Source organism: Amphiura filiformis, chromosome 14 (genome assembly GCF_039555335.1).
Source record: "Amphiura filiformis chromosome 14, Afil_fr2py, whole genome shotgun sequence".
In the NCBI taxonomy this organism is placed as follows: domain Eukaryota; kingdom Metazoa; phylum Echinodermata; class Ophiuroidea; order Amphilepidida; family Amphiuridae; genus Amphiura; species Amphiura filiformis.
The window spans coordinates 42,024,939-42,097,027 of record NC_092641.1 but is presented as its reverse complement, the minus strand read 5'-3'; the positions used below and the strand labels follow the sequence as shown (position 1 = coordinate 42,097,027).

Here is a 72,089-nt window from a genome sequence, read left to right as displayed (position 1 = left end):
ACGTGCTTGCTTGCTTATCCCAGTTCACTCATTCCTACTATTATTTCCAATACTTATGTCATAAACATTTATAATACCCTACATCATGCGCACTTTCTTTGGTACGCCCATTTCCTTTTTAAAGGAATTTTTATCATCCCTTATATTCAAGTTTCAACACTTCAATGTATCGTAGTAAATCGAGTAGTAGTAAATTAGCCTTAAAGGGGCATTTCGTGATCCACAGCCTCATCCCCACTTTTCTCAAAAAAGTTGAGATTTTTATATCACTGGAAACCTCTGGCTACATAATGTTTATGTACAAAATATTTCTTGCAGATTAATTCGTTTAGCAAAGATATCGTGAAATTTGAATTTCGTTCTGGTGCACCAGAACGAAATTACAACGTATTGTCTATGGAGCAGTGTAATACACATAATCATGCATAACTCCCAAACGCAATATCGGAATCAACTGAAATTTATGCTTTTTTCGTGGATATGTACTGAACAATATCATAAAAATAGGATGGTAGGATCACGAAATACTCCTTTAATCCCTGAAAACAAAAGATCACTAGTGCTTTCCATATTCATGCCCGTATTTGGGGGGGCTTTGAGGGCGCGAGCCCCGGGGTAAAAAGCAGGGAACGGCCAAAAACGAAGGGGTGGCGGAAGGAGAAGGGCGGCAAAAAGAAGTAGGGCGGCGGGCGCTATAGCGCCTATTAATCCTTTTTGGTTTTTTTTTGGTTTTTTTTTGCTCTTCACTTTTTCAAACCACCGAAAAAAATTGGGTCAACCTTTTCGGGCTCTTGAGGAAGGGGCGGCAAAATTGAATTTTCTTCAGCCCCCGGGGTAGGAGCGGCCACGGTACGCCACTGATATTATTACGAATAATCTTCCAGACCTAGAGAGTGATTGGACCACCAGAGAGTGATTCGAGTGATTGACCAATCGCCTTTACAATCTAGACGACAAGGCCTGATTTGAAGGAAAATTGCTCCAAAACATGAAACAATGTTGCATGTTTTCTAACAATTGCTGTCAATATATTGAAAGACTTGGTACACGTCTATACATGACTTTGTATAGCATTCAAAAGTTTGGAGTTTGCTCATAACTTTAATATTGATGTTAATTTTGATTTTGTTAGAAAACATAATTATGACCTGAAAGTAGTCTTTTAAGACTTTGTACTTAAAAGTAGGCCTACAAATATTTGGGCTTGATTGTCAGAGTATATACGAAAAACACCTTAAAACGCTAGTTTGGTCCTTATTTCCAAAAATTGGCCAAATATTAAAATTAGAACTAATTAAAACATGTTTCATTTGGCAAAATAGGATAATATGTTTTTAATCCAAAATAATTAATTCAATAAAGTGCCATGATGAATCAAAAAATTTTTTGAGAAATTTTATGAACGATTTTTTTTTTGTTCTTATATATCTATTTATTTATTTATTTATTTATTTATTTATTTATTTATTTATTTATTTATTTATTTATTTATTTATTTATTTATTTATTTATTTATTTATTTATTTATTTATTATTATTTTTTTTTTTTTTTTTTTTATTTATTTATTTCTATTTCTTGTGTCTTGGTGGGTGTGTGGGGTAGGGTGTGTGTGTGGATGTGTGACATTTTATTATTTATTTATTTAACTATTTCCTTTACTTATTTATTGTTTATTTGTTAAATGTATCTATTGATTGATTTATTGTGTCATGGTGTATGTGGGTGGGGAGGTGCCAGTGTGTGTCATTATTTATGCACAGTTCAGCTTTAGGGGGGGGGGGGGTCGTTGGACGAGCATATTTGCGTTTTACTGGGACTTTTGTTGCGTGCCTGCACGAAACTGTTCAATTTCAGACCATTTTAGGCTTTTTTAGCTTCAAATGTACAGGGCAATTATTATTGCTTTATTAGGCCTACTTCTCCTGTTATGATTTTAGGGGGTCATCCCCATTGCAAAATTTAATAGGGATTGTGTCACCCCCCCCCCCCGTTTCCACCACCTATTCACGATAAAGAAAGAAATACGCCAAAGATTTCTTTATTAAGAATTAAAAAAAAGAAGTAATTTTTCTTTGTGTATTTTATTTCTTTGTTTTTGTTTGATTGATTTTGACTTTTGAGGATTGTTTGGATTCTTGATGCAAAGTGCAATGACAGATATAAAAATTGAGTAGATATTCCAGAATAAGCATGGATATCATTTTACGTATAGGATTTGTTTTTGATGTTTGGAATAAGGAATAAACGAATCCGAGTTAATATAACAATAATAGATTTCGCGGTTCTCGGGTCTGGCGCTTCTCGTGATAGGCCTATTTCTAATTACCCAAACCCGTTACCCATATACCTGCCCTGACTCGGGCTTTTTAAACTACTATGAAATGCGTCTCTCAATGATCAAGACCCAACTTGACATAACTCAATCAACTCTGTTTGTTTTATAGGTGTGATGCTTACTTCGGTAGTTCGGTAGGCCTACCCATAATCTGGAAACCCATCATTCGCCTCTTCCAAGCCCTGCCCTTTACCACATTTAGAGAAACCGAAATTAGTATCTGGACGTGGATATACCCAGCAAACACAAAAACGTTTTAAAAATGTTTTAAATAAGTTATATTTTGGCTTTTGGTTTAAGTGAAAACGTTTTAATAATATTAAAATGTCGGGTTATATAAAGGTCATGATAACGTTAAAACGTTTTGTATGAAAACACACTACAACAATATTTTTAAATGTTTTCAAAAAATGTTATTATGAGAAAACCGTTTCTTGAGTCGATCATGCTTTTTACGATGATCATATTTGCTTACCTATAGATGCTGTATTTATTGAGTTATCGTGTACCTAAATCGTCATTTTACCGAGAAAAATATGAACATTGAAATAATGGCCGTTGAAGTTTAAAGTGGTCACATTTTGCACTTTCGGCAGTTTTCGTTTTTGTACCTATTATTACGTGAACATCGGGTAAATCCACAGCCCCTTGGGAAGTTTGAGCGAAATCCATTCATAACTTAATATTTAAATCGGGGGGGAAAACTTGAAAAACCCCACATTTTATCAGCTAAAACGGAGCCATTTGACCGCTAGGTTTTTGTGAAATCAGTGCTTCCGCGGTGCTTCCATAAGATGCGCCGCGCATGCAGATAAGCGTCGCGTATGCGTAGCGTATTTGTGCGTTAACAAATTGCGCGATACGCAATGCGATGCGTTGTTGCGCGCGTGTACCCTGCTGGTACAACAAAGATTTTCTTTCAATTTCAAACACGAGTGGAATAGTGAAATAAAATCCTTAAAATATTGCAGTTGGAGTTTACAAATCTGGATTTTCATTCCTTGTATTTATAAAAACATAACAAAGTACAAACATATCAAATAAATTAAATTTTGAGAAAGAAACAATGTCTAGAGTACACAGCCGCGTTAATGTACGCCCCATTATTTGTTTTGTAATAGAGAACGAGTGCAGCTGTTTATTTAGCATTAAATATTAGCACAAACAATGAAAACACAATGAAGCCTTAAATTTCAATATTACATTACAATATACATTTGAACTAGAGCGGTTACCGCACCATAGCTGAACCATGGGGCTTTGGCAGTATATTGTGGTACATGTATATATATCACCCCTTTGTGACCCCTTAATGACCTTAAATGAATATTAAATTATTTTAAACATGTTAAGAATGTCTTAAGGGGTACTACACCCCTACCCATTTTTGTTTTTATTTTTGCAGCTTTCTCCAAAATTATAGAGCATTGGTGACAAGTAAGATATGTATATTATAGGGGCAAGGACTACACTGCTACACTGGAAATTTATTTCAGCGCAGACAACAGTTGTGGAGTTACAGTCAAAATGAGGAAAACCAATATTTGATCAATAAATCAATAACTACTTGCCTTGAGTTGCTGAATTTTCAGTGCAGTAGTTGTAGTCCTTGCCCCATATCATGGTGGAGACATCCCAATAGACAACATTTCTGTGCTGGAAATTTATTTCAGCGCAGACAACAGTTGTGGAGTTACAGTCAAAAATGAGGGAAAACCAATATTTGATCAATAAATCAATAACTACTTGCCTTGAGTTGCTGAATTTTCAGTGCAGTAGTTGTAGTCCTTGCCCCTATAATATACATATCTTACTTGTCACCAATGCGCAATAATTTTTGAGAAAAACGCAAAAATAAGCACAAAATTGGCTAGGGGTGTAGTACCCCCTTAAAGATCATTGCATTTAAATATCAGCTCAATTGGAGCATTTTGGAAACTTGACCTTTGACCCCTTTATGACCCCTTAATGACCTTAAATGAATATTAAAATATTTTAAACATGTTTAGAATGTCATAAGGATCATTGCATATACATTTCAGCTTAATTGGAGCATTTTTGGTTAAAATGACCTTTTTTGACCCCTGTGACCCCTTGGATGACCTCTGACATTAGGAAATATTTTTATCATATTCTTTACTTCTTTCTCTTTCATTTGACACCACTTGGGGGGTTGATACCTTCGTGGCATTTAAAGATATGTCCATTTTAGACCAAATGGTTGGTATAAGTAAGTAAGTAAGGGACATACACTATATAGGCTGATACCATTTCATGGTTCAGCAAAAATATTACCGTATATAGCTAAAATTAAAAGACGTTTAAAATGTAGACAAGATATATATTTTACAGCACCAAAAAAAAAAAAAGATGTGAACTAGAATCGTGGCGGTTTTCGATGCAAGTTGTCTATTGGGATGTCTCCACCATGACATGGGGCGATTTAAAAAAATCCGGAAAGATATTATAACAGCTTAATGTCAAACTAGTCCAGTCAAATCAAGAAAAATATTTGGGGAACCCCCCCCCCCCCACTAGTGCCGCCACTGCCTATTACACGTTTTGGGCTTTTTAGTTGAAATCCACACACTTCCTCTGGAAGACATGCATGACCTTAATTTCCCACACAGGGGGTGTAGATTTCAAATGGAGTCAAACATTCAGGTAACACAATTCTAGATTTTTATATTTAAAAAACTATACTGTTCTATCTGATCAGGGAAGTGATACAGATGGAAAGTGGTCAATCCAACATCTATTGAATTATTTGCGTAATATTCTATAGAAGGTACGACCCAAGCTTTTGTGCTAATAATGTAGTCAACGTGGCTTTGAAGTGGATCAGATATACCGCTCCTATTGCCAGTTTGATTATTTACAGGTTCATTATTATCGACAAAAATTGTGTGTTTCCTTGATTAATTTTCAAATATGTCGCTTTATTCGAGAAAAAGTAACAGTGACATTAAATTTATAGTCCATAATTACAGAAATCAAACAAAAATAATCTTATTCGCCCATATGCTCACTGATTTCTTTAAAAATTAAAATATTGAAAATCTGTCATTTACGTTTAAACCGCCAATTATCGCTATAAATTGATATGCGCATTTGACACATAAATTACATTGTAAATTTAATCTAGCATCTATTTGTGGGCCCAGGCCATCCCAAAATTGCTGTTGATGAGAATGTTCTAGAATCGGGTATTATCTTTACATTCTGCATAAAATAAATTTTATTTCATTTCATTTTCTGTTTTGTCACTGCTATCTGAGAGTGAACTTAATTACATTTAATTGGTAGCTTTTCACATGATTAAATAGCTTTAATAAAATTGTATAAATGAAAATAGCATTCTGAGCATTGCCATTTGAAATTGGGGTTGGAAGATACCTTCCCCTAAATAACAGCTAATAACAGTTTTGCGAACCTTCATCATCCATGGTTCGATGTAGAGAGTCTTTCCTATTCAGAGGAAATATTGCAATTACACACCTTATTGCCTTTTAACAATAACCAATGACACTAGCACGTAATTCCAGTCAAGCACCAATCTTTAATCCTATTGTTGAAGAGGATAATAAGCTTATACTTATGTATAGCATTAGTAAAAAGCTTAAGTCTTTGTTTGCTTTGGCTAAATCCTGTTCAAGTGGTGGGCTAACCAACAATTGACAATAAGAGGACTTTCCTGAACCTCGTTCAGTTGGGGATGATTTGAAGTGACCGCCAATTATGACCATTTGATATTTAATACCAGCAATGTGGAAAAAAAGAAAAAGTGCCAAAATAATGTACCCTTTTACGGAAGGAGCAAAGTTTTACAAGTTATAACTCCGCTTCTGCAGTACGAATGTCAGCGGCGAATGTCAGGTTATTATTTCCCAGTCTTTAAAAAAAATTGCAGGCAGAGGTGGGAATCGATCTCGGTACCTCCCGGTTAAAAAGCACTGTGCAAAACCACTAAGCCAACTAAATATCTGTTGTGAGATGCTTGACATTAATCTTTGATATTACTTAATGGAACAAATCGCGGAATTAAATTAGTAATAAAAGAAGTATATAGATTCTTATTTAGCGGTCAAATTGGATAAAAGGGGAAATATTTGTCCCTGCTCTAAAGAAAATATAGGTTAGAAAATTATCAAATAAATTTAAATTAGAAATTGAGATATTATATATTTATTTCTTTCACGAGGCGGCATTATCACAGACAAACACTGTATAAGCTAAAAACTCGACCCTCATCACTACATGCTGTCATGGGTCAGTGGTAGAGCATCAGACTGCTAATGTCAATATCGTTGGTTCGAGTCCTCCTGCCAGCAATGGTTATATTTATTATTTTAATGCTACGCTACAATTTGTTCATTTTTTTTCGTTTATTTATTTATTTATTTATTTATTTATTTTTGTTTATTTATGTAAATAATTTGATATATTTGAAGGAGGTATTTGAGCAAAGAGGTATTTGATTTTATAATCCTATGGGGTCATTTTGAACCCCCACCCCTCCCCAAATTGCCAAACGCACAACACCAATGATTTTGCATCATACATGTCATCATCATAAAAAAAAACATTCTATGTATACCTGACGCCGGCAACTAGACTACTATACAAAAAAATAGTATCACATCTTTCCTGCTCAATCAATATATACTGCGCCAATAAAGTATCCTTACACTTGGATAAATAATCACAATTTCCAAATTGAACAATATTGGGGTAAATTTGTTTTTTTAATAGATGCACTCTATAATGCTGCACATTATGACACCACATTGAATCCAATGTGACTTCAAGAAGCAAAGTTACAAGCATTTGATTAGACGAAGGTCCAGTTTTAAAAGTGACAAACTGGCCTATTCAAAACTCCACAGACTAGACATCTGGTTTGAGAGTGGTGAATGGCTGATTTATGCGTTTGGCTTTGATTTAAAACAAAAGGAACAAAAGAAAACTGAAACAAAAGAACTGACAAATAAAATGAAAGTTATGAAAAGTACAGAGGAGTAAAAACTGAAAAAAATGCTTTAAATAACGCTTCATTGAAGAAACTGTGTTGTGTCTTTGTTTCGCTTGTTGGGAATCTTTTTGCGCCTTGTATAGGCCAGTTTATCACTTTTAAAACTGGACCTTCGTCTATTTAATTGCTTGTAACTTTACTTCTTGAGGTCACATCGGATTCAATGTGTTGTCATAATGTGCTGAATGAGATAGTGCATCTATTAAAAAAACAAATTTACCCCAATATTGTTCAGTTTTTAAATTGTGATTATTTTTCGAAGTGTAAGGATACTTTATTGGCGCAGTATATTATAATACTTGCAAATAGATCATAGTTTACTAATCTAATCCTGTTATATCACCTGTAATATAGGTGATCATTGTTTATGGTTTGTTATTGTAGAGATTAGTGTCCGATCTCTGTAATGTAATGTAAATGAAGCATATTGATATGCAGGAAGAATCGATCAGGGCGCTATCTATTAGGGAAAGATAAACACTATTCAAAATATCAATAGACAAGAAGAAAGGGATGTAGAGATTTGTAATTGAGTCATGCATGATTTAACAGAAGGTTCTTTCCAAAACCCAAACGTAATGCGTAGGGATTTTATGAAATCTGTTTGGGTTTATACTACTAGTCACGCTCTGCGGTAATATAACATAGCCCATTGTCGGGACTTAGGGCATGTCTTCGTACTGCTATTGATTTTTAAGCGGGAACTTTGATTTTCGACATGCTACACGTTGGCTCAATTGTTCCCCTCCCACCTGTACTTCTTTTGTTCAGCATCGCGGTAAGTCTGATACTCACTTTGGTGTAATATTTGACCGGCTTCCATCTGTCTCACTTCCCTGATCTGATATACCAATGATAACTATAAAAGGTCTCCTCTTTTCAATGATACATACTGCAGTTACTGTCCGTTTTCCTATATACACAATACACAGAGCTCTCACAATTGACGCGTAACCTCTACAAGTAGTGTATGTTAGAAGTATAGGCAATTGCCTAGTTAACGTCACTGTGTGAAAAATAACCGGGCAATATTTAAAGTATTCTCTGAAATTCTAAATATAGTTTTGTAACATTTTTTAGCTAATTTAGGTGTTTGGAAATATAAGCACTTTTGTGTTTTAGGAAGGATATGTAAACGACAGATAACACCAAAAAATATGCTGTAATCATTTCTAAACCGAGTTAAGTCCGCCACACATTATGCTTCTCATTTTCAAGAACGCTGGTTAACAATAGGCACACTATTGTCTCATTTCGTAAACAAAAGCCCACAAGTATTGTTACTTTGCTTTCGCTTTATAATCGTTCACCCAACTGAAACTATAATACCAGCTCATTGCTTATTGCACAGGTTAAACAGACATATGTGTAATGTGGATTTAACCAGAGAAGATCTGATTTAATCAGTTGAGCTGGTTACAATGAGTGTTATCTTGGTTTAATAGCTTTTAATGGGGTTTAAGTCCTGCAAAGGTCGTGGTGAATTCTACTGTAGACATGACTGCATCATGACGAAAATAGGTACCAACATTCCCAACGTAATATCGCTACAACGTCATAATGTAAAAGTATTTGGCTAAAAATCGTAGAAATATGCGGTTTTACTGGACTTGTGGCGGAAAGGAATCTGCTTATCCAAACATCATGTCAAGTTAAAACTCACAAGTTAGATTATTAAGGTGGTATATGAGGCATTTTCTAGAAACTATAGAAAATGGTCTGACCATTTTTAAACAGAATAATGGAGTAGGGCGAAGTACACTGACCAATATGCCTTTTGTTTGAAGCAAATCGGACATAGGCTATACGGTTTTTCATAATATATCAATTTATATTTTTCTTTGTATCTTATCAAGTTGTTTTTATTAATAATCAATGTAGTTAATGAGAATAAGACTGAAAAGGCTCATTAATATGTCATTTTTGCCAATATTTTGCTAAAATCAATGGATAAATGTTCATGGAACTTTATTTTTGCATACGTTTGCCTTGAAACTTGGTCAAAGTGTTTTTAATATGCTCTAATGTATTATATAGTTAGGCCGACGGTGACGGTATGTGCCTGTCAATATGCCCCCCCCCTTTTTGAAGTCGCCTATACCCGATGACCCTTCTTTTTTTTTTTTTTAGGTGCGGCTACCCAACTTGACCCCCTTTTCTAGGCGCGGCTACCCAATGACCCCTTTTTTCTAAAATTGTATTATCAAAATGCCACAAAATAAGGCGAAAACTTTCAAATTCTCTTATTTCAGCAAATTTTGTATCTGAAATTTGGAGCAAGAAATAGAATTTTGCTCCATTTTTGCAAAATTTTCTACCCAATGACCCCATTTAAAAAATATTATACTCAATGACCCCCTTTTTCATTTTGTTTGTATCCAATGACCCCCCCCCGCTTCCCCCAAAAAAAAAAACCCAACGTTTTGTACCAATAGGCCCCTACTTCCCCGGGCCTACTTCGCGACGCCGGTAGGCACATACCCATCACTTCTAAAGTTGAGTGCCCCCCCGGCTCCCTGTCTACTCAGGATGTAACTGGTGTACGATCTCCCTTACATCGTGGAAGTCAATCCGAATAGTTAAGGGCCATACAGACTCCAAATATTCGACGTAGAATATTCATTCAACAAGTATTCGTTTTCAATCTATTTCAATTCATTTTTGTCATAACGAATGTTTGTTGACGGCAAATCAGTTATCATGATTTTGTCGATAGTCTGTTGGAAATATATCATCGATTTTACGTCAACAACCATTAGAAGCAGTGGCGTACCGTGGCCGCCCCAACCCCGGGGGGCTGAAGAAGAAACAATTTTGCCGCCCCTTCCTTAACAGCCCGAAAAGGTTGACCCAATTTTTTTCACGGTCGTTTGAAAAGTGAAGAGCAAAAAAAAAAAAAACGGGTTTTAGGCGCTAGCGTCCCAAAAGCAACCTATTTTCAAAATTGTTATGCTTTTTCAATTTTTAGCGCCCTTTTTTCTTTGCTAATTCGTTTTGCCGCCCCCTTAGTTTTTGCCGCCCCTGTTTTTGCCGCCCTTTCTTCTTCCGCCGCCCCTTCGTTTTTGCCGCCCCTACTTTGACCCCGGGGGCTGGCGCCCCAAAGCCCCCCCAAAAAAAAAAAAATACGCGCATGAGAAGGTAAACATGATTGGAACTAGAATGGAAATAGATTAAATAACGAAGACATGTTGCATCGAATGTGCGATGTTGAATAAAACGTACATGTTATGGGCCCTATAGAACTTGATTGTGAGTGTAAAGATTGTTTTATAATGTTAGAATGGCAAGTGAAAATTATTGAGACCTTGAGTTCGAGGAAGTTGGCATAAACTAAAAGTGCTAAGAACTATCATAGATATATCGAACGAACAAAAGATTCAATGAATTACTCAAAGTGCAGCTGTTTGTGGAGAGCATATTATGGTAATAGAAAAGTACAATTCTGCCATTTTTGAATTTAAAAAATGAAACTTGTTGTGTGCACTCGATGCCCTAAAATGTTAGACAATTAGAAGTTGCCACAACAAAAAGAATCATAAATAAAATATAAACGGATCTTATTTTCATTGATAAAAATAATAAATCATGAAAATGAAGGACCAAAAACCGTAATCTGGCGGCTCGTGTATTTTTTGGACCCTGGATAGGATGCTGAAGGGGGTACTACACCCCTGCCCAAATTTGTGCCTATTTTTGTATTTTTCTTAAAAATGATAGCACATTGGGGACAAGTAAGATATGTATATTATAGGGGCAAGGACTACAACTTCTTCACTGTAAATTTTATTTCAGCACAGACAACAGTTGTGGGGTTACAGTCAAAAATGAGGGAAACCCAATATTTGATCAATAAATCAATAACTACTTGCTTTGAGTTGCTGAATTTTCATTACAGTAGTTGTAGTCCTTGCCCCTATAATATGCATATCTTACTTGTCACTAATGTGCTATAACTTTTGAGAAAAATGCAAAAGTAGTCATAAAATTGGCCAGGGGTGTAGTACCACCTTAAGATATAGGCGTACGCAGTAACCGTACAGTATTTTTTGGACTCTGGATAATTTATTTTAGGCTGTTTTTGCTCATTTTTGGACTTTAATCGCTAAAATTTAAAAAATGAGGCGAATATGCGGCGTATCAACTCGGTACCGTATGTCCTGGGTGTACGTAGGCCTACATGTATTACTTTGCAAAAAATGCAATTTGCAAATGCATGTTGGCCTACCACCGTTCGATTTTTTTATCACGAAAAGTTTTCTAACTCGGTAATAGCGCGCGAAGATTTTAACTTTTATCGCTTGGAGGGGGCGAAAAATCGATGCTGAATTGGCACGTGCCCCCCCGTCGATACGCCACTGTTCAAACATACTGTTTTAGAATGCAAATCATCTACAAAATTGTTGCCTTTGCAATATTGATACCGTAGGCCTACATGTACTTTTTTTTTTTTTTGCACTAAATGCTCACCATTGTTTCGATATACCATAAAAAAGCGTTCGAGGAAGTTGGCATAAACTAAAAGTGCTAAGCACTATAGATATCGTTTTAGAATGGCAAGTCATAATTTTAAAAATTGTTGCCTTTGCAATATTGATACCGCGTTACTTGTAGGCCTAATTGGTTTGTACTAAATGCTCACCATTGTTTCGATATACCATGCATAAAAACGAGTTCGTGGAAGTTGGCATAAACTAAAAGTGCTAAGCAATATAGATATCGTACGAACAAAAGATTTAATGAATTACTTAAAGTGCAGCTGTTTGTGGATGATTTGCTGTTTGCTGCAAGCAAAATGCTTCAAATTTTTGGGCGAGAAGCGTACGCGCTTCCGCCCCTGTTTTAGTTTCACTTTTGACATTTTCATGACCTAGTGTAATCACATTTGATCATAGCGGAAGTTGCAACGATATTATTATTGACAGAAGCAGCTGTAATATTTGCACAGTACCAGTTGCCAGTTTGTCGTCCACATTTACTCCCACTCCCTGCTCGCTGCACAATTCGTAGTAGCTAGATTACGGACATAATTTGTTTGTTATAAAGATTGATGTAAACTACCCCGCAGTCCACTTGCCCATTGTGCATACTCTGGATATTGTATTTAAGCCTAAAACTCTGATTTACTTAATGTGTGCACAATTGATAGATTTTCACTTCTGTTCTTTTCAGTCACCCTACTCCCTCTGTTTGTTAGCTTCCAATTGGACTACTGACTTTGGATTGCGGTCAGAGATGCTTAACACGGCTGTCTATGAGCTTCTATGGATGAGATTGTCGGAAATCTGGCCTACTAAAATTGGCCATGATGTAATGCATCTTTAAATGGATCTGGCTTGTGATTGGTCGCCCCGATCTCGTTATGGTTTAAATCCTCCGGGTACCTGTCATTACCATTAATAACTACATGGTACATAAGTATGTGGCCTACCCCGCCTTTGTGTTGTGTAATTGCATGAACGCGTCAATAAGTGCATGAACGCGTGTTGTATTTGCTTGCGGTTAAATTTGATTGATAAACAAGTATGATTGACAGTGTGAGTGTTAGGGACTTTGCCCGTTCAAAATCCCGTTTAAAATTGAAAGTCCATAGTCTATTTTTAACATGGAATTTCGCGATTAATAAACTGGCAGATTCTAAAATCAGAGTTGTTCAGTATTGAAGTGCCAATACAATTATGACATTATGATATGTTGCATTCAATAATATAAGCCTACGTACACTTTACTTTTACTGTCACTAATATAACTATATAAACTTTTTCATAACAATTTTATACTAGTATTTTGATGTAATTAATATCAGTATAATTTCGAGTTCAACTGAATGCTTTCATCATGATTAACATCAACAAGAGCACCAATGGCGCTGTGGCTCTACGCTTTTTTTTGTGGGAAAGCAATTATTGTTCTTGGAGTCGAACGCGCAATAGGTTGGTAGCTTTATGGAAAGGTTGGGTAGGTCGGTCAATTTTTTTAAACCTTCAGTTTGAAAAAATTCCCCACAAATATTCAATACGGTCCTTGAAACTCGATGCGGGGGTCAATCTTCCTCCGCCGCATTATTATTTTTGCCGCATTAATATTAGTTGCAAAATCTGAAAATAATTCATTATTGTGCAAATTACTACTGAACCAGCAAGAATAATTTGTTCTGCAAAATTTTAAAATCCCCCTTTTTTAGTATTTGAAGCTTTCAACAACTATAGGAGCCTTGACAACTATTAGAATTCATCTAAATTGACCTCAGACGACCCCGACATGACCTCCCAAAAATTTGGCTCTAAAAATTAATGGTGACCTCAGATGACCCCGAAATGACCTTCCAAAATTTTGACTTCAAATGTTGACTGTACCCACCAAGTTTCATGCACATACGACAGTTTTTAGTAACTTGACCTCAAATGACCCCTGAGTGACACTGGATGACCCCAAAATGACCTACCGAAAATTGGCTCCAAATGTTGACTGTACCCACCAAGTTTCATGCCGATACGACAGTTTGTATTTGACCTCAGATGACCCCCTGGGTGACCCTGGATAACTCCAGAATGCCTTTCCATTCCAACAAAAATTTGGCTCCAAATGTTGACTGTTCCGACCTAGTTTCATGCCCATACAACAGTTTGAATTAATTTGACCACAGATGACCCCCGGGTGACCCCGGATGAGCCCAAAATGCCTTTCCAAAATTTGGCTCCAAATGTTGACTGTACCCACCAAGTTTAATGCCCATACAACAGTTTTTAGTAATTTGACCTCAGGTGACCCCTGGCTGACTCCGAAATGAGCTTCCAAAAATTTGACTCTAAATGTTGACTGTACGCACCAAGTTTCATGCACATACGACAGTTTTTAGTAATTTGACCTCAGATGACCTTCCAAAAATTTGGTTCTAAATGTTGACTGTACCCACCAAGTTTCATGCCCATACGACAGTTTTTGCTAATTTGACTTCAGATGACCCCTGGATGACCTCTGGTGACCGTGACCCACTAACCAATACAAACTTGTTCTGTGCGACCCCACAAAATTAGGCTCCAAATATTGGCCGTACCCACCAATGCCCATATGACATTTTTAGCAATTTTACCTCAGATTACCCCTGGGTGACACTGGTTGACCCTGAAATGACCTTCCAAAAATTTGACTCCAAATGTTGACTGTACCCACCAAGTTTCATGCCCATATGACAGTTTTTGCTAATTTGACCTCAGATGACCCTGGATGACCTCAGGTGACCTTGACCCACTAACCAATACAAACTTGTTCTGCCTGGGGTCAAGATGCACCCACCAAGTTCGAGGAACATGCGACCCCACAAAATTTGGCTCCAAATGTTGACTGTATCCAGTTTCATGTCCATACAACAGTTTTTTAGTAATCTGACCTCAGATGACCCCTGGGTGACCCCAAAAATGACCTTCCCAAAATTTGATTCCAAATGTTGACTGTACCCACCAAGTTTCATGTCCATACGACAGTTTTCAGTAATTTGACCTCAGATGACCCCAAAATGACCTTCCCAAAATTTGACTCCAAATGTTGACTGTACCCACCAAGTTTCATGCCCATACGACAGTTTTAGTAATTTGACCTCAGATGACCCCTATGTGACCCCGGATGACCTCAAAATGACCTTCCCAAAATTTGACTCCAAAGGTTGACTGTATCCACCAAGTTTCATGCCCATACGACAATTTTTAGTACCTTCCCAAAATTTGACTCCAAATATTGACTGTACCCACCAAGTTACATGCCCCTACAACAGTTTTTGCAAATTTGACCTCAGATGACCCCTGGATGACCTCATGTGACTTTGACCCACTAACCAATACAAACTTATGCTGGGGTCAAGATGCACCTAGTACAGGGATCTATACAATGATTTTGTTTTTTGGGTGGATCACCGCATAGGCATTTTACACATAAAATACACGTAACCCACACACAACGCAATTGAATAACAGACCGGTACTGCACAGTGCCGCTGGTTACCAGTTGTTCTCATTTATGTAATCAGCAATTGGAGCCTACAAAATGTGGTGCATTTATAGTGTACGGTACTAATATGTGATATCGGGAATTGACGCAAATTTTACGGTAACAAAATCAGTCATACCCAGAAAGGATAAAATTCGAATTGAGAAAATATTGTACGTGTGACTTGTTGTACTAAAGATGCATCCAACCACCAATTTTGAGGAACATGCTTCCCCTACTATGCTAGTCCAGGGATATGGCTAGTCTGAGGTGCTCTGACGATAGCTGACGATAACACTCCGATCGCCATGCAATCTACGTTTAGTAGGCCAGACAACGGAATCACTACGTGAACGAGCTACTACTACACTAGTCTCTGAGAAAAGAGGCAGACACAGACAAACAAACGAACAGATTCTAGTGAATTAAATAGTATGATGATCAGTTGTAGTAACTACAAATTTCGAACGTTTGTCAGGGGGTCAAACCCCCACCATTTATATTCCCCCACACTTTTTAGACAGACACCCTTTTTATCAAAAATTTAACCCCCACCCTTATGCAGTGTTTGTGACCAAAGCTTACAGCATTACTTTATCAAATTCGGAAGACTGAACAATGAACATCGGCTTTACCGCCGTTTCATACAGTCACTTCCGGGTCCATTTTATCACTCTATCTGCGCCATCAATCCATTTCAGAATCCGAATTGATGCAGAATTTATCTTCATCTATCAAACACTCATGATTTTCTTATTCATCTGAAACATTTGCGACATGATATTGGCAAAACTGCATGCAACTGCAATCATCTTTCGAAAAGATACGACTTTAGGGCGTAAACCACCAAATAACTTCTCCATTGAAAAGCATTTAAGCTTCAATTTTGGGGAACTTTACAGATTCAGTTTTTTATTAAAAAATGTTGAAAAGCGACGCCGCTATTTCAACGCCAAAACTAGCATTAAAACTTGTTCCGTTAGCAGTAATTCGGAGAGGGCCTACTTTTCTGGTGAAATCGATTTGTATAATTTCATATCTATTTTAGTCATTAATAGGTTAGCATCTTTCATTTAAATCAGAACATGCCAACCTCACGAAGAACATGGTCCCTAAGGACACCACATTGTCTCCAGTAGCCATATACTTTTAACCGGAACTCATCACCATTGCACCTTTCGCGCAGTGATTTGGTGTCGTGCGCCCTTTAGATTGTTTATCATAAACACATGGGCAAATGGAAAAATGCTGAGATCCTGAATTGCAATACGTCAGTCTCTACTCTCTACACAGCCGCTGTGGTTCGGATCGCTCCATTTCTAGTGTGAGCGAGCGGGCCAAAGCGGCTGATGTAGAGACTGAAAATTATATTCATTCATAAAACTCACGGCGCGTCGATTCTACTACGGGTGAGTCGTACGAATTGAAAACATCAGCAAATTAATTTTTGACCTTTTCTTTCCAGATTTATGAAGAAAATATGAATGTTTTTCAAAAGATCATCAAATTACTTTATTATTATATATTTTTTCAATTGGTAGCGTTACCCACACGCTTTATATATTGCTCCCACCCTTTTAGAAACCCACCCTTTATTCCGCAAAATTTTAACCCCCACCCTTTTTACAGATTTTCAGAATTCCCAACCCCACGCCGCGCTGTAGAAAGCGTGGCGGACAAACAATGCCAGCTGTGACCTTCGCTGTCGAGACGTTGTTTTCAGGGTTGTCAAACCCGCGATTTGGTAACCCAATTGGGCGACTTTTAAAGATTTTACCCGGGACAATTTCCTGCCCCATAAGGGTAAAGAAAAAAATTGGGCGAGTTTTCGATTATTTGACCTGCGATTAGGGCTGAATTTTTTGGCAACCCTGGTTATTTAGCGTTAATTTAACTAAATTACTACACCACTGGTCTCAAAATATTTTGAAGTGTTGTCCCATGGTGACGAAACTCACGAGAACACAATAAACAATCTGGACAAAGGAATCATCCAATCACGTTTCTAGCCACGTGAGATCACCACAAAAATTCATGATTAAAAGGTCACTTTCCCAAAGAAAAATAGTGCGCAATCCGTCAATTCCCGCCATGATCTCGCAACTTAAATTACTCAGACCAAAATAATCTCTAGCGCATACAGGGAACCAAGCAAAACGATAGAAATGACTGTTTCTCATGACGACTTTGACTTTTCTCACTTCAAAATAAGTACTTTCCCCACCCCAAATTCACCTCTAAAGGAGTGCAATCGATTGAAAAATAACTCGGCAAAGCTTAGAACCCAATTTGATATCTAGATATAACATACAAAAAAAGCCTTAGTATAAAAAAGCTGCGCCGGAAGTTGCCGAAAAATGAGGTAAAATATGGCTACCATCGAGCTGGACTCCTTAGGCCCATTAGCTACGCTAAGAGCCAAAAATAGACTATGTGGCATAGTCTAAAATTGATGTTGATCATGGGATTATGGTGAAATGGGTGAAAAAAGTAAATGTCATGGTCTTTTCATATGCTTTGGTGCAAAGAATCCACAAGGCTATTTTTTATTACAACAAACTTGGAATCGTATACAGTGTGATAATAAAAATTGAACCATAACAAGTAGGCCCAATTGAAGCAGATAGCAGTTCATCATTTTTAGTGGCGTGCCTGGACTTTTATCCAGTGAACATTATTCTGGCCCGATTTCGCTGGCATATTAAAGAACTTTAAGAATGACATACCAGTGGTAAGACATCGGCAGGGTAGGTAAAGCTTAATCAGTCAAGTTTTCGGGGACAACTGCGCTTATTGTTCACGCAAAGCAAATTGATAAACTATTTTAGTCCCCAATCAAGGTGGATTTAAGTGAGCAGAGGATGAAGTGCGCGCGGAGCGCGAGAAAATGTTCAATTTCATACTGTTTTAGCCAAAAATCAAGGTATAATACCGAATATTAGGCATATCACATCAAAAATAAGCGAAGCAGAAACATGTTATTTAATGTTTCTACATGAATGAGCTTTATTAAAGCATCAAAAATCAAAAAACGGGATTGAAATCGGTCAATGCATTGTGATGTAGTGTCAATTTAAAGATGCTCGTAAATGGAATAAAACCTGCCACAAAATGGCTGCAATGACAAAATTGGCACATTCCGAGATTTTGACGGTTTATTTGGACGCTTGCTTGAAAAAGCAGCATTAATTTTAGTATCACAGGTTAAATGCCTATCTTTCCTGACTTCGTTAAAGAAAACAAAATTCGTTAAAGAAAACAAAATTTATCATTGAATAATTATAATAAATTAACCAAATGTACTATTTTAGCAAATTTCGGCCAATCTGCAGACAAATTAAAGCTGAAAAATGACTATGTTTAATTAATATGCAAAATTGATGCCTGTGGAAAACCGTACACGATATCAGGGTGCGGGTTTTTTTGCACACATATGTATATACGAAGTTCTTTCAATTGATAACAAAAAATACACAAAAAGTAATTAATTATGCAAATTAGCTAATTACAGCTAATTATGTATTCATGATATTATTATGTAAATTAGGCATGAGTAATTTTGGTGTTTTTTAATATTTAATGAAAGTCTATTCATTCACCATAAATTTGTCAAGTATGAACCTGTTATGATGTTGAATAAAGAAACAGCAGTTAATTACTTTAAAATAATACAAAAAATACAAAGTTTGACATTTTGATGGTGTCTGGAATAGAATTTTCTTTTTTACTGTCAACATGGTATGTGTCACCATTACTCAAAGCCAAATCCGAAAAGTTAAAATAAAAATTCATTTGCAATGAGACTTAAAATTAACATTTTGTTATCTGGATTAACGTAGGAGGGCAAATGGTAAAAGGAAGCGCCGTTTCACTCTAGCGCGTATACAAAACTAGTATGGCCTTGGACACACACAATGGCTTAAAGCTATTGTGGTTTGGAAAACTACTCCCTATGGAATATCTTTGGTAATATTATGTTTTAACTAGTGTTCCTCAAGTGTTTCATTCATTGTAGACGGAAATAATTTACATGCTAAGAAAGATTAGTATTTTAGCTAAATGGTGGTAGATCAGACTATTTCAATTGGCCTATATTTACTGATTTATGAGCGATCGTCAAAAAATCCATTAAACAGGCAGTAATTCTTGAACAAAGCAAAATTTAATTTTGTCGGATTCAATGGTAGCTTCAGAAAGGTTTCATATACCATATATTAAAATTTCAAACAATTGGGATAAATGGAACATACTAAGGAAATTCATTTTTGACATTGATGTTTTCCAAAAATCAGCCGACTTTGATGCGCGCGCTTTTTAATTCACTGTTATGCTTGCATGCATAGTGTGGCAGAATTATTGCGCAGCCACTGTGACATACCTACGAATATGGCCTAAACCTACTAAGACCAGGGAAGTATTTGCCGAAACGTGGGGGGGGGGGGTTGATATTGTGTCCCCCATCCCAAAATGTCCCCCGGGATTGACGCTCATGCTTGTCATTAATAATACCACTAATAAATCGGATACCGATCAAGGACGTTCATCACTCAGCCATCAATTTTATATTAACAATAAACTTCCAACACCAACCTTCCTAGTTTAATTATTTTAATCAAAATTTCACTCCTCTCCTAATGGCAAATGAAAATCGAAGTAATACTTTATTATCAACTAATGTTTTTAAGAATACCGGTACACTAAATAGTAGAGGCTCTTTTAGCAATTCAAGTATTATATTTGTATTTTCCTCAAATTTTGATGGAAAATTTTGTAACGTGTCATTCCGTGTATCAAAAAAGTACATCAAGTAGGGGTAACCCTATCAAAGTATACATTTTTGGGTGGGCTATTGCCTCTACTTTGCACCAATAAGGTTGTTTTTTAGATAGGTGCTATGGTTTGGATGTTACATGTTTTTGAGGAGGTGCTACTTTTTGACAACTTTTTCATGCATATTTGGATTTTTACCTGATTTAGACTTACCCCTACTGAAAATTAGATGCCATTTTTGGAAAGATTGGACTTTTTCCATTCAGAAAATGTTTACTTTTGCTATGATAGGATCTATAATTTGGAAGTTACGAATGTTTCAATGCAAAATGATGCGCGATCCTAGAAATTTACTAACGAAACGCAAAGGAACACCACTTCAAGACACACGGCCCAATGCCCAAATATTTCCATCGTAATCATAAAACGACGGTCATAGGGCCAGCACTTTGTCTCGTTTTTTGCAGGTTTACATGGTCCAATAATCACAAGATGACTGGCATGTGGTAACAAAGGAAGCAGTCACTGCAATTTGATTATGTCCCATATGATTGGCCATTCAAGACACCCCTGTGAATATACTATAGCGGCCTTTTCAAAATATAATACCTGTTTGCTTGACTGCATTGACAATTCCCGGGAACAATACACACAGTATATGCATTGGACAAACTTTTTTTACAATAAGCATGATAAGTGATGATGTGACCTCTAGATTTATACATCGTTCGTCTCGCACACTGCCAACATTTGATTGAATGGACTGTTGGCTACTGCGCCGTGATTACGGTGAAGGACACCGGTTCAAATCCTTTGTTTGGAGCCAATCGATAAAAGCATGCAGGGCCTCTATACCCATGTACAGTTTATCCCTTACATAACCTATGTCTTGAATAAGCTGGCAAAGTTATGTAATAATCGGATTAATACTATATAGCAGTAGGTAAAAACAAGTTTTGAATAATCCGCGCTACAAAGTCCCATGCAGTGATCCCAGCGAAAGTATAAAAAAAACAAATAGTGACGGTTATCAATGTTTTTAATGAAAAACAAATGGCAAAAAAAACAAAACAGGAAAACGACAGTATTGACGAAGTTGAAGCCCCATTCAAATACATGTAGCTAATTTATATACTGTCAGTACCGGTATATAAATTACAGACTCACGTAGGCATTATTTTTTGTCTCAGTAATTAGACACATGGCTTTCGGCTGAACCACTGCACTGGCAAGCTATGTTAGCACATCTATGACAATGACGAAAGGTACAAAATCAGCCATACGCCTTTAGATAGCAGAAGACACCAAATTGGTGTTTTATGGCCTTTGACATTCTTTTGTGGCGAGTGACATGGTCTTTCAATTCACGCCGAGTGTCCTTGACAGGTTTGACTATGCTTGTGTGGTCATGAAAGAATTCAAAAGATAACCTCTGTCCCAATAATCCCAAGCAATTGTCTGAAACTGCTCCTCGGATCATAAGAACTCAGTCCTCAAATGATAGTCATAATAATGTCCAAAATATAAAAATTACTGACTATCATTGAAGACTGAGTTCCGCAGTCTAATATCCAAAATCTGAATTTTGATGATTTTTACGATCGTCGGGATGAAAAAAAAATCAATAAAATCACTGAATGGGCCTTTAGTTCCCTCCTCTCCTTCCCCTGGCAATATAAATCAAAGAAAAAAAAAACAAGAAAAAAAAAAAAAAGACAAAGAAAATTAACCAAATTAAGGGATCTGGAATGAGCGTTTTGAGCGTTTCGATAGTATTTTTTGTGGGACACGAGAGCACATCAGACATATCGAATTGCATTATGAATACGAAGAATGTCTTTCTGATATCAAATAATTTTCATTGTTTGAAATTCACGATATAATATAAATTTTATGACAAATAATTAAAATTTGATATTTTTCACATTTTTGATATATAACAGTCCTCGAAGTAAATGATATATTCTTAAACAGTCCCTGGCATACCATACATGTATAGGCTTATGTATAGTAAATTTGTCTGCTTTATCTGTTTTGTGCTGTTTAAGCAAATAGTTAAACATAATTTCCATAAAAATGCTTTTACTGTCAGATATGTCCCCTTTTAATTTTGAGCAGAACAAGTGAGGTAAAGCAAAGAAAATTGGAATTTACTACTACTAGCGCCAATGAATGTTATATGATTGTAAAACGGTACGATCCTCTGGGTGTGTGGGGGTGTGTGCGTATGTGTGTCCTGCACGCATATTTTTTTCTGCAACTATAACTGGGGACGCAATACGATACCGGTATGTTATAAGAATCAAACTTACAAGAAAGATGGCTCTTGTCAAATCCTACAATTCTGTCAGAGAAAATATGCATATTTGCATTAAATTTTTAATTAATTGACATAATTGATTAATTAATAAATATTTAATGATTTACCATAATTCCAAACATGTCAAACAATATGTCAAATTAAAGCTAATGAAATGCTTTATATATTGGTCAGAGCACATTTTGCAGAATGCATTTAGTATTTTAGTTACATGATTCCAAACATTCTATTCCAATTTTTTGCTATACACGCATAGGAGCTGTATTTTTAATCAATAATTTCACTCCATTGTCAAAGTACTGTGCTCTCTGTTGGATCATGGAGTGACCAGGTCCTGGAGTGTGATGGTTTTGTAGCAGATGACAGTGCTCATTCAAGCCTGTCAAGGTCAGTTAGTAGCCACTTGCTGAATGGATGGCCATTATCAGCTATCAAAGAGATGCCTTGTGCAGCTGCCAATCACAGTAGAGGTTTGGTAACATTTTGTTAAAAACCCAAATGTGATATAAGGACAAAGCTGTGCATGTTGGTACTTAATTGTTTGGATTCTTATGTTGAAATTCCCTTGTATTAGTATTTTTATGTGTATTGTATATTGTTCATAAATTATATAGCTTTTAAACTTTGGGCATTTTTGCTCTGTTGCACTGTACCATTATGGAATTAGAGCAAATCAATTACCGACACAAGCAGGTATACAGTGTATTATTTTATTTTTATTTCGTGTCTCAGGAGCATCTAGCTCACTTGGAAAGGCATCAGAATTTGGAACACGAGCGCTTCGAACTTTAAATCGGAAGGTGGTGAGTTCGAGCCTCATCACGGTCACATTAATTTTATAAACCAAATATTGTTCGAACTTTTCATATTTGTTTTTCTTTTATTGTTTCTTTTCTTTGACTTTTTTTTCTTGTTTTATTATTTTTTTTCTTTATTTTTCTTTGATTCACATTGCCAGGGTAAGGAGAGGAGGGTACTAACGGCCCATTCAGTGATTTTTTCATCCGGACGATCGTAAAAATTATCAAAATTCAGATTTTGTACTAGACTGCGGAACTCAGTCTTCAATGATATAGTCAGTAATAATCTTTTGGTCATTATATGACTATCATCATTTGACGACTGAGTTCTTATGATACATCATCCGAAGAGCAGTTGCAGACAATTGCTTGGGATTGGTGGGGCAGAGGTTATCTTTTGAATTCTTTCATGACCACTGAAGCAGAGTCAAACGTGTCAAGGACACTCGGCGTGAATTGAACTGACCATGTCACTCGCAACAAAATAATTTCAAAGGTCATAAAACATCAATTTGGTATCTTCTGCTAGTGGTTCAGCCGAAAGCCGAGTAGGCCTATTTAAGACAAAAATAATGCATTTACGTGAATCTGTAATTTATATACTGACAATAGGCCTATATATAAATTAGCTACATGTATTTCAATGGGGTTTCAACTTCGTCGATACTGCCGTTTTCTTGGGTTTTTTGCCCATTTTTTTCATTAAAAATTTGTATAGGGCCTAAAAGTAACAATTTGATTTTTTTTTTCACTTTCGCTGGGATCACTGAATGGGGCTTTGCAACGCGATATATTCAAACCTTGTATTCATCTACTGTTATAGCATTAATCCGATTATTACACAACTTCGCCAGCGTATTCAAGACATCCAATGCAAATAATCACCTAGATTATGACGTATCATACTGTAAATATGGCGGAGTACTCAAATTCATTCAACAAAACCATGATTACAAGCTATTGCAATCTACCGCGACAGCTCGTCACACACAACATAACAAATGCACTATACGACCAAATAGGTTGACGACAACGTTTGATTGAATGCACTGCATTGCGCCATGATTACGGAGAAGGACACCGGTTCAAATCAATAAGCCAATCAATAATTTCACGCACATCCTCTATTATTGCCCAATTATTGCCCGGGATGATTGCACACTGTAAAAGAGCTATTGTTATAACGTTTGATGAAATCGTGTTTAACTATTTGCTTAAGAACGTCACAATACAGATAAAGCAGACAGATTTACTACATGTGGTACATGTATATACATATAGGGAATGTGTGTGAGTATTACCTAATTATAATAGGGGCGTATCCAAAATGAATTCACGCCCTTTCAAATGTCGAGCCAAAGTGCAGGCCCTATGTCCTGTGTTTTATTAAAAATCTCGGATCTTGAAAAAGACTACAGCACCTAGAGTCTTGATTTTTGCAGGGTATGTTAGTTTACTAAAGTATACATAACAATTTGTGTAAAAACAGAATTTTGAAAAATATTGAAGGCATCCTCCTCATCCAGCAAATGTTATGGCTTGAGTTTAAGAATTATTTTTGCCGCCAGTGCCGCCCTTTCCTGTTTGCCGACCCCTGCTTTTACCACGGGGGACTCTCGCCCCTAAATATACGTGCATGCAACACATAAACTCAGAACAACCATGGCACTGACCCAAGCTTCATACTTGTATATGTAGGCCTACTATGAGCTACTATGGTAGCGATTCCCGTAGTGATTTGCCATTCATTTAGGTTATGAGTTGGTCCCGGGGAGTTGGTGAACTCCATATACGCGTCATGTGCCTGTCAATAGACATGACAATCGGGCGATCAACTAAACTGAAGGGCGTTGGCTCTTATCAGAGAAGATGTAAGAAAGAGGAGGTTGATCCAGCTATCCTCAAATAAAATATGTGTGAGACCTCCCATTCAAAGTAAGTGATGAATCACCCTATTTATAGTCAGGGAGTGAAGGCAGTTTAGGTAGAATTAATTCCTCAATCGACGATTTTTGTATCAATGGATGCAGAGTATATTGTAGTATTGTATAACAAAATCGACTAAAATCTACTTTGGGCAAATTTTTTATAACCCCTTGAAAGTTGCACTTATTCTAACTTTGGGCAAGTTTAATTCCGAAGACGTAAATCAAAATACAATTGCGAAGCGTGGTCGCACTTGGCTATCGCGACGGCATTACGCGCTGACACATGAGCGACAAATTTTGCGTATAGTGCGCATACACCGTTTACCGCGCTGACTCACATTTTATTTATTATCCTTCCGCTGACACACGGTTTGCAGCATATAGTAAAGTTGATTGCAAATACCACTCACCTGTTTACGTTTGTTTTACCAACGAAATGCGTTTGTTAGTTGGAATCTTCAGCATATTAGCTTACAAGATTATTTCAAAGGTATGTATACAACAGTAATGATTATAGGCCTATTTAATTAATTATGCACCTGCGCTGCCTGCTTTATGGAATTAAATATTAATCATTGATAATTTTATAGATGCGTAGCCTATAGACGGTTCAAAATTGATAAGCTTTTAAAGACCCACAATTGTAATAAATAAGGCCAAGTAGGCCTATTGCTCGTCCGAGTTTTTAAAACAACAAAGAGGAAAAGTTGCTTTTTTTATTTCTTATTTTGATCGCAAAATCGGTGCAAATGCAAATAAACTTATTATACGCTGTTTCAGCGTATAATTATATGTCTGTAAAAAGGAAGAGGGTTTAGTTATTTTGTTGTTCTGAGAAGTAGGCTCCCGGGGTTAGGCTACAAAACCTTCCAAAATAGGCCAATAGTATTAGCTCATATAGCCAAAAAGGTGGAAAAGTGTTCATTGCAAGACCTAAAGAAACATCACAACTGAATTTCAAAATAATAAGCTTAGACTAAAATTGAAAAAATCTCAAAAAAGGAATCGGGCTGAGACGAGAAACACTACAATAGGCCTACCGATAGGCCTGTGTATATTTAACCTACAAATTAAACAGTAAACCTGCATTGGGTCTATTTCAAACCATGTAGCAAGAACACGTACAAAATATGACAGCTATATAGTGTGTTTTAGATGTACCGTATTTATTTATTTCTTACAGTGGATTTTGTGAAAACAAAATAATAGGCAAGGTTTACATAGGCCTATTAAAAAATAATATTTAAATATTGAAGTTACAGCTATAGGCGCTAGGCCTGTACTGTACTGTTGTAACAAATCAACAACCGACTTTATAATATTATATTATAATATATAATTTTGAGATTTACAAACTTAGAAAAACGTACAAAAATGGGATAACAGACATCTTTCACCACTTCCAACAATATAAATAACGTAGGCCTATTTCAGTTGACCACGTGGTCATGCTGGTTGATGGCTTCTTCAGAACTTCTTATATACAGTTTGAATTTACAATTGGCCCTATATACATTTTGAATTTACAATTGGCCCTATATACATTTTGAATTTACAATTGGCCTATTAAATTTACAATTAGCCCTATACACATCTTGAATTAACAATTGGCCCTATATACATTTTGAATTTCCAATTGGGCATATATATACATTTTGAATTTCCAATTGGCCATATATATACATTTTGAATTTACAATTGGCCCTATATAGGGCCTACATTTTATATTTACAATTGGCCCTATATACATTTTAAATTTACAATTGGCCCTATATACATTTTGAATTTACAATTGGCCCTATATACATTTTAAATTTACAATTGGCCCTATATACATTTTGAATTTACAATTGGCCCTATATACATTTTAAATTTACAATTGGCCCTATGTACATTTTGAATTTACAATTGGCCCTATATAGCCTACATTTTAAATTTACAATATTGGCCCTATATACATTTTGAATTTACAATTGGCCCTCTATACATTTTGAATTTACAACTGGCCCTATATACACTTTGAATTTACAATTGGCCCTATATAGGCCTACATTTTGAATTTACAACTGGCCCTATATACGGTACATTTTAAATTTACAATTGGCCCTATATACATTTTAAATTTACAGTTTGATTTTTTGCAGCAGGGGAACAACGATGTATACTCTCACAATCGTCAGCAGGGCCTTTTAGAAAAGTAGTCTAAATACTGCATGCAAATCCACGCCTAGTTTTTCAAATCATCTGCAACCGCCAATTCTATCATAAAGAAAAACGGAATAGAGGTCCTAATTATGATAGGCCTATAATAATCCCAGCAAACACAAAACGTTTTCGATATTATTCGCAAAAGGTTCGAAAAGGTTTATATAAAGCATATACTAGAAAAGGTAGGCCTATACATCGTGTTCATAACCAATGGCGGCACCAGAAGAATCTGGTGTAGGCTATAGGCCTATATACTTTAAGATCTTTTTCGCAAAGTCAGATAGGCCTACATTTTGTACGGAAAGAAATATAATTACATTATGGCCGGGCGTTCCTCCAGCTGTTAAGTTTGTTTTGTTTAGACCCTAATCGTATGCACAAACAAGTTAGACCAGGTCCCCGGACCAGGTCTAAAGTTAGACCTGGTCTAAAGTGGAATTTAGTTCCATCAGGAATGGCCCTTTAGCTCGCATTTCTTTCCCCAAGGCGTAGAGTAGAAATCACTTATGTCTTATACGGTAAAATACCTGGCAATGTTGTTGGCAACAGTATACCGTTAAAATTACTGTTGTTTTACATTTAAACACAATATATTGGGACAATACGGCTGTTTACCCGGGCTGTTTACTACCGTATTTAAAAATCGAAGATGCAACACTTTACACACCCACCCACCCTAAAAAAATTTAAACTACTACAGTCTAAACGGTACTAACATGCCTATTTTTAGTGAAACAGTATTTCATTTTACGGTAAATAACGTAAAGTTTACGGGAAAGTCCCGAAAAATAACGGTAATATTTTACAGTGTATAGGCCTACACACTGTTATCATTATACGAACAACGAATCGTGGTTACGTGACGTTTTAGGACCGTTTTATTCTTAGTTACGATATTAAAAGAATAACTAAAAGTAATTAAAAGTTTTTACCTTTTATGGAACTCCCGTCATTTAAGGGCACACTACATGTATAACAGGTGACAATCACAGGGCAATTATAGCCGGAAATCAATGCAAGCCGTCAATCAATTACACGTCAATCAATTAGTCACCGACTTTGTGTGTTGTGTGCGTGACGCTGTGGTTTAAATTCGGTTTTACGCAGTACGCAACGCCAATACGCTCACTTATAGCTCGCACGCAAATACAAAACGATAAGCGCGGACGCATTGACCATGTTTGCGAAAATGCGGCTTACAGTCGGGAGCGTTCGTGATTTGTTCATTTTTACTGAAAAATAGTGATTTTCAAATGCCTGTAGATTTTTTTGCCCAGGGTGGATTTTGGCCGATTTTGGATATGTGATTGAATATTTAAAGCCACGTCTACCAGTACAAAAATTGTCGATTGAGGAATTAATTCCAGCAGACACCCTATCTAGGGCTCTCACTCCCTGACTATTAGCTGCTTAACAATAGAATACCACAATGGGATTTGAACCCTTGACGTGTGTGATACACAAGTTACAGATAACTGCTTTTAGGGATAGGTCAGTGCTTGCATTTCATTATGCCATGCATACCATACATGAAGGCCCTGTCATTCAGCCAAATTTCAGATAAAATATGACTGAAGTTCCATGGCAAATTACACTTTTGCTACTTGTTGTCACTTTCAGCTTCTATTATTTATGATAGAGAAGATTTTCAATTATCAGAATATCTTTATTAGGTTTACAGGAAATGACAGGAAAATACATAAAAAAATAAAACAGAAATGATCAACAATCACCACTTCTCTAAAAAAAATCCTAAAAATTTCTTCTATTGAAATTCATATATCTACTAAAAGGGTGGATTTTGAGGAAATTTTACAACACTTGATTTCTTTCTTGTATTATCCACTTGTGGTATCCCATCCAAGCAGCAGGTCCGTAACACACCCGTTTCATACTTTTCAACTAATTCTCTATAGAAACATTTGAAATATTTCCAATTCTGGAGTGCAGATCAGTCAACCGTGGGCGGTCACACACATAACATCACTGGATATTTCAAGTGGATGTGTAACTACTTGAGAATAAAGGACTATGAATAGATGCGACAGGATAACCTATGGGATTATCTCAAGTATATAATTTTGTTCTCTCTCCTTTTCTTACATCTTCTCTGCTCTTATGAAAGTGGTTCCTTGTTATGCAAATGAGAGAGTTTACGCTCCATAACTTTCACACAGAGATTCCCCTCTCAGAAGTGAGAGGGACATACACAAGCGCACGATACTTACCTCCCACGACCTGATCTATGCACAAAACGAAGTTTGGGACCACAAGAAACCCCTGTACCACAGAAAAAAGGTTTTGGCACCCCGGAAGAACGGGGATGACAACGCCCAGGTGTGGGTATCGCCCAACACTAACGATATATCGCCCTCACCAACACAGTGAACACACGTTTCTTGCGACCCTCTACGTGATGAGAACGTATGACTTTCTTCAGAGATGTCACAGGCTGACATAAAAAATCCTGAACTTGCGAGGCGGAACGAGCGGGCGAGTGGAGCTCAGGCTATCGGCGTGGGGTCCAGGGGCCCGCTTAAGGGCCCCTGGTGGGGTCCAGGGGCAACGCCCCTGGCGGGGGTCGAGGGGGCTCTGTTTCTTGAGGGGTGGAATGCATAAAACGCGGGAAGGGCTCAGGTCGTGAATAACTCTAATAAATCTTGGAAAAATTTTCACCAATACAAGTTACATAATGTGGCATCAAATGATCGTCTGGCAATGATATCAATTTAGGGTTGTACAAGTAGTTACAGTGTAGCCCACCACTCACTTAGGGGACCACCACTAATTTCAATGCTGGAACAACCACTCAAAACTTAAAGGACATTGTCATAATAATGAATACATCCTAAAAATGCTCAGTATTGGTAAAATCCCCAGGGTAAAATCTTACTAGAAATGTCAGGTTTCTGTAACTTACTGCCCATTATTCAAATTTTGCTACATGTAAGTGCTAGCTACAACCTTGTTGTCAATGTTGACAATGGTTGAACCTTCCTTCCAGTGTGAAGAGTGGCAAAACTTGCATAATCAATCAAAGAAAGCAAATTCCGGATCTTAAAGGGCTCAGTCCCCCACCTTAGCACAGTGGAACCTGAGAGCACATCAGACACACCAAATTACATTCTGAATACGAGAAATGTCTTGATATCAAATACATGTGTAATTTTGATTGTTTGAAATTTGTAACATTTAATACAAATTTTATGGCAAATTATTAAAAATAGACATTCTGACATTTAACAGTCCTTGGGTCTCTCAGGTGCCACAAAAATACTGTGCAAAGGTGGGTTACAGAACCCTTAAGATCTTGGGAAAACAACCCAGCCTATTTAATCCCGCCATGATGGGACAAAGCATTGGTTAGATGAGTGAAATATTCTCATACAATTCTGCATCAAATATCCAAAGCACTCAATTTGGGGCAACAAAATATTATTTAATGGGGCAAAACATGGTATTTGAGTTGTGCAACATAGGCATGACCCTAAAATGCCTCAGAGCATGAAAAAGCATTCCAATTATTCATTTTAATTGAATTCATAGAATCCAAGACCGATCAATTATGTGATGCGATCAAACAAAATCAGTCGGAACTCTGAAATATTAAATATTCAGTTTCTTATAGGATAGTCCAAAGCATTTACAAAGCTGCATTTTGCAGAAAACTGAATTTAAATTGAACAACCAGTTGAACAACCAGCATTTCCAAAACAAGGAAATATTTCCTTTGTTTGGTTATATCTCAAAATCAATATTTCCGAGTTCCGACTGATTTTGCTTGATCGCATCACATATCCCATTTAGCTGAAAATAAGAAATTAACAAGCATGTGCCTCTGTTTGTTACAAATGGCTATTCCAATAAGTATGCATACACCCTACTAGAGAGGAAACTTAAAATCACTGGAATTCCACATTTTCTGTTAATTCTATGAATATATTTGGAATTGGCACAAAAAACACGATTTTAATACATGCATGATTGTTATTTCCTGATATTTCTAACATAATTATGTTGAATATCCTGGAAAAATTCTGGTTTCAATTCAAAACCATCAAAGGGCCTATACCTAAATACCAGTGTGCAACTTTTCCAGAGGAGTCTTTCATTCAGTGGGAGCTTTTAAGCTGCCATTGAATGTTGAATGAGGGACTCCTCAGCCAAAGAGCATTAAAAGTAAAAAGCTTTATATTAAAAGCAATGTGACTGCAGAAAGCTACAGCTTGGCTGGGGAAGGCTGTACACTGGTAATTAGTATGGCTTGGACCTGAAATATAGATGCGCACATGTATATTTTCTGAAAAAGCCCATTAGGACTTGAGCCGCAAGCTATAAAACACCACTACCAAGATCCAATTCCAAATTTGATTTGAAAACATCAACTATTTCCTGAATTTGGTTTTACCACTGAATTTGGTTTTACCACTTCAATAATGAAGGGCATACAATCGGATGGTTATTCCAAAATTCTGCACGGAGAATATTACATGTAGCAATTTCTATTACATGTACATACTTTATTGTTTTGCCATCCATTAAACAAGTAATTGAATTGTTTGCAGTGTCTGCTATTTGCTTGTCAAAAGAGTAAAACCTTTAACAGTCTATAATATCGAATTGATTAATTCGAATTAAACAATTCATTGATGTTAGCACTGGGTAGTAGCCATTACTGCCAGTAGACAGGAAGTCTAGAAAGTTGACCTCAACGCTGTAGGTGGTCTTCCTGTACTTTTGAATGGGACAGCAGTAACCTTGGGCATGTTTTAGACCAATATTTTGGATTTTTCTCTAAGTTTGTGAGAGCATAACAAGACTATCCGTCGATGGATTTTTCTTTCCATCGGTAGATATTTTTAAAATTAAGTTTTTCATAACATATTAAAAAGGCAGAGACCCCTGCTGTATAATAAATTAGCTAGGTAAGTTTTGAGTAACCTTGATGAAAATTATCAAAAAGTGCCTATTCAATTGTGTGGGTACGGTCCATCACCTGTCACTTGGTAGTCTTGTAACATGTCTAATGGCGCTGCCCATGGCCACTCGATGAATTGTTTAATTCGAATTAATCAATTTGATATTATAGACTGTTTAAAGCTTCAATGTACAACTTTTAAAATGATTAGCAGATGAGTTTGGTCATTTTTTTGTTCTGGGTAGAATCTGGGTAAGTTTGATTTGGCTTGGTTCCCCCATGCTGGTGTGGGGCTAAGGTGTGATTAGGGTGTTTGCCAGAGAGGATATTAAGTTTACTGTATAATGAAGATATGGAGAGGTTCACCGCAAAATGCGATATATCCATTTTTACCAATTTGAGATTTATGCAAATTAAGCTGCCAAAATATGAAGAAAATAATAATAATAATACTTTGACCATATCTCAAAGAGTATACTTTGTAGTTTTAAACAAATGATGTGTCATTTTAAAAGCACCATTTTGTGATGTATGATGGTGATCTTATCGATATGGCTTTTATAGCGTTTTGCGATGAACCTCTTCATTATTCTCTTTGATGATTTCAATATTTTCATCATGGAAGTCCCAAACTGGTATGCAAAAGTTTCAGTGAAAGTCTTCCGGTTGGAAAGTTGGATTCTTTCTATCTTCTTTAGATCTGCATAGGGATCATATATACACCCTTTTTAGTACTGATGTTCAGGGTAACTTTCAGCACTGGAACAAATGTGAGAAATCCAACCAAGGTCCACAACGTTTTCACAGGATCCAAAGTCTTATCATCCTCACAGGTTAGTTCAAATCACAGAGTAAATGTAAGTGTCGCATGATTGAGCTGTCTGTAAGACGGTTTTGAGCTGTCTCTAAGACAGTTGCACTTGACTTCTTCATAATAACTTTGTATATTTAAAATACACGATGTCTGTTTGAAGATCTGAACACTGACAACTTACTTGCTTCCATCACTATACAAAATATCATTAGAGTATAAATACAATACTAAATATATTTGAGTTTCGTGTTATTTTCCTATTCTTTGGACCATCCATTCTTGTTGACATAGCGGGCATCTGTTGTTCTGTTTCACCCAGAGTGACATACAGCAGTTGTGAAATGAATGGTTGCACTCTCCCCATACCACTGAAAAAATAAAATAGAGAAAAGATTGTTACTGCTGTACAAAACTTTTATAAACTGTTATAAACTTTTCGGAATTGCTTGGAATGAGATGTCAAATAGGGGCATACCGGGACGGAATTATTGTGTGCTGGCTAAAAGTGTTAAATGTTGGCCCCCGATTTTTGTCGCCAGGGAGCTCAAGAATTTAAAAGTGGGGGGGGGGGATATTTTAAACATTTTGTTTTGATGATGTGTGAGATTTTGCTACCTTGGCGCGAAAGCTTGAGAAACGGTCTAAATATGCCAGACTCATGTCCCATGCATGAGAGAGAGTTGAGAGCCCTGTACTAGTGTTAGTACATTTGTCTGTACTCACAGTTGATAATTAAATTCAGCTACTCTGATTGGGTCATTACATGATACAGCCTTCTTTGTAACAAAGTTTTCAGAAATCATATTCAGTCTGATGTGGTTATCATTATCAACTGTACAATGTATGTTCCTTTTTCTACAGAGCAGTTTCTGTTTTATCTCATTGTTTTATTTACTTATTTTTATACTAATCTTTCCATGAGTCATTAGGTACCGGAAATAAGTATGGTACTATATATTAGTGGTAATTTTTGCGAGGGTTTTATTTTCGCGGATTACGTGAATGGAGTTCCATCCGCGAAATTAATACCTCGCGAATATCGCTCATTCTACAAAATCCGGTGCCAATAGCCTTTTTTCCATTCTTTGGTCCACAAACACTTTGTCGAACATTTAGGTCATCAAATATGTTGTTTTTCTGGTAGAACTCAACGAGATCTACACGGACATATTTAGTTTTCCATACTTTAAATGCTTTCTTCAGCCTGATTAACCCTTGCAAATGCTCAAAAATCGCTAAAAATGCGTTTCCACTGCTCAAGTGTCACATCTAACCCTGAATATTTTCTTTGAATAAATGCGATTTCTTTACATATTTGTTGTTTTTTAATTAGATATAACGCACCATCATATTGTTTATTAACATTATTTTTTAGTGATTAAAACGTCTTTGTGTAATTCTAAAATAAATTGCACTTTCCACCAAAATGCTGTGAGCTCGTTACCCCTTTTTAACACACGTTATTGGAAAGAAGTAAAACAGAGGTATCAATGTAATATGCGGTTTTTGATAGGAAACACTCATAGGTTTTTAAAAATCACAGTAAAAATTGTGATGCTGTAGCATTTTTGGCATAGAAATGTTGTAAACATTGAAATTTCGACCGACCATGTTAAGATTGGTGAGCTACGTTACCAGGATTCTATAGTATGCACTTGTATTACATGTACTTCCTAATAATATGTGAAAGCTACCAGTGGTCGAACCCCATTTATATTAGAATTAACCGACATAACGTTGTAACGTTCGCAAATCACATTAAAAACATTAAAAACCAGTGAACTACGTTACTGTGAGCTACGTTACACACTCATTTATGCATCTTCATAACTTCTATGAAATGGTGAAATCTGTTTTACATTTCACTCAAGTGATCTTTAGTTTGCTTTTTATGACCTTGGATTGAGTAAAACCAGCCCATTTTGTAGTCGGTAACGTAGCTCACATTACATTGAGTTTTAGTGTTAAAAACATCATGACTTCCTGAAAGAAAAATATGCAAGTGGTGTTGGCAATTTTTACATCTGAAAGTAGTGATACATTTACTCTTAAAAAACACAAAAAGCAGGTCTTTTTGAACAACTTTAATTTTTTCAATTTTTATAGTGGATTGGCACCGGATTTTGTAGAATGAGCGATATATGTAATATTGTATTTCAAGTATAGGGCAAGACTAGGCAATCGCAAAAATAACAATTGCAAAAAAGGTCTCTGTAACTCCAAATTGCGAAAATAACTGTACTCGAAAATTACCACTTTTACAGTACGGTAGTTCTTTGTTACTTTGGTCCACTTTGTGTGACAGATGTTTTTTTGTTTTTTTAAGGACTCAGAAATTACATTTTTATTTGTTATTACTATCTATAAACAAATTTCTATCTATAAACAAGAGGGGTGAGGGCCCGAGGAAGCAAATTGCCCTTCAAGAAATAACTTATGCATGCTGCAAAACAAGATGTATATTACAGGAAAATGCCTAAGAATATGATATAGGGATTGGAATTCAGAGCTGATAATTTCAAAATTTCAAATTTTTTTTTTAGATATGCAAATGCTATGAGTGTTCCATGCCTTGGTTCCCTCACAAATTAACTTGTGTAACTTTGGACATATTGTAACGGAACCCCCAGTAGGCACCTTAGTAGGCCTACTAATATTGAAAACCATCATTTAAACTTCGACAGCGCTAATCATATTTTATCATATTTTATAATCTATTCATTTAAATCTTTATTTCATTTGCTTAGGTATCGCGTGCTTGCTTTGCAGGCGCAGCGCGTATGCAAATTGCGCGACCTAAATTGCTTGCGCGATATAGAAATGAAATGCCGATCGTGTTGTTTTGGAACGGCTGAGTTGCGGCCCAGGCTTTGTACCGGGTGGACGTGGATTGCATGTCTTGCAACTCGCACTTCGGCACTCGGACATTCTGATACTAGATTCGCTGATCCTTTTAGGATCAGCTACGTGCAGGGGCGTTTATTCTTCCGTTAATCGCCCCCAAAGGGGAGGGAATAATTTTACCCCTTTGGGGAAGAATTTTGCATTTTGAAAAAGAAAAAAAAGAGAGGGGAAAAACAGAAGAAAGTCAACAGGATTCAAGGAAGATTAAAAATAAAATAAACTAATTTGGGGAAAAATGTATAACTGGAACATGTATTATTATGTTTTATGGTATTTTTGGAATGAAATAGATGGTCACTGGCTGGCAGTGACTGCTCTACAGGGTGGGTGAATTCATCAAGTGTCATTTAGGGAAGAATTATAATGGCTTTTACCCATTCCCATCCCAAAAATAATTATTTGAGGGAAACCATGGACTTTATCATAAAACAGGGAAAAGTTGGGTCAGTAATTTTTCCCTGCCTGGGCAATAGTGACTAGTACTATTAGGGATTCAATCATGTTTCACCGTTGTTCATCACCGTTTAACAACGATGCGGCCGCGTCGTCTGCGTGGTTTACTTCGCGAGGGCAGCTTTGCTGCCCGACGCCACGCAGACGCGCCGGACGCGAGTTGTTAAATGGTGATGAACAACGGTGAACCATGATTGAATCCCTTTCAACAACGAAAAGAAGCTAAAGATCGTATAACTCACGGATTATTTCACGAGGAATGTGAATTAATCATTGCCACTCAGCCTTACAAAAACTTCAACGATTGCTCTGTTAAAATTAGCAACAAAACTGGGATAAAACTACAGAATAAAACTGCAATGTTTAGCCGCTACCTGACAAATACTGAATTCAACTTGTAAGCTTGCATACGCACAAAGGTTCCAGACATGACGAATTTTACGCTCTCGCGTAACGCGTAGTATTCTCGCTTCATGCGATCGCGTATACGCTACAGTAAAAGTGTGGGTTCATCACGGATTAACAACGGTTGGCTCCTGTATAAAGGTATAGGAAGAGTTGTTGAATAGGTAATAATGCACAGTTTGCACACTAAGATTAAGGGAGCTATGCTTTGCATATTTCATACAAAATCCATTTTCTTTTTAGTTTGGACATCTGCATATCTAGGGAAGCATTTGGGGTTCTAAGGGAAGAACCATCAATTAGTTAACAGCTCTATTGTCCAAGTTTATCTTCCCTTTTAAACCTCATCTTCAAATCCAAATCCTTGATTATTCCTCCCTAGATGCAATAGTTCAGTGGCATTCTCCGAACTCTGCAACAGAAGAATTTTAATTCTAAGGCTTTATAAATCAGGGGCATGCGAGTCACCACATATATAAAAAGAGCTGAAAACATAAAAACCAGATAGCAAAAAGCTCAAAACACCTAGCAAAAAGCTGCAATTTGGGAAGATCCTATACTTTTATACAGAGCAAGTGTACTGGTACAAAAAAAGCTGAAAATCAAAACAAAAAAGCTGAACTCTCACACTCCTGTCAATAATAAATCACAGCTAGCTAGCTAATAAACATGATTAAGAGCCTAGAGGTGTTTACCAACCTCTCTTCCCTTTGAACCATTTGTCCTTATAGATGCAATGGTTCAGTGTCCAGACTGTACCATCTTGGAAAGAATTTGATGTTTTTGGGGAAGACAGAATAGGACAACTCACAACACACCTACATTGTATGTTCAGTCAGGGAAGGGAGGGAACAAGAAAATAAGGAAAAGTACATGTAGATAGCACCCGGGGGAGGCACTCGAATATCAAAGTGACATACCTGTGCCCACCAGCATGAAACTAGGGGTCTATCGGTGTGGAAATTTTCAGAAAAAAGGGGGTCATTCGGTGTTGGCAATGTAAAAAATGGAGTGATTTTGTATGGGAGCGCCTAAAATTTCACATCATTGACAATCAAAAATAGCTTTTTACCCAATTTTACAGTACAACATAGACAAAACTCATTTATTTTACTCCAAATGTGTGTGAAGCGTGCCGAAATTTCAATTTTGAGGACTAATTGTTCAAGAAACGGGGTTATTCAGTGTAGGCTACTGAAAAAAACAGGGTCATTGGGTGTAGGATTTGTCAAAAATAACGGGGTCTTTTCATGGGCTCATGACGTATGTCAATACGGTATATGGGAGTGCCCCCGGAGATAGCAACCAACCTAAAATTTTCCCTTTTGGGTTCATTTTGGGGGGTTTTCAGTTGGGGAATAATCTGGGGAAGGAAGTGACACAGCGCGGTAGGGTGAGGGAATAATTTCAATTTTCTGGAAGAATAGACACCCCTGGCTACGTGAGTGTTGTAATAATTCGTAATGATTCGTATTTAATATAATATCTGGCTAGAAATGTGCTTATTAATTTCGATTTATTAATTAACTCGATTTCCATAATTTCTTGAGCGTGGGAATTTCCAGCAATCAGCTGTTGATTTGTAAACAAAGCCCACGATGTTTCTCAGTCTTAGTATTGTATTTTATTTATGAATAACTCGTGACTTTTACAAGATGAATTGACTAGTTTTAGTGATTAATTAATGTCGATATTTTACTGATAATTTCAGTAACAAAGGAAAGCGTTGTAAACTGGATATATCATATATTGTGTATTTGTTGTGCATTGTGAATGTGAAGCTTACAGTTTATGCTGGGAAACCAGTACAATATATAATACTGTTGATCATTTTATATGTTGTCATGAGTCACCTTTATTGATCTCATTTCTTTAATTAAGTTACTTAAATTAATTAATTCACAATCCGTGGCAAATCACAATCAATCCAACAACCATCTCCTAATTAACGACGACCAGGTATTTATGCTATTCATGATCCTGACATTTAGGCCCATATTTCACATCGATCCTTTGGGACTTTCACGCTACCATATTTAGTCCATATTTGTATTTGTAGGCCAAGGCACATCCGTTTCAATATTCTTTAGCATGTGAATGATGTGGTTGCATTATTCAAATGATGGAATAACAAAACTGCATGCCAGCTTTAAGTAACTAATTGCCATATTTTTTTATCCCGATTGTTAAATTTGTTTACTATACCAGGGATATGACTGACTATACTTACCTACACACTCTTCTTGTTTATTTTCTGTCTGACATCTTAAACATGCATCTGTTAAAAAAGAGAACATATAAGTCAGATAAGATATTGTAATTTCTGTAAAACTCCTAGGAGCCCAATAGTGTGACATGACTAACATTTTAAAATTGATTGTGAATTTCAAAAATTGTGTTTTCACTAAGTCTCAAATTATTCACTAACATTATGGTCGTGTGTCATGAATTGGGGGCCAAATGCGTTACATGCTCAAAATTAGAAAAATAATCACGCTTTCACACAAAAATGATTGTAATTCATCTCATGTTTGTCAGAAACCTACAATTTTTATATCATCATAAAGCTGAAAGTGTAAGGAAGACAATTGTTCAACTTCTAAGTTGATATACAGGGTGCCACAAATATTATATAGGGTGGAAATGTTACATTTTCGTTCAAAAAGTAAAAAAAATGGTTCCTCTCTTACTCACTAACATAAACACCTGTTCTGCTAAAACCCTTTATAGATCTGCTAATAACATTGTAGGCTCTCAAAAAAGCAAACTTGTAATGATGAGTTATGTAGCCTAACTGAGATACAGGGTGTTCAAAAGTTGTACATACATTTTTATGATTTTTATGACATTATCAATCAAAACTTTTTTCCTTCATGTCCTACACAAAAACCAATGGCATATTTGAATTCCTCATCAAATTTCCTTCTAAAAACAGGAAGAAGTTACCCCACTTTTACAGAAGTGGGGTAACTTCTTCAAGAAATATGACATTCAGAACATTTTGGAGCACAAATGCATGCTTAGTACAGTAACGTATAGGAAAAGCCTAGAACCCATGACACAGAATGCAGCACATTAACAACAAATTAAACCAGCTTGGAGTAAAATTGGTCAAGTTACCTACTAGAAATAAATACCAAAACAATGGTACATAATCCATCCTAATACCTTGCTGGGTTAATTAGTTACAGTAAAAAATAAATTTGAGAGGCACTGAAAATCAATATTCCCTATACTTTAACACACGCCTCAACCGTAGGCATCTCAACCGTAGGCACCACCACCCCTGACTTTGCATCGTTTGAATTGCAATATCTCAAAAAGTAAATAGGCCTACAGTGTGAAGTTTTTACTTTCCACAGTTTTAGGTACCGTAGATAAATTAGCAATAAAATGAGACCATTTCTAGTTCAGTAGCCCTCTACATTCTTGAGATCTGGGCCAAAATGTCCTGATTTTTTTTTTAATGTAACACCCCCACCTTTTCCTATACCCCAATTCATGACGCACGACCATATATATCTATAATGAAAGCAGCCCTCGAATTAAGGATCTGAAGGGGCACAGCAACTTTTTTAGGGCAAGTTGATAATTGCCTTGGATTTTCACTGAAAAGGCACGGCAGCACAGCAGGTTGTAATATTTCAAGAGGGCATCATGGCAACTGTTGAAAATTTGAGAAGGGCACCAAGGCAATTTGTCAAAAGTGAAGAAAACACACACAAACATGCATAGATGATTTTATAATGAAGGGGCAGGGCTGGGGCACCGACGGCAACTTCATTAGAGGGCACAGCAAGTGACTGCCTTGGGTAAAGGTCATATTTCGAGGGCATTGCGGCAGTGGGGTTGAGCACCCACGGCAAAATGCCATGGGTGCCGTGGGTTAATTCGAGGGCTGAATGAAAGGAAGGACAGTCCGGTGAAAACTTTGTGCACTTTTCAAATTCTGTGTGCACTTTTTTTTGAATAATTTCAAATTGTTTTAGGATCCAGCATTTGTTATCAACCATTGTTGACTTGTATTGGTACACCAGTAGTTTTTTTTAAACATGTACCGGTATACATGTACGTTTACATGGTTAACCAACCGGATTGTGGTCCATTTAAACGGATAAATAACCATTTCAAACTTAAATCCCTTCTCTCCACTTAAATTTGGACAAAATATGTATCAAAAGGATTGCGATGGTCAGTGTATCCCTGACATGACTACAGTCGAAATTTCAATTGATTGAATACAGCCTGACATCCTGGCGTGATAATTTTTCGCATACACTGCACGATGTACGCCAGCGCAGCATACATGTGCAATTGTGCAAACTGCATACCGGTACATGTACTATTCGACCTCTCATTATCGCAAAATAACAAGAAAAACATTCCCAATATGCGGAAGTGAAGACAAGATAGCAACTTTGGTCAAAATTTGTACTCTGTGTACAGGCCAGTAGCCAGGATTTTTTGTGGGGGTGCTGATTTTTAAAAAGTAAACTTTTTTTCCAAGGGGGGTGTTGTGATATCATCCAGGAACTATTATCTTACGCGTAAGCGTACACAGAACTCTAGGTGTGAGGCGCCCTAATCTGGGCAGCCAAAACTTGAGACCAATCATGATGAACATCATACCAGGGCAGTGATAATAAATATCATTATTATATATCATAACCGTGTCTGCATATTACTTCATGGTGGCAGCATGTGGGATTAATTCCATGGATTTGACAGAGGAACTCTGATCCAAATCAACGGAGGATTTCGTCTAAATCTGGACAATTTCCTGACTCATCGCCACATCACCATGGTCAAGTTCAACAGACCATCCCTCGCCACAGGGAATATCGCCGCAGGCCACAAATTCTGCTATCGAGCGAGTCACTCGTTGAACCAAGAGTTGAACTGCAACATGTTTTAAACACGTAACGACGGCACACTATTTAAAGCGAACACTCACATCCTTCGGTACCGTATTTATGGAAATATACCGGTGGAAATTTTGTTACCGCTTGACTATAACGGATTATAAAGGAACTTTATATCGTCGCCGAAATCTGTGCTTCGATTGTCACCTTTAGGTTGATTTAGAAAGTTTCAACCATATCATAGTACATCGTGTCTTATTTTTGTGTGCCCTGCCCTGGTCAAACATCAAACTCGGCGAGTTAACGAGTAAGTTTTTATAGAACTAAAGAACTGCAACTAAGCCCATAGCAAATAGAACTTTGAATCATCCGTGTGAATTTGAAATACTTTGCTATAAATTGTCATGAAAACTTTTCACCGACAAAGTGCTGACGAACCCCAATTTTCCCGCCGAGTGCAGTGAGCCTGGAATGAGGAGACCCCAGCCCAGAGCTGATGCGCCACGTCTTAGCCTAATCACAGAGGATCACTACGCACAGCCGGAGGAACATGCATTGCTAACTTTTACACATAGAAACGGACTGCATGCTGTGTGGATTACCAGTTCCAAGGCCTTAACAGATGTTGCCATGGTTACCTACAATGGATTCTGATAAATCAATCTATTTATAGCGAGACTTTATAAACATTACCAACGGACTGTCAGCTGTTCACTCAGATAAATAAAGCGATACCAAGAGAAACATTGAGCATATTCAAGAACTAGATCAACTGTGCTCCAAGAGACTTTTTACTGAAACAACTTTTAACAAAGAAAAAACCTTTGTTGAAAAGATTTTTTAAAGTTAAACCTTTGTGTGGTTATAACAAAAAACAGTGATTATTTTCTTTGTTTGGAACCAGATTTCTTAATATTCTACACAGTTAATTTTGTTATGCTTTCAATATTGAGTGTTTTAGTTATGCACAAACACCTTGGTACCAATATCTTGTAACCCGTTGCTTGTACTAACCACTTCGTAAGTCTTGTTTTCTCTTTAACCTACCCCTAAATACCGTTGCTGTTCCTGTATTCAGGTAAACCATACCTTGCGCAGCCGTGTATTTGAGATAAATACCATCCAACATGACATCCAAATATCCAGTAATGAACTGGGATGTACCAGACGTAAGCGAGGAGTTTAAATTATTTAAACAAAGACTCGAACTAACTATGTTGGACAAAGAAGTGACGGACAAAGAAAAACAGGCAGTGAAGATCAAAATCGCTGTGGGAAACATAGGATTGAAAAAAATAAACACGTCTGGCCTCAGCGATGAGGACCAAAAGGACCCAGAAAAACTCTGGAAGATCTTTGATGCCCAGCTAAATGTCAACGTCAACTTTAGAATACACAGACTCGAATTGATGCAGTTTAAACAGCGACCCCAAGAAAAGCTTGACGACTTCATAAATCGATGCCGAAACAAAGCAACTTACTGTGAGTTCACGACAGATGAGATGGCCGAACGCATCGTAGAGTTAGTCATTGCATCAACCCCCATCCAACTATTCCGGAAAGATCTCTTAGAGGAACCTAAAGGGTTAACGCTGGCCAAACTACTAGAAGAGGGCCGCAAATATGAAGCCTTGCAGGCCGGCGGCCAGAGGATACGGAGTTACAACAGGGATGAAACAAAGATCGCGGGTGTAAACCAACGCCAGATAGAGTGCAGGAACTGTGGACTCACACATCCACCCAGGAAGTGCCCTGCATACACGGACACATGTAAGTCTTGTGGCTCGAAGGGGCACTGGGCGAAGAAGTGTAGGAACTCACGGTCCAACCATCCCCGGCCCAGCAGCTCGGGTCCCAAGAAACCGCGGTCCAGACCCAGAAGCAAATCCCCAGGCCCTGGTAACAGAAGGTTTGGAAGACACCAATCCCGGAGAAACCGACAAGACTACGGGTCCAAGACGAACACTGCCGTGAACGAAATATCAGGCGAATTGGATGACGATTTAGAACATCACACATTCTACAGCGTCAAAGTTTCCAACCTGTGTCTAGAAGACGACGACACGGAAGCATACGCCACCATAGATATAACCTGCCCGAGGAAAACGGGTCAACACCAGCTTAAGCTGAAACTCGACACGGGCGCAGAGGGTAACACACTACCTCTGCGGACAGTTAAGCAAATGTATAAGCATCAATGGAAGAACGTCGTAAAAAAGACAAGAGCACGGCTCACGGCCTATAACGGCACAAAGATCAAATGTTTTGGAAGCATACATTTGGAATGCAGGGTGTAGACCCCAGTGGATCACACAGAAGTTCTATGTAGTTGGCGTGAAGGGGCCGGCAGTGGCAGGACTCCCCCTGTGCGTGAAAAAACGAATCTGGTGACCATCAATGCCATGCCGGCAAATAGCCCTGCAGTTGATGCAAACAGCATCAATACCATCAACATCAACACCGTGGCAGACTTGAAGACTGAATACCCTGCCCAGTTTGACAAAATTGGCAACTTCAAACGCATAAAATAAGCTCCATCTTATTGAAGACGCCTGCCCGTCCGGTTGGCGCGCCTCGAAGTATCCAGTCCACCTGAAAGGCAAACTAAAGGACCAGAAATAGACAAGATGGAACAGCAAGGCATAATAAGGAAGGTGAACTACCACACCGACTGGTGCAGCAGCATCACCACCAGCGTCAAGAAGGATGGGACATTGCGGGTGTGTTTGGATCCTAAGCGCCTCAATAACAGCCTCAAAAGGTGTCCACACAAAATGCCCACCTTAGAAGAAATCAATCCACAGCTCGCAAAAGCTAAACACTTTTCCAAGCTAGACGCTAAGGCCGGTTATTGGTCTATCCACCTTGCGGAGGATTCGCAAGACCTCACCACCTTCCGCACACCATTTGGGCGCTACTGTTTCCAAGAGACTCCCATTTGGCTTGTCCATAAGCCAGGACATCTTCCAGATGGAGATGGACAGGATCGTGGAGCAGGTTCCCGGATGTGTGTGCATAGCTGATGATATCGTAGTCTTTGGGGAAACCCTAGAAGAACACGATAACAACCTAGTCCAGCTAATGGAGGTGGCCAAGAAAGAAGGTCTAGTTTTTAACAGTGTGAAATGCACCATACGCAAGAGCCAAATCAGCTTCTTCGGATCAGTGTACACGGCCGACGGTATCAAACCGGCCCCGAAGAAGGTCGAAGATCTGAAAGCTATGCCAACACCTCAAGACAAGGAAGATCTTCAGCGATTTTTAGGTGTAATCACCTATCTCGCCGCATATATACCACATTTAGCAACGAAAGCCAACCCGCTAAGAGACTTGCTGAAAAAGGATATACCTTTCCTGTGGCAGGAAGACCATCAATCAGTCTATGAAGAACTAAAGAGCCTCATGTCAGCAGAAACGTATAGATCTACAATACTACGACACTGAGAAACCTACCACTCTGGAAGTAGATGCATCACAGAAAGGACTAGGCGCATGCTTGCTACAAGACAACAAACCTGTTGCGTTTGCTACGAAAAGCCTAACTGAATGCCAATCCAGCTATTCAAACATCGAGCGCGAAACCCTCGGACTTGTGTTTGGAATCACCAGATTCCATACATACCTGTTTGCGAACGACTTCAAAGTAGAAACCGACCACAAACCACTCGAAATGATATGTAAGAAGCCCCTGGCAAGTGCACCACCCCGACTAAAGCGGCTATTAGTCAAGGTCCAGGGATACAATTTCGAGGTGGTGTACAAGCCAGGGAGCAAAATGGTACTGTCAGACACACTAAGCCGCCTGCCAAACCCGAATAAATCAGCAGAGATCCCACTAGACATCCAAGTCGGCGTGAGACTGTGACGATGTGGAAGATGTATACAAAGTCGATCTGATCAACTTCGGTCGCAACAAACAAGAAGCCATGCAGCAAGAAACTGCACGGAGCCCAGTCCTTAGAACATTAGGACAAGTGATCAACAATGGGTGGCCAGACACCATCAAGGAACTTCAAAAGACATCCGACCATATTGGGGATGTCGGGACCCGAACTAGGTGTGTCTAATGGAGTAATATTCAAAGGATGCCAAGTGGTGATACCCGAGCCAATACGCCAGGACATTCTTACACAACTCCATGAAGGTCACATGGGGATAGAGAAGACCAGAAGACTGGCTAGAGAGTCGGTATACTGGCCTGGAATCAACCAGGATATAGAAAACCTCGTGAAAAACTGTGCGTTATGTCAGGAAAACCAACCAAGCCAACGCAAAAAGAACCACTGGAACCTCACGAGATACCAACAACCCCATGGACCAAACTAGCATCTGATCTGTTCACTCTGGATGACGAAGATTACCTTCTCATCACAGACTACCACTCCAAGTTTCCCGTGCTACACAAACTAACCAACCCCCGTAGCGAGACGGTGTCACGGGCAGCAGCAGCTACATTCAGCCTACTGGGAGCACCAGCAGAGATCATGTCTGACAACGGACCCCAGTACACAGGACAACCGTTCCAAGCCATGTGCGAGAAATGGGCGATCAAGCATACAACTTCTTCACCCAGGTATCCCAGGTCGAACGGACTAGCTGAACGCACTGTTAGAACAGTGAAAGCATTGATCAAAAAATGCAAAGCTACCAAACAAGATCTACAAGTAGCCATGCTGAACTTGAGAGCAACACCCATCGATTCCAATCTCCCATCTCCAGCAGAGATATTGATGGGAAGACAAATCAGGACAACGCTACCGAGCTACCAGAACCCTAGAAATCTGCAACAAGCACAAGACATTGCAGAGAAACTCCACCAGAAAAAGGAGAAGATGAAAGAGGATCATGACAGGAGTGCTGGTCCGGAGCTTCCGCCACTTCACGTTGGGCAAGAAGTAAGGTTGCAAGACCAGCAAGGCAAGTGGAACAAAGCAGAAATCACTAGACTCTGCAAGGAACCACGATCATATGAGGTGGAAACACCAGGAGGGGCAACGATACGCAGAAACAGGTCGCAGATTCGCGAAGTGCCAAGTGCTGTCAAGGAGAGTAGCAAGAACGCACCTAAAGACACAAGTATCTCCAAACACGTGCATTTCGCACCAGACCTACTTAGCATAGTACAAACAAGGACGCCCAACCACAGCAGGAGAAAGCAGATCCTAAGCCGCCCGACCAACAAATCCGAACCAGATCTGGGCGCATAAGCCGTAAACGAAAACGACTCAGAGATGAAATGTGAGTGGTATGTGTCCTCATCTGCACGGTATGCTGCAAGCGTATCGGTTGTTTGAATGCAGAAACAGCAGCACTGTTGTTTACGTGTATTTGTCTGTTCTAACAAGTTGTTGTAAGCGTTACTTGTTATATGTTAGAATTTGTTACTAAAGTGTTGTGCATAAATGATTCACAATTTACTAAGATGCAAATACACAACGCAGACATGACAATCAAATTAAGCAAAATCAAAATTTAGTGGTAAAGTTAAATCGCAAATATACACTGCATTTCATACAACAAATTTTAAACTTTTGATCCTAATTAATATTAGTAACCACAATTTAATCACATTCAATACAACTGCCATTAGAATGTTTTTCAACATATTTCACATCTGATGATTTTAATTTATTCCCCAGTGTGCTAATCCAAAGAAAGGGGGATGTTGTGATATCATCCAGGAACTATTATCTTACGCGTAAGCGTACACAGAACTCTAGGTGTGAAGCGCCCTAATCTGGGCAGCCAAAACTTGAGACCAATCATGATGAACATCATACCAGGGCAGTGATAATAAATATCATTATTATATATCATAACCGTGTCTGCATATTACTTCAGGGGGTACTTTGTGAAAAGTGGACATTTTCCCCAAATTTGCACCTTTTGACCAACAAAGCTTGAAAGATCTGATTTTTTGGCTCGCTATGCTAGCAAATTCTTAAATTTTGGGACTTTTTGTATAGGCCTACTTTTGCAAATTTGGACCCCCCTGGCTACGGCTCTGTCTGTGTCCGGATGACATGGAAAATTTTAAAATCAAATCAATCATGCATGAAATATTAATATCTTGATAATTCAAGGAATCAATCAATGCATAAAACCAGTTGAGTAAATTCATGTAAATTGTATTTAGTAAGTTACCGGTATTAGGCTTTCTTCTCTGGTCTTATTGCCGACCAAAAGTTTGGGGGAACATCCCCGGATTTTCAGGGTCAGATTTCATTTCACAGTCAGTGCGAGAATCAATCTTGATTCTTGCAGAATAAATTTGCGGGAATCATTTGATTTTCGCAAATCAACTTCTGCGTAAACTACAAACGTTTGCGGGAATCAACTTTGATTCACGCAATTTGTTTACGAGAATCTTTGCGAGAATCGATTCTCTGATTTACGCCGAAAATTCTGACCCTGGATTTTTCAATGTATCACTGCATGAGTGCATGCTCTAGCCTTCGTACAGAGTGGAGAAGGCTAGACTAGAGAAACTCAGCTACAAATGTCAAATTTCAAGACGTGAACCATCAGTAAACAACATCGTCAACCGCAGAAGTGGCTCGTCTGCTCGGGTTAGATATATACAAGTTTGTGCTAAATGTTTTCTAATCAGAAACGAGTCTCCGAGTATTTCTAATTTTTACAGGGGACCGAGCACTGATGAAGTAGGTATGCCAGGTGAATTCAAATTTGCCATCAAACTGCATCATTTTATATATCAAATTAAAGCCCTTGAGTAAACAAAGCCAAAACTGAAAACCTTTTTTTCATAGCACTTTCCGTAGCAAAGTTACATCTTGTCAAAGATTGACTTTCACCAAAAAGATTCAGCTAGCAAAATTCCCCAAAACGGCATTTCGGGGGTGTTTCTAGATCTTAGTCTCATGACGATAGCAGCTTTTTTTAATGGAACTGCTATCAAAATCTCTCTGAAATTCCATGTGCGAGTCTCTCATCACCAAAAAAAATCATATATTTGGGTCAAGTGAAGTATAGACAACATATTTATGAAGGTTTTCTTCTTAAAAAGCTTCTTTTTAATTTCAATGTAAATTTGTATTGCCGGTTTAGGCCATTTTGACTGACTAACAAATGTGTTAACTGAGGTTTCCCTGTGATACCTAGATGAAGACCTCAGCATCGCTGGATTTAGATGTTTTTGCTGACTTCGACCTTTTGCCATGTTCAAAGACTTTTGTCTGACACAGCGTTTATTTTATAGGCTCGCATCCAAACACTTTACTTGGAAAACCACTTTTATCAGCATGAAATCACCATGGGTCGTGAACTATGGCGAGACAATGAATACTATTTTTTTTTATTTACAATACATGTGTAGGAATTGCAATTGAATGAACGCAGGAAAGGAAACAGCTACTCGATCCAACCGCGATCGTATTATTGCGTGAAATGGTATTTCAAACTACAACACAAACGCACAATCTTGGATACAATGCTATCCAATCACGAGTGTGTTGGCATGGTTGGATTCACTTCCGTGTTACTCACGCACAGTTGAACACGCTGGCAATGCCAATGGCATATACCGATTACCGCGCAGCAGTCACTCAAGGCAGTGTGACACACACAAAAAAAAATGCCACTGAATTGAAAGAGCTGGCGTTAATTCCTACTAGTAAGAACTTACCCATTACTTGTACTCTACATATTGCACATGTATCACATTCTACATCCCAGCTCCACATCGCTACAATGTTCCATTTCTTCAAAGTAAATGGTTTGTCAGATCCTGGTGGTGGTCCGGCGGCTGTTCCTTTATCAGCTGAAGATTTTTGGGCACCGGGAACTACGCCAGTTTCATCCTTCATTTCTACGGAATCATTCATTTTTGAAGCGGAATGAATTGACGACTAAGTTCACGGGAGATTACAGATTAATGTACGTGTTTTTCGTACCGACTTTTTCACGGGAAGTTTAGTAAAATTAGTTGATAAAAGTGGCACTAATTTTACTTCCTATTGCGAAAAAAATAAACAAATCTATTACCTTTGACCTCACCTTTGACCTTGGAATACAAATTTCGGCAGAGGGCGTTTTTTATACCTGTTGATTTCTGTTAGCAATATTATTCATTAATAAATAAGTTATAATTTTATAAATTCTCTATTTTAATGACATTTATACCAGATAAAAAGATAAATTTAATGATTTCAAAATATTTATAGTTTTTTTAAAAGTTATCTTGGATAGATTTATAAATATTTGGAATGACTATATTTTGAAATAATTGGCTAGAAAGAAAATATTCACTACGTACTCCGTGTTGCTTGACAACGAACGCTGAATTGAGGCAGGGGAGTTGAATGAATGTTTTGCCAGTCTGGTTTTGCACCGTAAAACTTCAATAAAAGATATTAAAAGATCCAAGGATATCCAGTAGTTCTGGGGTGTACAATATGGTAATATAATATGTTGTCTTTATTTTCGCTTATGTTATAAATATGTACATTTGCAGTTTAAGACAAAAACTTCGTAGCAGAGAATGTTTTTTTACCTATAATATATTCATAAAAACAATTTAAATTTCCCTCATTCATGCATTATTCGAGGCCCTGCCCTCCTTCATTAAACCTTGACTTCCTAAGTGTTTTATCCCAACACATCATGGCCCTATTGGTTCCTTCCTCGCCATAGGGCCATGACTTCCGTAGACCCCCCTCCGTAGTATTGAAAAATTGCGGGGCACGTGGAGGCAGCCGAACCTAGCTCGTTCATGTAGCGTATCCGTTACGGTACCGGTACTGCGTATTGTTACTGCTGTACTGCAAGACTGTTAACTTTTAGGAATTGCTTGGCAAGTTCACATGGCTAAAATAATCAAGTATTTTGCGTCCATGTCACATGCATGTGGACGCAGACAAAATTTCGAAATTTTATCATTTTAAATTGATGATAAAAATAAGACATTTTTATTCTTTTATATTTTTAAGATAATAAAAGCCCCAAAAACAAAATTTTGACCCACCTGCTAAGAATTGAAGTAAATTCTGCAATATTTGTAAATGCAACGTCAGGAAATCGTGCACTTTTTGCACGCTCGATCGCTGTTTAATGGGGGAAGTCCTGATTGATTTGTTTACAAGCAAGCATGTGATTGCTGGATTGACGACATGCCGCTAACGTGCGGTTAATGTTTATTTAATTATTTATCACAAGCTGACAATATTCAATTTTTAATGTTTTATGTTTATTTTCTCAGAAATAATCTATGTTTCCTTTATTAGTATTATTGTTACGATGAATAAAAGCAATTTTAAAGACAAAATCCAAATGATAACTTTTTTGTATTATTTGTGGCAGCTTTCTATATATACGTGCATACCTCAAATTGAGTATTGTCGCACGGGCTTAACGTGCATAGTTTTTTACCTATGCACGATCCTGGAACCTACATGTAGGATTGATTGCAGATATCAGAACCGGGAATGGTCCCCCTTCTCTTTTCGAATAGCTCTGACACTTTACGTGCACAGGGTTTGACTCTTCCTGTACACGGGACCAACGGCTTTACGTGACTTCCGAATCACGGACGAAGCACATCTACCTATATCTGCATGTGATAAGCAGTGTATGGGGGCGAGAAGAAATTCTTCAATTAAATTCTGAAATTAATAACTGAACTGAATTGAAGGATTTCTGACCATATAAAACTTTTGGGAGGGAAGAGAATTTTCACCTAAGGCAAGCCCAAGGCTCGAACCCTCGTCGATCGTATCTCCCGGCCGTGAGCGCAACGGCTTAGCCACTCGGCCATCTCGCCCACAGCGCATGTTTTAGCTTTGTAGCATCTACAACACGTTAATTTAAAAAAAGAAATGCGGAAGTAAAAGTACGAACGAAAATTTGCTTAAGATTGACAGACTTTGCTCATGTTTTTGCACCTGTTTTTGACCACGTTTCGGACCAAAACTGACACAGAAATGAGAAAAATTATCATAGCGAATGGAGATGGAATATCACGGCAAAAATGCACTTTTATTTTTTTTAACAATCAACGTTTGACGAGGTGTAGACCCAGGGTACGTGTGTATCGTGAATTTCAGATGGACGCACAAAAATCTGACTGGACGCAAGTTTTGCAACCTCGTCAGCAAACTTGCGTCACTACGGGCGCACATTTTTAAAACCTTAACGGGAACCCTGGTCCCCGTATAATCCTCGATCTCCAGTGTGAATTTGGCAACATTGGGATCGAAACTGATGGAGCCTTTCATTCGTCATACTAACACACTAGCATTTGATGCTAGAGTGCGTTGCTATTCTTTTTCGATTCGGACAGCGGTGCAATTTTTTTGGACCAAAGGTTATTTATTTTGTTAATGTTGAAATTTGGAAGTTATTTCGATGAGTCAACTGCATCTTTTGAGCAAGATTGCCTATTTTGGACGGTCTAAAATTTTGCTGAAGTGTAATTTTAGCAATATTTTTGATTTTTTCGCCTGTCGTGATCGGCTGTGTTTACTTCTGAACCTCCATTGCTTTACACGGTGTCATGCTTCAGCAAATCCGACTAGATTTTGAATGCAAAGGTCTCTAGCCTAGAATGTGAAGCTATCGGTGAGCAAATTCTTGGCTAGACTTCTCGAGCAACTTGCGTCCACTTAATTTTATAAATCGCCAGGAAACAAAATAAATTAAATTTAAAAGATATCTAATATGCATATTTATTTTAGAAGCAACACCCGCACCTATAATTGGCGAGTCCAGGTGGAAACCTCGCAATATAGTATATATGCTCGCGCGTCTGTCAGCGTTGCTATGGTAGCTCCGCGTCCGTCCGTGCAATGGAAAAATGGCTATCGCACATATGCGGCATGCAATAGTCCTTTTGCCGCTAAAAGTAGCGGAAATAATAGTAGTTGGCCAATCAAAATGACAAGAAACTTTGTATGAGTTATATAACATAATTTATCAAGTATGATCTTGTTGGTGTTTTGTTTTGAATCCAAAAATCACCAGCCCCATCATTTCCCCACATTCCCAGGATGTGGGTGGGGAGAAGTACGGTATTGCATAATTTGTAAGATATTTTAAAATCAGGTTTTGTGTGTTTCTTTTGTTCATTCCAGGCTCAAGATACTAGATACGCATTCCAGGCAGAGTGGTATGACCCAAATGCCGCCATCATACGCAAATATCAGTTTCTCTTCTATCCAAATGATAGCACAGCGGAAATGGTAAGTGCTTCACCCTGCAAACTTGATTTAGTTACCGTACTGATGCGAGTATAGTCCCACCTTCGAGTAAAGTCCCACCCCCAAATTTTCAAAAAATTTCAGAATTAATTGCATTGAATTTGTATGCATTTTGAAATCATTAATAGAGTATGACATGAGTACAAATTTATTCAAAACACATAGGCCTACAATATTTTTTTTTTTTTTTTTTAATCAACCATGAATGATCCTAGCATTTAGGTCTAGGTCCAGTACTCCAAAGCCGAAAAAATAAATAACTTAATTTTGCTGCTTTAATTACAGTATGATATCAAGAATAGACGGATGTTCCTGAAAAGAACTAAGTGTGATTCAGTACGATTTGAAGACCTGTATGTGAACAGCACCATCAACCTTCACTCTAGACAATTAACCCTGGTAGACTATGCTGATGACTTCACAAGGAGAGCACTCAGCACAAGGAAAGAAAAGTAAGATCTTGGGGAGCGTTTTTAATTGGCCATTCAAGTTGAAATCCATACACCCGCTATGGAAGATGTGACCTTAATCTTTCACACAAGAGGTGTAGATTTCAAATGGAGTCCGCCATTCAGGTATAGCTCCATTTGAAATTCACACTCCCTGTGTGGAAGATTAAGGTCATGTCTTCCATAGGGGATGTTTGGATTTCAACTGGAAATAGAGCAGGAGGGGTATAGTATTTTACACTTGAGGAGTATGTTATTGCTTAAATTTCATTGGGCGCAAAGCTCTTCAAATTGCATATATAATTGCACATTTAAAGACGCCACATAATCGTGCGTAAAACAGCTACCTCAACTCAACATGCTGACATCAATGACTTACTTGGAGTGAAATACTATAGATAAGTGATGTAGCTCTCTTTTCTTTGTGTGCTCAATACCATCTATACACAAATAACAGTACAGTTTCCAATTTGGGGATATCAAAAGGCAAAATATAACGAAAGTTATTTTTCTCACCGTGACTATCTGGGTGACTAGCTATTATGTAAGGCCAAAAATAAAATTGTCTCATGTCCTCCTCGGGCATTGGATTTCTTAAGGCGAAAACGTTCAAAAAGTAAAATTTTATTTCACAATTTTTATTTTATTTTCAAAAAATGAAGACAAATTGCCTTTGGTAAAACATAATGGATTTCAAGGGGGTAAACCCCTGAATACCTGATTTATTGATAAAATAAAATATAAAAAAATGCATACCACATTAGATTTCAAACTCCCATGGGACATGAACCACACTCATCATAGCATGTAATCAGTTGTTTGATGCAGTTTCTTTTTAGTGTCAAACCATTCCATACACAAATGTGACACGATCAAGGGAAATGAGTCGCATGTCGCTGATATTGATTTTGAGATATTGGCAAAGAAAGTGTTCTAATTCTTTTGTTTTACATTGTTTTCAGCGATTGATAAATTGACATAACTTCGCAAAGGAAAGTCACATCAACATGGGGTTTTCAGTTTCTGAAAGCTCTAAATGTTCTCTTTAGGAGCCTATGTAAAACTCATTTTCGACCAGGGTCGACATGTGACTCATTCCCCTTGATCATGTCACAAATACACAGTATTGTAGACCAATATGATGTCCTCTCATAGTTCCAACATTCAAAATAATACTTTATATCACAATAGTTGTGACACTCAATTCTTTCAACCAAATGTGCATTTATAACATTTTGTAATAATTACCTCTTTCAGAACTCTTGCAATGATCAAACCAGATGCAATCTCAAAATTTGGTAAGTTCACCATTTTATTATGCTATCAGGATTCCATTTTCAAATATTCCTGGAAAACAAATGATCCCATGAAATCAAGAAAATAGACAGCATCACCATGATAGTTGTTGGACCTAAAATCTGCAAAGTATCTGTAATTTGCACTCATGTAATTTGTTACCAACGTGATTTTTTCTCTCCTTTTGTTCTTTCAGTTTTCTGACCGTTTTTTTTGTCCCATCATATGATATGAAACTAAAATGAAAAGATCTCTGTTTTTAAATCTGTATTTTTGATATAGGCAAACAATCCAACTTTTTGGAATAGCTTGGTGAGATACAATGAGTGGCGTACAGGGACTGAATTATTGTTTGCCGGTTGCAATTCATTTTGACTCATGATTATTTGAGCCAGGATACTCAAGAATCTTAAGAAGTGGGGAAAGGTAGTGACAACAATTAATTTTAACGATGCACAAGATTTTGTGAGATTTTACTACCATTGCGTGAGATTTACTACCTTTGCATAAGAGCGTGAGAAAATGCCTGAATGCAGGAGTCTCCCGGTGAATGTTCGACAGCCCTGAAACAATCATTAACATAGTTGTTGTTTTAGAGCTCCAAATAAATTCAAGATATCAATATGGCAAGTATGTATGTAAGTAGCCTATTTTTCATTTCTGCATTTACAGGTCCAATTATAGACATGATATATCAAGGTGGCTTCTACATTACCAATGCTAAGATGACCAGATTATCACGTAGGGATGCCGAGACATTCTATGCAGAACACGAGGGCAAACCATTCTATGAGTAAGTCACCTTTTATGATGAGAATGGCCGGTCACAGTTTGAACTTTTGAGCTATTCTAGTTGAAATCCATACACCACTTAAGGAAGACATGACTTTATAGCTTCACACAGGGGGTGTGAATTTCAAATGATGAGCTTCACACAGGGGGTGTGAATTTCAGATGGTGAGTGGGTGATTTCATTTGACACCTCCTGGTGTGTAGGGGATTACGACCTGTCTTCCCTAGGGGATAGCCCATGGTGGATGAAGGGACGTACACAACTATTATAAGGCCACAAAAAAAAATCGTTGTGTTGCCCTCACGCACCCGGTCGTAAATTTGGAAAATTCCCGACCGGCATTTTTATTTTTTATTTTTTTTTTTGTATACACTTTTTCTCATATTTTTCATATTTACGTGTTTTTCCCCGTTTTTTCCACCATTGAAAATCTTGCCGACTCGGTGTATTGAATTTAAAATGAACGTCGATGAATCTCACTTGTTTTGTGTACATAGCTAGTCTCTTGTCACTTGCTTGAATTCTCGATCACGAACTGTGCACGCCACGTGCAAGCCAGTCTGTGTTAAAGCCTATCCGATCGGAATATTAAGCGTAATATTTTGTTAGTCCGTATATTCATTAATTTATCAAATTAAAATTCAAGAAGAAAATGAATAAATGTGTAATATTTTCACTCAAAATACACTAAAATGTTTGTTGATGAATTACAAATATTGATGAAAAGATTTATATGGTATTTGACTGTTTTACGCTTTCAAATATTCATGAATATATTTCTAAAATTAAAAAAGTCTATCGGAATATTAAAAAAGCGTACTATTTTATCAGTCCGTATATTCATTAATTTATCAAATCAAAATTCAAGAAAAAAAAAATAAATATGTAATATTTTCACTCCAAATACACTAAAATATTCTTGAAATGTTTATTGATGAATAAAAATATTAATAAAATGATATATATGGTATTTACCGCTTCCAAATGTTCATAAATATATTTTCAAAATTAAAAAGTATGTGATGCATCTCGCACGGTCTGAGGTCACCGGGAGGTCAATCGTTGTGTTTTGAATTCGTGTTGTTTATGGTACATGTACCGTTACCTGGATTTCGCGGTATGTATGACTGCAACTGCTGGTTCTAAAACCATATTTAGCTTTGTCAAAGCTGTATCTTTGACGAAAACCTTGCAAGAAATATATGGAGAAAGGGTGGAAGCTGGTAGCGTAGATGGTTTAGCGAATTTTGAACTGAAACGCGTGCTGGTAGCGGCCGGGCCAAATGGGCCGTGCCTGGCACACGGAAGAAATCGATGAAAATGTGTCTAAAAAATTTTTTTTAAATCCCGACCGTCCGACCCTCCCGTTTTTTGGCTTGTGAGGGCAACACAACACTTTTTTTTTTTTTTGGCCTAATAATGGTCCAGAATGTTCAAACAACTGATTTCTATTCTGAAATGATGACTGAGAAGAAGGAAGACAAATAATACCAGGGCAATGCAGAGAAGAGGAAACTGATGAAAAGGGGAAATAGTTGAGATGACTGAATTAGGAGATAGGGGGAGGGGAGAAAGTCAAAGATGTGACATTAGTTGATTGGAATACAGTATCTCAATTTCACTTCATCTTTAAATCCTGAGTGGCTTTCCTACCCCAGTACAACATGTACCACATGTCCTTGTCAAAACGACTTGGGAAAACTCAAATTTGGCAAATTCTTATGTTGCATTCGCTTTCACTTCTAATCCATTCCCCATGCAGCAACTTGGTTCGTTTTATGACGAGTGGACCGATCTTAGCTATGGAGTTGATGGGTGAGAACACAGTGGCAGCATGGCGTAACTTACTGGGACCTACAGACAGCAGCAGGGCTAGAAGTGAAGCACCAAGAAGTATTAGAGCTAAATTTGGAACAGGTATGATATAAATCAAGAAGGAAAAATGAATTATTAATTTATTTATTACATATAGCAAAAAAGCACAGCCAATACCCAATAGTTCTCTAATGCAATTATGTCTATTTACAAAGGTTACAACACGGCTGTGACAGTAAATTTTGCTGATGTACATGCCTATTTTTCTCATTGGATTTTACCAAATCATTCCCGCTGCTGTTTTGACTTCACTCCAACACCCTGGTACAATGATGGAGGTCACTATTGTATGCTGAAGAAGCATTCCATGTATACTGATGTGGCTGTGTCCCGGTCCCCGCACTTCGTGCATCCGCGGGTATTCATGCTTGTCGGTGAATTTTAAAAACACCCCCTTTTGCACCTCATTTCGCGAAGTTTTAAGGGGAAAAAGACCCCTTTTTTTAGCGATTTCGCGAATTATTTGCCCTTCGACAATACCCCTATTTTCGCTAAAACGCAAACGATATTTCTAATATACCCTTTTCTGGCAGAAACGCGTAGGCTGCTCGATGAAAATACCCTTTTTTTTTAATTTCGCGAACACATGGTTTGAAAAACCCTTTTTTTTTGTGTGTGTTTCGCGAATCGCGCTTCTTCATCTGAAAACACCCCTTATTTCGCGAAATTTTCGACAAGCATGAATACCCGCGGATGCACGGAGTGCGGGGAGCGGGGGCTGTGTCAAGTCTCATGCGCATTGACCCAGTAGTAGTGTTCCAAAATATGTGATGGCATGGTAATGGCACTTATTTGCACATTGCATAATGCTTGACTAAAGTGTTGTGTGAATTTACACAAGTGTAAGTTCAGACTTATTTGACTTGTGCAATTACAAAAACCGAATGACTTTTGCCAATTATAAGCCAAACAAACTATAGTTAATGGCCATTATATTGTAATGGAAATTGCTTGATGTGAATTGCCTATATAAGGTTTAGGCTGATTTATGCTCCTATGAATATTAAGATCACTATTATAAATATCATCATTTTACCCTCACTTCGCTGTTGCATTCCACCCCATAACTATTGTGTTATTTTTTCACCCCATATACAGATCAAACTCAGAATGCATGCCATGGATCAGACTCATCCATGTCAGCTGACAGAGAGACCAACTTCTTCTTTGGACCTGATGCCCCTAAGATGAGAAACACAGCCAAGTTATCAGAATGTACATGCTGTGTTATCAAACCTACTGCAGTCAAAGAAGGTAGGTCCATTAGGACCTGAATCCAAAGAGGTTTGGCGTTGTTCAATAAATATGAGCCCTAGGGTTGGTAAAATTGGGGTGGGATAAGAATGTGTTGGCAAGCTGATAGGGGGAGGAAATAGATTTTTGCACACATTCATGGGGCGCTTTTAAAATAAAATTCTCTGAATTAGGAAAACAATACAGAAACAATCAAATATGCAAATCTTTTGGTTTGCTACACTCCTAATATATATCTCACTAGGAAATTCATTTGTTCAGATTTATTCAAGATTTGGACATTTTCTTGACTATTTCTTGACTTTTCTTGACTTTCTTTATTTAAATTGGAAAGAAAAAGTTAAGAAAAGTCAAGAAATGGTCATGAAAATGTGCGAATATGAACTAAATCTTGACAAATGAACTTTGTAGTTCGTGTCTTGTCTAGACCAAAATTAAGGTTTACAAATTGGGATCCCATTAATTTGACATGTGCAAAGGAGGATGGGGGGGGGGCAAGCAGGGGGAGCAAGCAATTTTTAGCAGGCCAGGGGGGACTAGCATATTTACACATTGTATGATTTCGCACTGCTGCAATAATGTTCGATTATTTGAAGGGTGACTAAAAGTTGAGAATAACATCATGTGATTTGGTCAAGCGAGGAGTTTAAAAGTGACAGTTATGAATTTGGTGAAAATAACTTTGCATCAGTTGAATATCGGGCATTGTGAAAAATTTAAACATTTTGCTTTGGATTCAGGATATTCCTCCATTCTAAAAGCAAAACTGATGCACTGTTATTATTATCTGTTAACTTCAGTATTACCTCATGCATATTGTCCTGGGAAGGATTAGGCCCAAGTTTCACTGGAGGGACATGAAAACTAGCACTACACCCTGTTATATTGATTTTTGAATGCTAATACTTATTTCAATACATCCAAAGGTCCAGGTAAGTTAATGAGGTGTCACTGGAGCTGGAATAGATATTGTGTCATAATTGATATATACATAATTTCAATTTGTAAAAAAAACACTTAAACTTTATAGAGATGTTGTCGACAAGGCTGTTGACAAAGTAATTTTAATGATTGTCGACAAGCATGGATTCCTGTCTCCCACCTATTTTCACCCTTGGCCCTAATACTTCATATATGTTAACATTTTCAGGTAAAGCAGGTCAGATCATGGCAGCCATCGTAGAAGCAGGCTTTGAAGTGTCAACAGCTCAGATGTTTCACATTGAGAAGGCCAATGCTGAGGAATTCCTGGAGGTCTATAAGGGTGTGGTGGCAGAATATAAGGTAATGAAATATAAATGGGTCCTCCCCATCTCTAATCATTCTGTTAGAGAAGACAATCTCGCCTATGCTTGCATGGGAGCAGGCGTGTAGTCTGTTAGCCTGTTAGTAGGTTAATGGGCTGTTCCAGTTAAAATTCATACATCGCCCTATGTTTAGTAAGTAAGTAACACAGCATTTATAATGCGCCTAATGCCAGAGGATACAAAGCGCAGAAACACAAAACAAGACAAACAAAAGCAACATCATGAGAAAAGGTATATTTTGAGAAGGGATTTGAACCCGGTGACAGTTAACCACAATCCAGGAAAAACATAGTTGGCACACTTGCACTAAACAATTGAAATGCGTGCCCTATCAAAATTGGAGAGGCGAGTGAAACATGCATGCAATTTATGTGAAGTGCATACCCTCCTTCCCCCCTATATCTCACCCTTCCCCACTCCCCATCTTTCAATGTTGGGGCTTGGTCCAACATTGAACTGGGGGAGTGGGGTCAGAGATATACCAAAAGACAAGCAAATGTGCCAACCTTTTTTTCCTGGATTGCAGTTGGTCAACTAGAATCAGTAAAGTAGGGATAGCTTATCAAAGTAATTTATGAGAAAACAACAATATCATATGTACCTCAATTAATTTTATACCCCAACATAAAATGATGTTCTTATGAATATTATGCAAAGATGATGGACAAGAAAGGACTCGTCCAATGTTTAGAGTTTTCCTTGTGTATAAATATTACAGACCTGCCAACTGTCCTCATTTTGAGGGACTGTCCTCATTTGGGGTTATTTTATTTTATTTATTTTATTTTATTTTATTAGTTCTTATTTTGCCTGGGGAAACCCCATCAGTGCAAGCACTGTTTTTTCAGGGGTGCCCAGGGTCAAACAAAATACATCAAAATCTTTTAAAACACATACATTAAAATTAAATATGGAATACAGATAATCAGATAGAATTGCACATGTATACAACATACTTAATAAAACACTATGTAAAAATACATTTAAATACCCATGCCAGCTGGGATTACATTAGATGCACATAATTATAGTGAAGGAGCATTTTAAATATCAAAATTGCATGAAGAAAAGTAATGAATAAAAATGGTGCTATGAATATAAAATATGCTTGAATGCTCTGAGACTTACTGGAAGGGGATTTTTGCTATTTGAGGTAATTCATTAAAAGACACCACCCCTCTTGAAATAAATGTGCGTTTGTCAGAATTATTTTTGCATGAAGGGGGGACCAGATTTCCCTGGGAGCATGCTCTCGTCATGTGGTTATGGGTTTTATGAGCATGATTAAAAATATTGCACAGGTTGGAAGGAAGACTGCATGTGAGACTTTTGAAAACCATGACATTCAAATGAATGGAGCGACAATCATGAAGCTTTTGCCACCCAAGGGTGCGAAGCAAAACGTTGGTAGGATACCTACGAGGAAGACCGAGAATTATCTTACCAGCTGCATTTTGAAGTTTGTCAAATTTAGAAAGATAAGTCTCGCATGCATTCCCCCATACAACGTCACAATAGTCGAAATGAGGGACAATAAGTGATTTAAAAAGCAAATTTATGTGTGTTGCGGGAGGATATTGCGAACACGCCTAAGCAAACCGATCGTTTGTTTATTTTAGAGACCAATTTATCGGTGTTAACACTCCAAGTGAGAGAGGGGTCTAACCAAATGCCAAGATATTTAAAACAATTTACATTTTCGATGGGGTCGTTTTTGATATAAACATTGAGAGACTCTTCGGTTCTGCCTAATTTTGTTGAGTTGCAAACAACATAGATTTGGTTTTTTTGACATTCAAAGTGAGGTTGTTATTCTGCAACCATTTGGAAATATGATCCAGCTCTGAATTAAGAGTTCTATTAATCTCTTTGACTGATTTATCCTTTACAAAAATGGCTGTATCATCAGCATATAAATAGACCTTGGAATCATTACTCTTAAGGTGGTTAGAGAGGTCATTTATATAAATTGTAAAAAGCAGGGGGCCAAGGATTGACCCCTGAGGGACGCCAAAGTTGATGGGAGCCTTGGTAGAGTAATGATCTCCCACTTTGGTTATTTGAAAACGATTATTTAAATACTGATGAGAACCAGTCAAGTTCTACGCCATGCATTCCTACACTCTGAAGCTTTTCAACAAGAACATTATGATGGACCGTGTCGAAGGCCTTTTTAAGGTCCAGAAAGACTGCACCTGTAAAATGACCTGAGCTCATATTATCAAGCAAATAATCAGAGACGTTAACAAGACATGTTTGTGTGGAATGCTTTGGCCTAAATCCCGACTGGTTCGAAGACAAAATATTATTACTATCAACAAAGTTGTATAATTGGGTGTGAACAATTTTTTCAAAAATTTTCATGCAGGCGGGTTTACCATTGAAGTAAAAATGAGGGACAGTCATGTTTTCTGCCAATTTCAGTTATGGCAAATTTAAATGAAAGAACAGCAGAAAATGATGAAAATGTCACTTTAAAATTTGCTATAGCATTCTCTTTAGTCTATTGTGATAAATTCAGACCTGCAAAACCTCTGAATTCTGAAAGTATTGCACACCTCAAGTCTTTGAATTTGTCAGTACCTGGTTTGTGTACAATTTGGTCTCAATGTCCCGCATTCATGACTTCGGTAGGTTGGCAGGTCTGAATTATATTGTTCAATAATTGTGCTTTTATTCATTTTCTGTACAGGAAATGGTATCAGAACTCTGCTTAGGTCCTTGCTTTGTCCTTGAGGTCACCGGTAAGGGAGCAAACACGGCACAGGCCTTCAGGGAATTTGTCGGTCCGCACGACCCCGAGATAGCACGCCATCTTCGTAAACACACCCTCCGCGCCAACTACGGGATCGACAAGGTGAGGAACTCCGTACACTGCACCGATCTACCGGAAGATGGACTGCTTGAAGTGGAATATTTCTTTAGAATCTTGTCGGAATAAACTGGTCTTAGATAATTATTTTGTGTTGTTTTGTCATCACTAAATTCTACAAACTATGTTCTGCATCCACCAGAGGTGCCTTCAAAAGTAGTTGCTGACTGTTCATTGTGGGGTGGGGGTCTTGGATCTTGATTCACCTTTTCGGTAAATCCTATAAGCCTTTATGTTTTGGACCCCTGATGTGGTCATGCCGATGTGTGCATCGTTGCTGCGCACTTCACAGCATTAAAAGGTGCAGCAACGATGTGTGCTACCCTTGTGCACATTAGCATGATGTCAGTTGATGACATCATGGTTCCAAACACCGTGACAAATAAGGATTTACCAAAATGGTGAATTGGGTTTGAATGATCTCAGAACAAGGGGTTCCAAAAGTATTAAAATTGGTTATTTCATTTGAAATCCACACCCCCTGTGGAAGATTATATGGTTATCTCAATTGGGCTGTTCCAGTCAAAATCCATACACCCTACAAAGACATGACCTTAATCTTCCACACAAGGAGTTTGAATTTCAATTGGGGTTACCAGTATGGATGACTGCATTGAAATCTACACCTTCTGCATGCTCATGTGTGGGAGATTAGGGTTGTGTTATCCGTTTTATGGGTATATGGTATTCTACTGCAATAGCACATTCTATTCAGGTAGAATTTATTCAAATTTTCAATTGAATAAAATTTCAGTTGGATTTTGCACCATTGCAAAATCTTGGACAACCTTTTTCAGTGCTTTTAGATGAAATTCGTTGGATCTGGAAATAGCTGAACAAGGCTGGAAAAAGTAATTCTGCTGATTAGATTAGCCTCTTCCAGTTTAAATCCATACCCCCCAGTGGAATACATGACCGTAATTGCCCACACAATGCTTGTAGATTTCAAATGAACACACCTATTTAGGTAACCCCGTTGGAAATTCACACTCCCTGTGTGGCAGCTTAAGGTCATGTCTTCCATAGGAGGGAATATAGTGAAATTCAACTGCAGTAGCTCATTTGAAGTAGATCCTCACAATTCGTATCGGGTTTTATTACGCTTGTTAAATTCAGATCCGCATATTCTTGTAAATTTAAATTAATCAATGAACCAATCAAAAATGCTATAACAAAGGCAGTTGTTCACAAGTGGTTAATAGCCTCAGCAAGTCGCTATGTATTATTTATTGCCCTCCAAATTCTCAGATGAAAGTAACAAAGATCTCCACTTATCTTTCTTCTTTAGTTTACCTTAATTCATCATTCAGTTGATCACAATGTAAGTTTTTGTTAAAATGTCTGATCAAGTTAAACACCTCAATGAACTGAATCCAATGGTTATCTAATGTACATAGTTAAATACATTTTAGTACTTTTCTGTATATAAGATATTGTATCTTTCTGTATATAAAATAATACAAATATAAGGATGTGTTGTGTGTAATATGTTGAATACATTTCTTCATCAAGTACGTGCATTTTTAAGTTGGGCTATTCCAGTTGAAATCCATATAGGCCCTACGGAAGACATGACCTTAATCTCCAACACACAGGGTGTAGATTTTAATAAAGTCACCCATTCAGGTACCCATCTGAAATTCACACTCCCTGTGTGGGAGATTAAGGTCATAATGATTTCAATTGATATAGCCCATTCCCTCCCTGTCTGAGAGCCAGATTGGGGGGGGGGGGGGGGGGGTAGGGTTCTCAGTGCAAACAGTTTTGTGGGGACTTGACTAGGCACATTACGAGGTAATTATTGGCCAAGATAAACATACCTGTTGCATCCATGTAGCGTACTAAGTGTATACAGCGTAAAACGTGTGCATTCAATCTATTGGACCATGTTATATGGGCATGTTTTTATTGCCCGGAGCTACAAGTGTGCCAAATATTTAAGGTTAGGCAAAAATTGCCTAATGTTGAAGTTTTCTGATAAACAGTTTAATCCTAACCATGCTGAATCTCTAGTTACAAAAATCAAACAAAGCAAAACCACTAGTGCAAGCATGCATCCCGCATTGATGATGGGGTAACGCAATCACTCTAAATCAGGCTTCCTCAAATAGATTTGTTGAAGCGCCACATGAAATAACTAAAAAACTGCAAAGCGCCACTCAATGGCTGCGAAGTCGCCGGGGGTCAGAGGGTTCCCCCCTCTGAAGCTATCGATTTTTTTAAATTTGAGGTGCAAATGAGGCCATTTGGTGCAACATTTTGTACTATTTTAGCCTGTCTTTACAATGATAACATGGGAATTGCATTTTGATTTTTTTTTTTAATCTAAAAGGCGCCAGCGCCACTCGGGAAACCACGGCGGCCACATGTGGCGCGCGCCCGCTATTTGCGGAGCCCTGCTCTAAATCATAGGCCTATACATGTAGAAGTACGGTTTTGTTGGCTAGCGGTTGGAGATGTACTGCTTGTTACACGAGGGATCTTGTGGTCGAAACCCAGGGGTACCAAGCATATTCTTTGTTCATTTTCTCTCTTTTTTCAGTACCGTACTTTAATGCTTTAAAATGCTTTCCTTTCCGATCGCAAAAAAACACTTGGAGGGCTAGGGTTAATAGCTTTATTTCTGGATTCCGAGATACTGCAATTATACTTGTATCACATCAAGAATGAACAAATGCTGGTATTAAAACCAATTTATACACTAAACACTGTAATTTCTTGTATGATTTTTTTATTTCGAGTTGAGATAATTGAAACCATTTTTGTAAAATTATGGTCTTTGTGTTCAAACAAACTCCTTATTGCTGTTGGTTGGTCATGCAGGGTAGAATTATGGTCTTTGTGTAAAAACTAACTCCTGATTAGGCCTGCTGTTGATTGGTCTTGCAGCATAGACAGGCAGTGCAGAGTTGTTTCAGTTGAAGTTGTAAGTTTCCCCCCTTCCCCACCCTCCATCCCATCAAAAATTCTTGCTGCACCCATGAAATTTAACCGGTATATTAAAAGTGATGTATAGATAATAGTTGGTCCATTTTGTCAGTCTTTTCAAGTCTATATACAATTTTGTTTCCCACTCGACCTGAGTCAAGTGCGTCTCCCATTACTCATCATATTTCTGTAGAAGTAGGTGAACGACATCTGAATCACTATAATTTTTATCCCCCGTCTTATCAAAGGCTGCCGAAGTATTCGTTCAATCCTGGAATAAGGGTGTGAAACAGACGAATATCAATGATTAATTTAACTATTATCCTAATGTAACTTATGCAGTTAAAGAGGAAGTACTGCCAGAGCAGTTCTTCTGGGGTGAACCAAACCTGACTGGTTATCAAATTAATCAGTGACAGGGTTATTTTGAATTTGACAGCTGCTAATTGATGTTTAATGTTATTGCATCAATTAGCACCTGCCAAATTCTGAGGTAACATTGTCACTGATTAATTTGAATAAACCAAGCAGGTTTGGTTCACCCCAAAAGAACTGCTCTGGCGGGGCTTCCTAAGCCTAGCCATAATGTATGATCTTTTAAAATGAGTTTGGTCGATTCTTTTTCAAACCTGATTTACACACTTATTGGATTCAGCCAAATTTGTTGTTTTAGGACAACAGATCAAGTCCTAATTATGACTTTAAAGGGCAGGTCATTATCAATTGGACCAATCACCAATATTGTTAGAATAATTTCACCATGCAAAAAAATGGGGCGACTTATTTGCAAACTCCATTCTGATTGGTGATTAAAGTGAAGATATAATGCAATTGACCAATCAGAGGCAATGGTTTAGAGTGATAGACTTTCTTACCATGATATAGTAAGGATGATACCATCTTCATCATTGATCACCGCGCGAGTCACGTTCATGTCATTGATTCCCATTTGAAGACCGAAATCAGCTGGGCATGTCTGCCTATCCAGATACAAGTCGGCAAAATCCTGCAAAAGTATACATTTAAAAATGCTGTTTATCATTCTGAGCTTTTCACCCGCAATTTCACCCCAAAACGGAATATAATTATTTGATTTAAACAAAAGCATTAAATGATTTCACCGACTAGTGTTCTTGTCAGGCATGTCATGCCAGTCACTTTCCATGGACTTGGGTGGGTTTTGTATACATGTATATTCAGTTGGTGGAGCGGGAGCAGCTATTTACCAAAAGACCGGTCAAGTGTGCCAACAATTTTTCCGTGATTGTACCTTAGAGTTTGACCATAAGTTGTGGAATATGAATTGTTACACTCATTCGAAGGTCATATTCTAAGTACAAACATACCAGAACTACAGAACTTTGCCCAGACAGATGAGCATGTTTCAGATCATGATTATATCTGCATCCTTGAAACATCTAAACCCTACCTTCACACAAAATCCATCTCTATTCTTGTGAAGACCGCCAATATCATCAGTCGATGAGCTGGTGTTGAATCCATTTCCAGGGCCGATGTCCTCCTTGGCTTCAATATCATCAGTCGATGAAGTGGTGTTGAATCCGTTTCCAGGGCCGATGTACTCCTTGGCTTCAATATCATCAGTCGTTGAACTGGTGTTGAATAAGTCTCCGGGGTCGATGTCCAAGTCTGCATGGACTTCTTTCTTCATGGTCTTGTTGGAACCACCTGACTCGTTTCTGTAGGATATATCTCCGAGAGCCGATTCCAGTGTCGCACACCGTCGACGTCCTATACGATAAATATAAATTTAATACTCCGTTGGTGAGCGACGGGCGAGTGGTAGTGAGCGACAGGCGAGTGGTATTTCACTGAACGCAAGAAAAGGAGTTCTATCTGATTGGCTAGCAATCGATCGCTTAGGTCGCTCAGTAGTCAACTACAAACTCATGCATTCAATTCGATTGAAATCGATTATTCTATTATTGACGAAGATAAAGAGCGTGATAGTGTGTCAATAATGTACATTGTATTGCACCTGGCTTTACCAGCATTCCTTTATAAAATAATTTTCTCAAAGAGTTGAATATTATCAAAATTTTTACCCAGGATTTCAAATTTTTTACCCGCAAATTGCAGTTAAACATATCCACATCAAAATACCGGTCCTCACTAATTAGTACATTTAATTTCCAGTTAGTACATTTAAACGAAACCTGTGATTTACGTGACAACAAATAAAATTTTCTTACAATAGAAATATCATATGGGATACTGATATGGTAGGCCGCAACCGCCACAACGTGGAGCTGCTACGCGTAGCTGACTTTTTGTTCCGTGGAGCCAAATTGACCAATCATGTTAGAGTTTTTCATTACTCGGAGGTAAAACTGACCAATCAAGTACGACTTACTCATTACGTGAAGCGAATTTAGTCATTAAGAATTTGCCAGACGAGCTTCACGTAGTTGCAAGATATCCTCGGTCACGATAGTTATGATTCAAAAAGTAATTTATGAAAAGTACGAACCGACTTATTATTAAGATGGACATGCACTCACAAGAAACTCATACAGTATTGTACACAACTATATAGCTAGGCAGAGTGGTGGTAAACCATGCACACAATTCAGGCTGATTTGTACATCTTGCGCGGCGTGGCCTGCGGAATTCGACCTTCAGCAAACCAGTTCGGATTTACTTTATATACTAGTAGTAGGCCATACATACTGTAGTTACGGTACTGCCCGTTTTCCTATACACAATACTCAGTGCGCTCACCATTGACGCGTGACCTAGTGTATGTTAGTAGTATTATGCCATTGCCTATATGACGTCACTGTGTAAAAAATAACCAGTCAATATTTAAAGTATTCTCTGAAATTCTAGAAAATATAGTTTTGTAACATTTCCTAAATTTTTAGCTAATTTAGGTGTTTGGAAATATTGGTACTTTTGTGTTTTAGGAAGGATATGTAAACGACAGATAACACCAAAAAATATGAACAAATTATTTCTAAACCGTGTTAAGTCTGCAAACCATTATGCTTCTCATTTTCAAGAACGCTGGTTAACAATAAGCAGACTATTGTCTCATTTCGTAAACAAAAGCCCAGACAGTATTGTTACCTTGCGTTCGCTTTATAATCATTCACCCAACTGAAACTATAATACCAGCTCATTGTTCATTGCACAGGTAAAACAGACACAAGTGCAGTGTGTATTTAACCAGAGAAGATCTGATGTAACATAGTTGAGCTGTTTTCATTGAGTGTTATCTTGGTTTAATAGCTTTTAATGGGGTTTAAGTCCTTCAAAGGTCGTGGTGAATTCTACTGTAGACATGACTGCATCATGATTATTTTAAAGTCAACAACATTCAACAATATGATCACCGTGATAGTATGACAGTATCAGTACCGTGGGTGTCAGTGATCCTGGCCTAACACAGTAGACAAACAAACAAACACGCCACACACATGGCACATGCATGCAAGGTAACATTGACTATACACTAATCAAACAATGGTATTGATCCTGTACAACTGTTTGTGGTTTATTTACATTCGATTCATTTAAAATCCACATAGTAAACATTAATTTTGGCAAGAGTTTTCTCTCTCTGGAACGATGATGCATCAACTGGCTCCGCGTAATGAAAAGATCTAACATGATTGGTCAATTTAGCTTCGCGAAGCGAAAAGTAAGCTACGCGTAGCAGCTCCACGTTGTGGCGGTTACGGCCAGCCATATACTGATCATGCGAAAATCGTAAAACATAGAATAGAAACAGTGTGGCCGGCTCTCAAAATCTCAAAGTGTATGCATAGCCTGAGTCGCACGGCCTATCTCAAACAAAATAGCTCAAAATCACCATGCGTAGTTGTTGAAAAACGTGAGGATTTATCGTACTACCACGGCAATTTTTAACACGAAGATATAGGGATGTCGACGGTGTGTGTCGTCCGTGCGGGTTCCATCATATGGACTTCCGCGGTCATATTTTTATCCACTTCGCTCCGAGTTGTTCCATTTGAAAAGGAGATTTCCTTCACGAGGGTATCTGTTCCATTGCCATGTTCTTCGTTCTTCTTTAAATCAATATTGATCTCTGTAAGTTGTGATACATGATGATCATAAATTGGCATATGGCATAAATAGCGCAAAATTATGGAATGTCAAGAGAGGTCCATTCATTCAGCGGTTTGATCCACTCAGTCTCATGTGCTTTATTATAGTAGGCTATCATGTATGTGATATTGCTAACACGGGACATTTTACATGAAACTGTAAAATATCCCGACCTATAAAAGAAATTAGCTACATATATTTGACTTTGAGTGAGGCTTCAACTTAACACTACTGCTTTCCCTGTTTGTTTGTGTGTTTGTTTTTTTCATTAAAAAAATACCTAAAATTTTAAGACAATTTATGACTTGTCCTTCAGTTTAAAGCACTTTTTACACCATTTTATTTATTTTTTTACACTTTCGTTGGGATCGCTGATTGGGCCTTTAACATTAAACTGTATCAAATGAATGAAAATATCTTTTTTTTTTGCCAAATGCTTTATTTAAAAAATACCTAAAATTTTAAGACAATTTATGACTTGTCCTTCACCATTTTAAGTTAATTTTTTTACACTTTCGTTGGGATCGCTGATTGGGCCTTTAAAATTAAACTGTATCAAATGAATAAACAAATATACGATGTATTGTTGGTCGAAGCAGCAGAAAAAAGGTAGTTCACAGCATCCCGGGACAGCATCTTGCGAATGGTAGTGAGCTTTAGCAAAAATTGCATTGCTCAATTCAAAGCGAGCGTGTAGAAGAATTCAAATATCACAGATAGGCCTATACTTTTGTAGGTCATGTGGTTCTTGAGTTATGTTGTAAAGAGGGCTGAAACAACAACACTTTTGAAAAACGTACATAAACTCATGAACAACAATAAATTAAGCAAGTTTTCAAAGTATAGGCCTATGATTTGTGGAATGAACTTTTGCAAAACACCTTTTTTTTCAATAATATAATTATTGATTCAAATAATGAAAATCGACTTCTTTGGCTGCTTCGACTAACAATATACCTCGTATACCCTTAAACGAGGTAAGATATGGGTATAGGAAAATAGGCGCTTGCCTTATCACAGTAAAATATATTTTAAGCAACCCGGTTGTTCAGGTTCACTATACTTCAACAACTTGTTTAAAAAATAAACTACATTTAGGTATATTTCAAAAAAACTTGTTAATTTACGAGGTGTTTGAAATGTAAGGAGTAGCGAACCCAGTGACGGCGCCACGCGGGGGACCCCAGTCAGAACTCGCCCCCCCCCCCGAAAAACCCAAAACTACGAAAATGTCCACCTTTTTCCGGTAATTTTGCGCAGAATTTGTTGATTTTGCCCCCCTGGAATTCACTTTGCTGTGATACAGCCATGATCAGTCTAAATATGATGTTGACTATTTAAAGATCATAGGCCTACCTGGCAATTTGGTGTCCGGCATGGATTGATTAAGAAAACCCGCACTCTTATTTGCTATTTCAGTACGATTTGTACCGTTGCCATGGTTGCGGTTGATTCTTGTGCGTCGGATGGCCTGCTCTGCTAAGAGTGCCTCTGCAAGTATAAAGTCTTTACTTTAGAACCCGGGTTTAGAACAGGCTATTATAGGCCTACCACAAACATTACGAAATAAGGAAGCGATCGTTATTTATGGCAGGGGGATGGTAAAATTTAGGGGGAACACGAAATTTTTTGGGGGTCTGGGGAGACCTGAAATCTTTAGTGGAACCAGGAGGGGGATTGTTGAGTTTTGAATGGGGGAACGCGAAATTTTTTGTCGATATTTTTTCCAAAACGACCATTATCCCCCCCCCCCTTGCCATAAATAACGATCGGTCCCTAAAATAGAAATGACTGATTTCGGGTGTCCAAGCTAATGATGGAAAGAGATGACTTCATGTCGTAAATGACTGATTTCGGGTGTCCAAGCTAATGATGGAAAGAGATGACTTCATGTGTCGTAATGCGATTTAATTATAAGCCTACGTTTAGACATCAGACAAAAAATAATAGAATAATAATTATAAAGAAAGTCGTTAACTTAACACTTACCCTGCACCTGGGGGTGCAAGACGAACCAAACATAATAAAGCCAACCAAACGTTACTAGTAACGCAAAGGCGAGCTCGTTAGTCATCCCGAAGGGCTTCATGATTCGCTATAAATATATTATAAGCTATAGAATAATGATATAAAAATCTCTGACAAATAACTTCATGCAGCAGTGTTACAAACAAAAGCTGAAATGACAATCCTCTTTGCTTATAACCACAGTATTTTGGTTACTAAGGTACCAAGGTTACAGATGCGCGAGCGCGCGGAAATAAACGTCCGCGTGCCTTT

General features: G+C 37.7%; 2 protein-coding genes across 2 annotated transcripts; one reads left to right on the top strand and one right to left on the bottom strand.

Moving 5' to 3' along the window:
* Window positions 1-32,228: 32,228 nt before the first annotated feature.
* LOC140170114 (RING-box protein 2-like) lies at window positions 32,229-49,736 on the bottom strand. Its single transcript, XM_072193443.1, has 3 exons — window positions 49,376-49,736; window positions 39,099-39,146; window positions 32,229-33,474 (listed from the first exon to the last, which is right to left on the bottom strand). The coding sequence occupies exons 1-3, from the start codon at window positions 49,572-49,574 to the stop codon at window positions 33,356-33,358; spliced, it is 366 nt and encodes a 121-aa protein (XP_072049544.1). The 5' UTR covers window positions 49,575-49,736; the 3' UTR covers window positions 32,229-33,355.
* Window positions 49,737-50,013: 277 nt separating this feature from the next.
* On the top strand, window positions 50,014-64,522 carry LOC140170113 (nucleoside diphosphate kinase homolog 7-like). Its single transcript, XM_072193442.1, has 9 exons — window positions 50,014-50,147; window positions 52,818-52,925; window positions 53,229-53,395; window positions 54,650-54,690; window positions 55,361-55,481; window positions 57,244-57,398; window positions 58,455-58,610; window positions 59,761-59,894; window positions 62,610-64,522. Exons 1-9 carry the CDS (start codon window positions 50,145-50,147, stop codon window positions 62,856-62,858), a joined length of 1,134 nt encoding a protein of 377 aa, XP_072049543.1. The 5' UTR covers window positions 50,014-50,144; the 3' UTR covers window positions 62,859-64,522.
* Window positions 64,523-72,089: the final 7,567 nt, after the last annotated feature.

What these genes read in the sequence shown, in the direction of transcription:
- LOC140170114 (XM_072193443.1), bottom strand. Translation starts at nt 49,574, where the DNA reads ATGAATGATTCCGTAGAAATGAAGGATGAAACTGGCGTAGTTCCCGGT. An exon ending in ATGTAGAGTACAAGTAATGG is followed by an intron (nt 39,147 to 49,375) that starts GTAAGTTCTTAC and finishes CTTTTTTAACAG; the next exon opens with ATGCATGTTTAAGATGTCAG. An exon ending in TAAACAAGAAGAGTGTGTAG is followed by an intron (nt 33,475 to 39,098) that starts GTAAGTATAGTC and finishes TTATTTTTTCAG; the next exon opens with TGGTATGGGGAGAGTGCAAC.
- LOC140170113 (XM_072193442.1), top strand. An exon ending in CTCAGCACAAGGAAAGAAAA is followed by an intron (nt 53,396 to 54,649) that starts GTAAGATCTTGG and finishes TACCTCTTTCAG; the next exon opens with AACTCTTGCAATGATCAAAC. An exon ending in GAGGGCAAACCATTCTATGA is followed by an intron (nt 55,482 to 57,243) that starts GTAAGTCACCTT and finishes TTCCCCATGCAG; the next exon opens with CAACTTGGTTCGTTTTATGA.